At 45.6% G+C, this 71,809-nt stretch overlaps 1 protein-coding gene across 11 annotated transcripts; it reads left to right on the forward strand.

The window, feature by feature from the left end:
- Positions 1-13,506: 13,506 nt before the first annotated feature.
- XIRP1 (xin actin binding repeat containing 1) lies at positions 13,507-60,288 on the forward strand. Of its 11 annotated transcripts, XM_073334692.1 has the most exons (9): positions 13,717-13,806; positions 17,798-17,953; positions 19,952-20,006; positions 21,900-22,085; positions 24,082-24,163; positions 47,724-47,866; positions 49,629-49,682; positions 51,590-56,314; positions 56,799-56,891. In XM_073334692.1, exons 2-9 carry the CDS (start codon positions 17,829-17,831, stop codon positions 56,805-56,807), a joined length of 5,379 nt encoding a protein of 1,792 aa, XP_073190793.1. In that variant the 5' UTR covers positions 13,717-13,806; positions 17,798-17,828; the 3' UTR covers positions 56,808-56,891. The 11 variants fall into 11 exon arrangements, with proteins under 11 accessions (XP_073190784.1, XP_073190787.1, XP_073190789.1 ...); XM_073334684.2 differs by having other exon boundaries at positions 22,023-22,085; positions 51,590-60,287; XM_073334679.2 differs by having other exon boundaries at positions 51,590-60,286.
- Positions 60,289-71,809: the final 11,521 nt, after the last annotated feature.

Consider the following 71,809-nt stretch of genomic DNA (forward strand, 5'->3'; position numbering starts at 1 on the left):
GGAAAGGATACCTACACCTAACCAGATGCTAGATTGGTGCGGGTACCTCAACAGACAGGCAAACTGACCCTGCTGGGAGAGAACTCCTGACCCCTATGGGATTGTCACCATTTCTCTACATCTATCCCCACATCCGAAAACTGAAAGGATACCCAAAAAAACCCCATGTTAGTTCAGGTAGAAAAGACACATCAACCCTTCTTTTCCCCCAGATTTGCATCCTTCCTAAGCAGCTGGAAAGCACAAGACTGCGAAGTGACAATTCTACGACCTTTAAGATACACTTACCCGGTTCCGCACTGCGCCCTACCAAAGGGGATTCGTGGGCACTGAAACATAATACCTGGGCCCCGGTCCATTTACTTATATTCATGAAATGGCTCCAAGGTTTTTGCTGCCCTAGGCAAAGTGGAAAATATCTGCATTTCAGCCCACAGTCACTCTAGCATTTAGTCTAGAAGGTCAAGCCAGCCCTTTTCATAACCCTGGATGAAGAAACAGAATACCTATTTTATTATGCACTTAATTTCCATTATGCTCTGTATACACTCAGGGCCAGATCCTCAGCTGGTGTAAATTGGGGTAACTCCGCTGAAGTTAATGGAATGACAGAGATTTACACCAGCTGAGAGTCTGCTGCTCAGATTCCCCAGAGTCAGACCCAGGCTAAGCAAGTCTCTCAGTCGTCTTGCCTTATGCTTATTGATAGGGTATTACAGACAGTAATGCTGAGAGGTACGCTCCTTTGGCCTCATGCCCACTTCGCTGAGCACAAAGCACACAGCATCTCTCCCTCACATAGATTTGTACTTACTCTTACTCCCAAGAGGGATCTTAATAGATTTCCTATGAACCTGCTGCAGTGCACTTTATCTTTCTTGGCAGGCAAAAGTGCCTTCAGACTTGCTTCTCCTGAGCCATTGTTCAGCTATCCCTTTTGTCTTAGCAGTTTAAGGTGGAACGGTTTGCGATGCTGGCTAAGAAGAGAGGTTTCCTAATAGTGAAAAACAATAACTGGTGTGTATTCTGAAGGAGCCCAGGACACACTACAAATTCCGTGTGTGTGTGTGTACAGATACTGATTACAGAATATATGCATTATATTCATTCATTCAACATACTAATTTTAGACATGGTCAAAACCCACCAATTGTTTTCTGCAAGAAGATTTGAATGGTTTTTTTTCCCTAAATTTTTAGCAAACCACCTTGGTTTTTCAATGAAAAACTAAATCTGAAACATTTTTTGGTTTGGAGCTTTCCTGAAAAAACAGAAAATTTTAACCAAAATGTTTTGGTTGAAAAATCATTGCTTGTCAAAAAAACAGTTCAAGGTAAGAGGCAACCAGCTCTAATGAATGTATTAATTTGATAGCAGTTAGAGGGAAATACAGTCTCTGCCCCCAAGAATATATAGACTGAGAATACAAAAACAGATGAAGGGTGGGGAAGAGAGATACACAAGCAGGACAATCCGGGTAGTGATAGATGTAGCGCTTGTTAGTTACATGATTGTTCTTTTTTTAAAAAACACCCTACATTCATCTCCTTTCACACACCTTCCAACATTCAGCCCTCTTTCCATCTGCTAGTCCAATCCACAGCTTCAGTTCCAGAGTCCTTACTCCCTCCTGTAGAGGTGAGCAGTTCACTCTTATGATACATAAGTGAAATAGACAGGGAGGTGACTTCACTAGTTTCCTGTAAAGGTCATAGAAGAAGAGGGTCTTCTGGAGAACTTTAAATGAGGAGGGGGTAATTTGCCTTGGGGACCAGCTCAGAAAGGACTGGGACCACTTAACTGCAGCATTACTCTCCATTGAAATGTAGCCATCTCTCTGGGAACGAACAAAGTCGCCAAGCTTTACCTGTTTGTAAAAGCAGATATCATCAGGCTCAAGTGAGAGAACAGGGTACTTACATCAACGCCAGCCCCCGACACCTATAGAAAGGGCCAGGGGTTGAGCACGTTGTGGGTGGGTGCTCGCTCAGTTTGACAGGCCTGGAGGGGGCAAGACTGGATTTAAACCTTACAGGCCACTAGGCACAGCATCTTCAGCACACCGCCCCCCCCCCCCCCCGCCCCGGCCTACAGCTGACCTTTGTGTTTTCTGTAAAAAAAAAAAATGAAACAAAAAGAAATATAAACACAGCCTCCCCGGAAGGCACAATACCCTCCGCCATGCACGGCGCTCCCAGTCCGAGCTGGGGTGCAGCCCTCCCACCCAGGCAAGGCACCGTGGTGAGGGGACTGTACCTCTCCCCACAGTGAGCGGTCCCTAGGTGTCGTCTGTCCCTCCTGCAGCCCGATGCCGCAGCCATGCTCCGGTTCTGCTCGTGCAAGTGTATGGGGCACCGGCCACGCCTCTCCCTCTCCCTTCCTGGCACGGGGTGGAAGCAGCGGGGCGGCTGAGATTGGGAATGGGCTGGGACGCTCCAAGCACCTTCAGCAGCCGCCCCGCCTGGCCGTGGCTCACAGTGCCCCCCGGCTGGCTGACTGGGATGCTCACCCTGCTCCAGCCCCACACCCTGGGGGACCACCAAGCCGTGCCGGGAGCCCAGCCGCCCGCATGGGAGCTGTATGCATTAACTTTTTAACTTTTAGCCCACTTTTGACTTTTAGGTGCCCCTAGGCACTTGCCTACTGTGCTGAATTGGAAATCTGGCCCTCGGGGGAGGGGAGGGGGCGGTCTATTTAAAAAGCAGCAATTTTCTTCTGGTGATACTGACTTCCTCACTTTGGGTTGCAGCACTTTCTTGGTACTAAAGTAGAACATCAGAGTGAGCTGATAACAAATCCCCCCCACCCCAACATAAACCACTCTATCAGTGCTGGCAGCGCAGAGGTGAAGCATGTGAACCAGGTCCTGTGCATGTGTCAGGACATGAACTTGGGAGAAGGTGAGTGCCTGGCCCTGTTGATCCAGGTGCAGTACTTGGCTGGCGTGCAGAGAGCTGTGTGGAAATCTGCCTCTCCTCAGTGTAGGGAGATGTAATGGCATGTCCCTATAAGGCCCCTGTGTGGCTGTAAGCCAAGAACCCGCCCACTGCTGGTACGATCAGTCTGTTGCTGAGTCTAAAGCAGCCAGTGGGAGCTCTGCCAATGCAACACTGTTGAATGTGCTCCCGTGTGCGTGCCTGGATTCATTTCCCACTAGACAACCCGGACTGGATGGATAACAGTGAGCCTCTGCGGTCTGAACCAATTCCTGTAGATAGATGAGCAAGTGCAAAAACCTGTTGGCTTTTATTCGGCTAAACAGTGCAGAATGGCGGAGCGAGGGGGAATAACAGAGAATTTGTGGCAAGCCCCTCCGTTTCCCTCCCCCCAAAATTTGTGATTTGCAGTTATATCTGCCCCACAAAACTCTCTGTTGGGTCAAACTATTCACCCACACTGAACCATGGCCCAGATTTAGGTGCCCAACTCAAGAAAGCTTGTACCCGATCTTCACAGGTGCTTTCAATCCACAAATCCACTGCCTTCAACAGGAGATGCGAGTTCCAGGCGCAGCGCTGAAAATCGGAACCAAAAATGGAGGTGCCCCAAATTAATGACCCGTTCTGAACATGGTGGCCATCGTGCTTTGTGTTTTCAAAGCACAATCTGAAAATTAACAAATTCATCCTCACACCACCCCCTTGACGCAGGTAAGCCTGAGCCTCATTGTACTGATAGTTAAGCTGAGGTGTCCAGAGCCTAATCTAAAGCCCACTGAAGTTAATAGAAAGATCCCCATTGATCCCAGTCTGCTTTGGATCAGGCCTCTGAGATTAAGTAGTTTGCCCAAGGCTCAGCAAGAGCTGGATTGGAAACCAGGAGTTCTTGGCCTTAGTTTCCCATCCAGTGCCCTCTTCCATGCTGCCCCTCTTCAACCAAAACACCAACTGAACCTGAACGTATGGAGTTCAAAAAAGCTTGACTGACTTTTCTAACATGATAAATGACATGCTGTTTTACTTCCTGGCCCTGGCTAGCAAGGACCAAGGTTATTCTTACCAAGGTTATGGAAAGGCAGATCTCGTGCATGATCCCCAAAAGAGAGAAGTTTGGATCAAGAATCTAAAATATCCATTTTGGAACATTCAAACGCAATCTACAAACCCTGAGCCTCTTCCATCGCTTATCCTGGTGTCCTCCACATGCACCCAAACCTGAGGAACATGCACTTGAGGACCAGCACATTTGGAATGCAAGTGGAAACCTGGGCTTTCCAGGACAACCCACTGTTCAGATGAGCAGGGAGCTAGGGTGTGTGCCTGTGAATTTCCTCCATTGCAGATTTTGATGCTGTGGGCACCTAATTAAAATTGACTGCGTGTGATGCAACAACTGTAAACATAAAAATGGGCCTTTCCAAATAAGCCACATTTGTTCCACATGTGCATTTGAGAGATAATTTTTGTCACTTAACATGAAACCCACAATTAGGGAAATGACAGCTAGGGCCAGATTTTCTCCTCTTGAAAACAACACAGAGCTGAGAGAATGGAATTTGAGAGGCAATGCAAGGGATAGTTTTTTCTTTTCTTAAACAGAAATCACCAATAAACTGATAATGCAGAGCTTTATGTTCCAGACCAGAGGAAATAAAGACATCAATTCTGCTAGTATTTGCTCCTGAAGGTTGCACTGTAAGAACACCCCCACCCCCCCGGCCCCTTACATCCCTATACATGCTACCTGGGCCATGAGTCCAGCCAAGCATATATATGTATGGACACCACATACCGGATACTTTCTCCCAGCGCACATGTGTGAGGCGTGGGCAGGGAGTTTGGCTCCACTCTCCACAAAATGCCAGCCAATGCTGCTGAGTCAGCACAGAGGGAGTGTCATAATCTGCAGTGCTGGGACAGGCCGGCTGCAAACTACCACCATACTGGAGCAAGGGATAAGCAGGGAGGGAACTGTGCCTCAGAGCCAGAGGAGCATCTGTAAGGCACAGTTCCTCTCAGACCTGCTCCAGGAGCAGGACAGCTTATGCACCACTACTGTACTAAGGGCTGAAGGCACAGGGTTTGTTTGGGGTTTTGTCCTCCTGTGAAACAACTACGGATACTGTGTCTTGCTCCTATAGATACTGGTAGGGTGAAAAAAGCAGGAACAGTTCCGTTGGGTCATGTCCAGCTCTGCACGTGCATGGTCCAAGTTCACAGTGGCTGTAGCATCAAAGCTCTCAGTGGGGGTGCTACGGGCTATGGGCTCAGTTCTACTCACCCTTGCTCCTAGTGAGCAGTACCACTGAAATGAATGGGGTAGGTACTACTCAAGGTGTGTGAGGGTGGCAAAACGGGGCTGTGGGTAATTAATAATACCTGGTGCTTACATAGCACTTTTCCTACTTTACGGAGAAGGGGATTTGAGGCAAAAAGATGAAGGGAGGTGCCCAAAGCCACAGAGGAGTTGGTGTCAACAGTGGGATTAGCGCTACAGACTGCCACATATCCAGCTCTGTGCTTAAACCACTGGGCCACCCTTTTCTCTCTCAACCTTTCTAAAAACAAACGGGAAGTGGCCAACATAATGGCTAATCTCACTTTACTCATCTGCACAAAAAAGACAAGAGTGAGATTGTCTCTGGCAGAAGTCGACCTTACTACAGGCCTGGAGCATAGAGTATGGAGGAGGGGTGTGGAGAAGGAGACCTGCATACAGAGCCAGACTCAGCCCAATGCCACCTGCAGGACACAATCCAAGAAGAAAAGGCAATATGGTGGTTCAAGCATAGCACCTTTCCCCTTTGGAAGGACACTGGTTATAAATGAACAGGAAGTCCAAAAACATAAATTGGGTGGTTCTGAACTTGCCCCTACATCAGTTGTTGTGACCACATAGCAAATGCAGCCTGGAAGTCTTTGCTTTGAGGAGCAGAAGGAATAGCTTGGCTGATGGCTGCAGAGCAGCATGTGGGGATGCTTGTGTAACCCACAGGGTGAGTTATGGGGCTTCCTTTATGCTGATCCTCACACCATGTGTTATTACAGAACACACATGCACCTTCCTTTCCAGCTCTTTAGCTCAAGTAGGAGCTCATGCTTTTAGCACTGGAGGCCCAGTTCAGTCCCTGTTGTGTTGGCTAAGAGGGCAGCCTTCAAATTTGCAGTGTTGGCTGCCATCAGTAACTGAGATCAGTCACTTCCATCGACCTTAATATCATAGATTTACAGATTTTCAAAGCCAGAAGGAGGCATTAGGTCATCCCACGTGACTTCCTGTATAACCCAGGAAACAGAATTTCACCCACTATTCACCCACTCACCTGTATTGAACCCAATAACTTGTGTTTTGACGAAAGCATCTTCCAGAAAGTTATCCAATCTTGATTTCAAGGCATCGAAAGATGGAGAATCTACCACTCTACCCATATTCTCCTAGTAATTAACACCCAAAGCCCTCTCAGGACAGAATCCAGCTGAGCCTTGAGACAACAAACCTCTCAGCGTCAGATCAGACAGTCCTGGTTTCATGTGATGAGACGCTAGAACCTGGCTTGAAAATAGCACATGACTTTAGGCCTAATTTTCAAAAGAGACTAATGATTTTGGGGGCCTCAGTTTCTCAGGGCCCAGTCTAAGATGCCTTAAACTGGGCCTGATTTTCAGGGTGCCTAGCACTTTCTGAAAATCAGGCCCCATCACATTATCTTGAGGAACCCCCAATATGGAGGTACCGCAGATCACTGGCCACTTCTGAAAGTCTTGGCCTTAATTTCAAAACAGTAGTACAATGATTTGTTTGGTTTTTGATAATTAGTTTTAAAAAGTTCACTCCTGACCTGACGTAGCATGTGGCAACCTTCAGCAAGACTCAGAGACACTAACCCCCGATATAGATTGTTTATAAAGGATGCAGCGGCAGAGTATTAACCGTAGCAGAACTAGATGGAACTGTTGTGAGACAAGTCTTTGAGACCTGTTAGCAGGTTCCATTTTTTGGCTTTACTTTGTTTTCTGTAAAGTAGATGGAATTTTTTTAAAAAAATCTTTGGTGGAACTTAAACAAAACATTCTAAAGCAATTAGAGTTAGAGCAGATCAGACATTTTTCCAGCAAATCTTTTTGTTGTTGTTTTTGCTGAAAAATGCAATTCCTTAAATCCAAAAGTGTTCATGAAACAGGGTGGATTTTGAAGAATCTCCTGACTTGAAAATGTTTTGGCTAAAAAGGTTAAAAATCATCAAGTCCAGAAGGTGGCGCTCTCTACCATGTTCTGTCAAACAGTCTGGTGATGAGGCTTTTGTTACTAACCTGAAAAAAACCCAACCTGCCGGTGCTGATCTCAAAGCCCTGAATCAGCATTCAGTAACAGATTTAAAAATAGCCATCCTTCAACAAAAAAACTTCAAAAATAGACTTCAAAGAGAAACTGCAGAACTACAATTCCTTTGCAAATTTAACATCATTAATTTTGGCTTCAATAGGGACTGGGAGTGGCTGACTCACTACAAAAGCAATTTTTCCTCTATTGGTATTGACCACCTCATCAGTTACTGGGAGTGGACCACATCCACCCTGACTGAATTGGCCTTAACACTGGTTCTCCACTTGTAAGGTAACTCCCTTCTCTTCACTTGCCAGTATATTTATGCCTGTATCTGTAATTTTCACTCCATGTGTCGGAAGAGGTGGATTTTTACTCACAAAAGCTTATGCCCAAATAAATCTGTTAGTCTTTAAGGCATTACCAGACTCCTTGTTGTTTTTGTGGATACAGACTAACACAGCTACTCCTCTGATACTTGAATCAAGTCAGTCACTCCACACATGGGATGTTTGACAACCAAGCCAAGTGGTAAGGAACAAACAACCATTGAACAAACCAACACAAAGCAGTAAAAATTAAGCTGAGCACATGCAATATAAAAAAACACCACACACACACACAGAAACTCACCAGTTTTAATGGGAATACAAGTATCAAAACAACATTATATAACTGCAAAAACAGAGCTCCTCACATAAAATCCTGCCCCCCTGTAGCCTCAGGTCGATCCATCAGACATGCTGCTACAAAAATTATCTGTTGTCCTCTGATCACATCCAGTCCCTCTTCATATCCCCTCACTGGTTCCCTCAGCCAAGGCCCTGCTCAGTCTCATGCCAGGTCTCGGATACCAACCCTCATTCAAGATGGGCTATGTTACTATGACTGGGTATTACGGTACAACATACAGGCGCCAACTCCTACTAACAGGCAGTTCCTGCCCTGAGGAGCTTACACTCTAAGCAGATAAGACAGACAAATAGTGGCAGGGAAAAGAGAGGAGAAGCAACCCACCCAGCGTGAATCCAGCAGGCCAGTGGCAGAGCTAAGACCACAACCCAGCTCTCCTAACTCCCAGGCCACTGCCCTAGGCATTAGACCACATTGCCACTCAACTAAATAAACGCCCCCTTAATTTCTTCTTCCCAGCTCTGTCCATGCCTTTTTCCCATGCAGCTGTTTCCTTCCTACTCTCCTCCCCGGGCCCTGGATCTCTCTCCTACATTGGGCCCTCCATGCTTCTTCATGCTCGACGCAAGAAAATAAAGATTCCAGAGGAGCCTAGCAAGACAGGTGCTAACCCTTCTCTCTCAGTCACCAGCTTTTTGTTGCATACCCCTGTGCCTACCCCTGTCTGTGCCTTTTAAGAGCTGAGCGTCCCGGGCGGACAGAGTCTGGGTGGGTTGCTGTGAAGCTCTTGTAATGCACAACTAGTTGGGACGGGACACAGAATAAAGCAGGGCGCTGAGTGATCACTGAACACCACATGGTACCAGGAGTCAAAAGGAACCAGGAAATAGCCTGAGTGGAAGAACGGAGTAGTTAAAAGCCCCATCAGAGCTGAAACTCTCTGGAAATATGGAAAACATGTAAACAGTGTGATCACTGGTTTCAGAGTAACAGTCGTGTTAGTCTGTATTCGCAAAAAGAAAAGGAGTACTTGTGGCACCTTAGAGACTAACCAATTTATTTGAGCATAAGCTTTCGTGAGCTACAGCTCACTTCATCGGATGCATACTGTGGAAACTGCAGAAGACATTATATACACAGAGACCATGAAACAATACCTCCTCCCACCCCACTCTCCTGCTGGTAATAGCTTACCTAAAGTGATCACTCATTACCAGCAGGAGAGTGGGGTGGGAGGAGGTATTGTTTCATGGTCTCTGTGTATATAATGTCTTCTGCAGTTTCCACAGTATGCATCCGATGAAGTGAGCTGTAGCTCACGAAAGCTTATGCTCAAATAAATTGGTTAGTCTCTAAGGTGCCACAAGTACTCCTTTTCTTTTAGTGTGATCACTGAACACCACTATTCCCCCTCCCCCAACTTATATCTGATCTCAAAGCACATTACAAAGGAGGAGGTATCATTAACCCCATTTTACAGATGGGGAAACTGAGGCACAGAGGGATGATGTGACTTGCCCAAGGCCACCCAGCAGGCCAGTGGCAGAGACAGGGAGGGACTGCACCTCTGTTGAATCTGAGTCCAGTGAGCTATCCACAAGGCCATACTGGCCCTTCTCTCCATGTGAAGCTGATAGTGGTATTAGGGCCTAGCACTGTAAAATTTTCAGAAACAGAAAGTTGTCTTCAGACCACTTCTCCATCAAGTACCCACCTGACTTAGCGGAGCTATGTCAAATAATCTGTAAAATAGGACACATTATTTATATTACAATAGTGCCCGGAGGCCTGAGTCAGAGATTAAGGCCCCATTATGCTAGGCACTGTACATACATGTAATGACAAGACAGTCCCTGTCCAGAGTGTTTACAATCTAACTGTAAGACAAGAGACGATAGACAGATGGGGGAGTACAAGGTAACAGTGAGACAGTTATAAATAATGTAATAGGAACTAATGGGCTAGAAGCTAATGGGCTAGATCTAATAATAACATCTAGCTCTTATATAGTGCTTTTCATCCATATATTGCAAAGGACATCAGTATGATTATCTCATTTTACAGATGGGAAAACTGAGGCACAGAGTTATTAGGCTTCATTACCTATAATAGAGAAGTTAGATTAAAACATAGAATACTCTTGCTGGCAGGTTGAAATGTAACACTACTTATTTCTTAGAATTCAGAATGATAACCCATGTAAGAACTCAAAAAGAGAGAGAGAGACAAAGCAGGCTGCTCCCTAAAAACTGAGCAGCACAACTCATCCCAGCTTACTCTAGATTGGCTGTCTACTAACTGACCACTTTGAGGCCCAAGCAGGGGCTTGCTTTCCTAAAGAGCCCCCTAGCCTGAGAGCAGGACTAGGAACCCCCCTGAAATTTAAAATGACAACCTCCAATTTTAAAATAGGGAAGCAGATTTTACCCTGGACTTTCTCTGCCCTGTGCTGATTGACTGCTTATGCCAATCCTCGTCCAGAGTCTCTTCTCCTCAGCTTCACTCCGCACCTGCCCCCCTGACCCTTTGCTCCCCAGCCCTGTCCCCTCTACCTCTAAAATAACCCGACCAGAAATATATCTTTAAAGTCATGGCACAACACGCCATTTACTGCCACCACATTGATCACTTCTGCAGGTGTGTTCTACCCCTCTCTCTCCCGTGTGTATGGCTGGTCTATTTAGATTGTAAGCGCTTCAGGGCAAGGATTGTCTATTATTCTGTGTTTGCACAACAGGGCCTCATCCTTGGCTGGCCCTTAGGCATTACAGTAATAAACATGATTAGTAATAACAACATACAATGGGTCTCATTATATTTACCTACCTCATGGGAGCTGAGGAGCTAAGTTTATTAATGTTTATAAAGTGTTTTTTTAGATCCTTGGATAGAAGATACATAGGGATCATTTCTATTGACTTCAGTGGGCTTTGGATCAGGCTCTATAGAAATGTACAAAATGTTATTCTATAGAGTAATAACACACAGAGGAAAGAACTGCTCAGCCTCTCAGTTTGGGTCATCTGTCAGTTTATGTACCCAGTTCTCTGATTTGCACTCACTCACTGGCTCAAGCCTGGTGTCAAAGGTTTCTTTTTCAGCGTACACATTTCTGGGTAATGATTTTCCAGCTCAAAGAATCTTTTGATGATAAATGTGGCAATTCTTGGCCATTATAAACTGCCCTTTGCAAATTCAGTATTCACTGTCCTTATTTAAGCACTGACTTTGTTGTTTGTTGATCTCTCCAGACTGAGAAGAATAAACCCACAGAAAGAACTTCACAGAATGTCATTTATATTTTGGGACCAAGGCCCACAGTGTTCATGATCATATGAGATCCCATCTTGCTTCTTGGAAGAGCAGAGATATTACAATTTACAAATTCTGACTTCAGTTGTTATATTTTGTCTACAGTTCCCCATGTGAGAGCCAACTGGAGAGACCACTGCCCTTCCTAAAAGCCCTCACAATTAGTGGATCATTTCAATTAATTCTTTTTGGGCCCAGCCTACCCATAAGGCCTGGTCATCATTTTGTTTTAGACCTGCAAGAGCAATCTATTCACAAGAGTATTTTGCATCATCAAGAGTGGCTCTTCACTGCTGTGCAAAATCTTTCCAGAGAAGCAACAGACCTTGACGTCTGTTGGGACGACGTTGGGAAAACTGGCTGGTTTGGGGCAGGACCGTTCTTGTCGGGTCTTTACTCTTGCAGTACCACAGGGCAGCCGGAGCGGTGGCAGGCTTTGAAGGCCTTGCAAGACATGCCCACTTTTGAACTCCTGCTTGGCGCACTCTGCTCAAAACTGGGCACGGAACTAACCTGGTGTCTATTCCTGCGACATATAGCAATAAATCCAAGAGAGGGAGATTGCTCCTTTGGGCAGCTCAGCAAGCTAGCTATCAAAGAATCAAAGTGAATTTTAAATGCTGCTTGCTGCAATTTCTAGTTAGTTGCAATTCGGTGAGCTATTAAGAGTTACACAACCAGTGAACCCAGCAGATGGAACTCTGCCCTTGATAAGCTTGAGCAGCTCTGAACAGCCCATCTTCTCTGCTCTCACCCTGGCCTCCCACCCCGACCCTTCCATTTCTCACTCACCCAGCTTCTCTCCTCTAAGCTTCTCACCCTCAAATCTCAACTTCCCCCGACGCTTAGACTATAAGGCCAGAAGGGACCATCGTGATCATCTAGTCTGTCCTCCTGCACATTGCAGACCACAGACCTCACCCACCCACTCCTGCTACAGCCCCTAACCTCTGGCTGAGTTACCGGAGCCCTCAAATCCTGATTTAAAGACTTCAGGTAACAGAGAATCTGCCATTTACTCTGGTTCAAACCAGCAAGTGACCCGTGCCCCACGCTGCAGAGAAAAAACAACACTTGTGTTATTTCTGGAGGCTAGACAAAGAGCAGTTTTCCCAAGTGCCATAGCTTGTCCTTAGCAGATCACTCCCCGCACAAGTACACAGCCGGGCAAGTCTTGTACGCAGACCTGAGAAGAAGGATGGTCGTGTGTGTCATGTATTTCTGTACCACATAAGGACAGTCTACAGAGCTTGCGTACACACACATGATGTGTTCATCATAAGATCTTTTAATGCTCTGCTAGGTACGGCTGAGGTTCAGTTAAATAAGGTATTTTACACACAGTGCCAGTTAGTGGCTGAATGGTACAATACAGTTTAACACTCCCTTACAATGGGTTTAAGACACTAGACTGGGACTCAGGAGATGTGGGTTTAAGTCCTGAGTTAGCCACAAATTTCTTGTGCAGCCGTGGGCGGGTCACTCCATCTCTTTGTGCCTCATGTCCCAATCTGTAAAATGGAGATAATGATATTGATCGCCTTTGTAAAGGAGTTTGAGATATACTGATGAAAAGGGCTATATAAGAGCTGGGTATTATCTGTAAAATGGGGATAATATTTCTTCCTTTTCTCCCACAATCCATCTGTCTTGCCTAGACTGCAAGCTCTTCTGGGCAAGAACTATCTCGTAGAGGATGTGTACACTAGATACGCTACAGCAGTACGGCTACAGTGCGGCAGTTGGGCGCTGCTGTGGAGAGTGCGATTACTCCATGATGGAAGGAAGGGGTTCTTCCGTCACTGAAGTAAATCCACCTCTCTGAGGAATTCTTCCGTCAACCAAGCAGTGTCTATCCTGGGGCATAGGTCGGCTTAATTACATCGCACAGGGCGTGAACCCCAACTTTGTCCTCTATACCAGTCCTTACTATATCTATATATAACACAGAGCACTATAGAGGCTCTGATCCCGAGTGGATCCTTAAGTTGCTACTGTAAACAATGGCCAGCGGTTTATTCCCTCCTCATAATCTTTTTAAGACTCTTTCTTTGCTTTGTATGGCAGAGCAAACATCTGTCACCCTCTGGATCAGCCTGTTCTCGGTGCTCTTGTTCCTCCAATAGTAAGCCACCTCTCCTCCGTATGCAATTCGGTACATAACATGTACCCTAGCCACCAGCCTCTAGAGTGGCTGCGTGTATGACTCTGATGCTCAGACTGATACATGGCTGCAAAATGCTTTAACAAGACAGCACGTTTTGGTGAAAATGTTCCAACCAGCTCTGCTGAAATCTGGATTAGCCCCAGTGTTTTTCTAAGTAAAAGACTTTCTGAGGGGGAAACAGCCTCACAAGGACTGGTGGGAGCCATGCTCCTCTGCTCTTTGATGCCAGCTCTCTGAGTCGTGGTGACCCTGTTCTCACCACTTACTTTTAATATTTAATTGGAGTCCTGCTGGGGGACTTTGCCCACCTAAGTTCCTAGCACCAAAGCGAGTGGACAGGAATAAGGAATCAGCTGCATGGTAGCAAGGAACATCAAGGAACAAATTATATGGCAGAGTCATATCCCGGGCTCAGACCAGCATTCTAGCAAGTAAGTGACTTAATTCTGAATTCTCCCGAGAACTATTATTCTGTGCTGTGATGGACTGCAGAAAGCTGAATGCACTCAGCCTAGAAATTACTGTGTACTCTTGTCAGCTGGGGGGCTGCATTGCTCATATGGGAAATGTTTAGGGTGTTCTAGAAAGGTAAGTAATGGGTTGAAATTAAGAAAAGGGAAATATCAGCTGAATCTCAGGAAACCTTTCCCTAATGGTGGGATCCGGCTGTAGAACGATCTTCTAAAGGACCAGCACTGTGAGTCATTTAAAACTAGACATAATGCACTGCAACAGTATACAGTATGGCCTAACCCCAGACTGGCCCACAGCAGATGGGACTAATGATCTGTTAAGTCTTTTCCTTCTCTAACGGTCTATGATTTTCAATTGAAACATCCTTGCCGGTGAAACGGAAAATGTCGTGGCCAAAGGTTTCAAAAGTGACTAGTGCTTTGGGTGCCCCAGTCCTTGGGGACCCAGTTTGAGGGGCCTTGAAGGGGACAGATTTTCAGAAAGTGCTGCGCCACCAAAATCAGGTCCTTTAACGTGTCTTCAGTTGGGCACCCAAAATCACTAGTTTCTTTCGAAAATCTTGGCCAGGCTATTCTTTTGTAGAATGCAAATGGCTACTGAAATACATTTTGCAAACAAAGTGGGGAGTTTTAACGTGAAAATCTAATGTAGGAATGGTTTCAGTTTCTCCACAGTCTCGTATTGTGAATTTTCATTGTAAATAAATAACTTACACACAAACTGCAGCCAGTTATTGTTTCTGTGAGAGCAATGTCCAGAGGACCCATTCAAAAACCAGGGCCCAGTACATATTGAAATATCAGTTTAATGATCTATAGACCAGTGCCTGATACTTTTGCTATTCTTGGGGCTTGAATACAGCCATATCTAGTTAACAGACATTAAACTAGACAGACATATTTATGGCAGCAGAGGCATACAAATGCTAAATATCACCTCCTCCATTTACCACCTCAGTTAAGGAGAGGAAGTTGGAAGTTCACATAACACTGGGACTAAAGGATCCATTGGTACTAGACCAAATTGTGCCCTCTGATACAGACACAAAACTTCCATTAAAGTAGTTTATTTTTGTAATGATAAAGAACTCTCTGTCTTTGGTATGTCTTCATTAGGGGCTCTCTACCCTACTCTGGCAGAGGGATGGACATGAAGATCCAATAGGGTTCCAGTAGCAAGAGACTGAAATGACCTAGCTCCTGCATCAGACTTAAATTTGACGTAAAGAGCACCTTTGAGCTGGATTTTACTTTTTAAAAATTAATGTCGCAAAGAATGAAAAAAGCGAGCACTGTCCTAGTTTAATCAATGTTGCCTCTAACCCTTGCCGTGCCTAGCACACTAGTAGGTACCGTACAAATACTATATTTTTTATTAGTAGCATTTCCCAAAATTTGAAAAACCTTTCCCACATGGATTCAAGAGAGACAGACATAAAGGGGAAAATCCTGGCTCCACTGAAGTCAATGGAGTTTTGCCACCGACTTCAATCGGGCCAGGGCCAGAATTTCAACCCAAATGTCTCCTGGTGGAGAAAACTCCAAGGGTGAGTTATTTTTACTTTCTCCCTGTAATTTACTTTGTAATTTACAAGCAGGCAGCCTGGATAGAGTATGCACAATATCCCAGCCTTTGCCAGGTCTCTCCCTTCTCTGTCAATTCCCTCTTTCCCTGCTCCCTTTAATCTAATTTAAAGTGTAGCTGTTTCTAGTGTAGCTGTTTCTCTAAACACCAGGGGTTGGATGAGGATTCACACTTTGGGGTGCATAGCCAAGTTAGGCAAAGGAACTTTTGTATTTTCCTCCTCATTTCCATGCATCTATAGCCACCCTCAGGCTGTGCACTGAGGCCCCAGTTCAGAAAATCATCCTTCACCAAGGCAGAATTTAAGCAGGCGGAATTAACTTGAAGCACGTGCTTAAGTCATGCTGACCTGCTTTCCTGAATCAGAACTGTAAGCCTGTGATGGGGTGTACAAACCCCACTCTGGGGAACAGGAGGTTAAGGAGCAGATCTGGTCACAGGAAGCTCCACCCAGCCGCGCCTGGTGGGAATGCTCTCACTGGAGGTGTGTTTAAAAGGCGCAGCACACTCAGTCAGAGTGATCATGCAAGCAAGGAGCTCTGCACCACCCTCCACTCAAAGCCGCTAGCCACTGCAGAAGAGACAGTGGAGTAGCTGCTCGTGAGTGGGGAAGGGAATCTCTTAACCCTCTCCTGGGGGGATGCTGTAAGCCAGGCCTGCAGCAGGCCTCAGGAGAGGCCAAGAGATGGTAGTAGGCTGGGTGATACCTTAGCCCAGGTCACATACCTGAACTGCCTGCCCCCAGACCCTGGGTTGGAACCTGCAGGAGTGAGAGGGCCCAGGTTCCCCTACCATCAACTCCCTGGACTTGAACCACTGAGCACTACTGCCAACTATGGCTAGCCAGTGCTCTGACCACTAGCGGACTGGGTCTAACAAGATGGTCCCCATCACAAGCTGCACATACCGTGGTAGTATCAGAGAGCGCTTCATCTTTCCTATGATGTTTCTGCCCTGTGACTGGGGTCCCGGGGGGAGCCAGCTGAGGTCGCTCAATTAGGGTGAACTGCAAAGAATGGGGCAGACAATCCTCCAAAACTGGTGGATAGTCCAATACTTAGATTTACCAAGCCAGCATTAAACAGATTCTTTATTACCCCACTGGTTACTCAGAAGTTAACAACACAGTTCCTTTAAAGTAACTGAGCCTTATGCCTCCACCTAGTTACCCAAGTCAGATATGATGAGGATTAATGAAAATCTTATTCATCACAGAAAAATGTTCTACCAATCCCAAAGGATCGGACACATTAAACCAGATTAATGAATATTCCAGATCTTACCCAAATACACACTTACAGCCAATTCTTATTAACTAAACTAAAATTTATTAAAAAAGAAAAGAGAGAGAGCATGGTTAAAAGATCAATATACATACAGACATGAGTTCAGTTCTTGAGGTTCAGATTCATAGCAGAGATGGTCAGCTTTGTAGTTGCAAAGAGTTCTTTTAGAATTTAGTCCATAGGTTATAGTCCAATGTCCAATATCATATTAAGGGTGTTCGATCTTAAGACTGGGATCTCAATCCTTATAGTTTAGGCTTCCCCTGCATGAAACCTTAAGCAGATCTGAGATGACAGGATCAGGACCCAAGGATCTCTTTTACAGTTTTGCTTGACCACACAGTCCTAGCTAAACAACAGGCTTTTGATGTAATCTTCTGTTTTCTAAACCTCACCGGTAATTAACTACAAGGATTCACATAAGATAATTTATCCATTAAGCAGTCTATCACAAACTTCAAAGAGACATATAGACAATGACATTATTTCACCCAAGATTCATCTGAATGTTAATATTCCCTTTTGATCTCTGAATCAATAGCTATAGAGACAGACAGGAACTGTCGGTTTACATGGCTAACATTTAACAAGATTAATAAGTAAACACATAATTAGTATCACCTTTAATTTCTAACAATATAGGTTTGCATTTCAAGGTTCTAGCCTATCTAACATTGAATGGCCTAATTACCATTCACATACTTTCTAACATGTCTTTAAAGGTCGGCTTTGGGTTAGTTAGCCCGCAAGCTGTTTAATCCTTTCTGACCGTGTGTTATACTTTGTATACGTTGCAATTATATAACAGTGGTAGCAACAATGGTTTGCATAATTATATTTTAATTAGATAACATTACAGGCTCCATCAAATGCCAGAGTATCTATAGAGCCCCATGTTCGACCTTCCGCTGCCCCCATTCAATCCCTCTGATGTAAGGAGTTTGCAGAGGTGTCATGGAAGATAGAGCTTGGCCAACACAATATACACTGCTGCACGGTATAAATGGACTGGAGAGACTTTCAAAGGCTTTCCACAGACTCACAGTGCATTGATTTTGCTTCTTTTCTCTGCTGCCAGCAGATAGAGAGTTGGAGCAGGTACGGAGAGCATGGAAAGGGATGATAAGCCGAGGCAGCCTCAGTCCTTTCACGCTGCCTTTGGCTCTCCAGAGAGCAGGTCAGCTCACAGAGCAGTGGCTCTAAGAAGAAACTCTGTCTCAGCATTAGTGGCCAGGTGAGCAGCTGACTTCCAAATGCCACTAACCATTCTGTATTATTGATGTATTGAGATCCGGACTAACTGCGGCAAAAAACCTCCAGTCCACCCTCAGAGAGTTCTTGACAAACTCTTAAACACACAGTTCATATGCAGCAGACTCTAACCAACAGGGCCAGTTACAACCTATCAAGCCCTAACTGGACACGAGGGCCTCCTACCTCTCTCCCCTGTCATAGCTAAGGTCAGCGGGGCATGCGAGCTGGGTATCCCTCATGAGGCAGCAGCTAACAGGGCATGTTCTGTGAGGACTCTGGGATTCTGGAACTTGCTCCGCACCGTGATCTAAAATAGCCCAGTTTGGTGACCTTCCAGGCACACTGCAAAAGCCCCTTGGTGGAGAGGGTTTTTGGGGAGGGTTAACCATGCGCTTCCCACAAAGAGGAAGGGTTTCTAGGTGACTGGCGGGCCAAGGTCTGTTAAAGTGATCACCATGATGCTGCTGGGATTGTATTAACAATATGCCAGGCAGCTAGAGCCTTGGAGAGGCATCTGTTTATTATTTCAAAATAACACTTGCCCACTCGGAGCACAACCTCAGCAGCAACACTGCTCAGCAACACAACTCAGCTGTCTGGCCTCTGTTGTATATGAGGTTAGACTAGATGATCACAGTGGCTCCTCCTGCCTGTAAAACCTATGAAATCCCATTTCTCCGTACCTCAAATATCAAAATCTCCATGTCATCCCTGTGATGCTTCCCGGGGTACTCAGGGTAGTGAGGTACCTTGCTACCACCTGCCCTTAGCGTGAGGAAGCCTTGTCTGTGCCTGCCAGGGGTCAGCTCCCTGTCACCACCAGCCTAGAGGTAACACAAGCACTGCCTTCTGAGCCTAAGCAGGTTCCACTGTCCCTCTGCAGGTAAGGCAGACTCCAACCTCCAAGCCCTTCGAGCATCCCCCCCACACCCCTGAGTGTCCAGCCTCTGTTCCGCTGGGCACTCACAGAATTCACAGATCCGCTGTTCCCAAAGAAACAGTGTCTCCCAGCTTACCACGCCACCCAACTCACAGCACTTAGATTTGCTTACAGGGAAAACAAGTCAAAGTTTGTTTAACAAAGTCTAGAGATTCTAGAAGTAGCATGCAAAAGATTTGGAAACAGAGGCTTACATGTAAAGTAAAATTATACCCTGCTTTCTAGAGCCTAAACTTAAGACATCCTCCTGTCTCACAAAAGTTAGCTCACCCGAAGTTTCTCTCACGGGGTTAAACAGCCAGACCAGCTGTGATCATCCATTCATAAGATAAGCCAGCTGGCAGCTTGTCCCCTACCTGAAGAATACCTGGGTGTACCTCTGCACCCTCAGATATAGTTCCAGCAATCCACTGTGTTCACTTGTAAACAGGGTACCCCTTGCTGCTTGTTTTTACTGGAAAGACTCTTCCCTGGAGACTTCACAATCTCATGGTTAGCATCTGCTCAGCCTTTAAATAGGTGTTCCTTGTGAAGTATATAGTACTCAGTTTACATATAGCCAGGCAGGTATATAAGCATCTCCCAACTGAAAGAAACTGGTTTATCACCTTTTGGTACCCAGCCCCAACTTTGACCTTAAGAACATATAGATACATGACTCCTTACGAATTATCTGCACATACATTTCACAGCGATTGTGATGACCAGGGTGACAAGCTTTCAGTAGAGACTTTACATGATACCCTTTGAGGAATTATGATGTCAATACCAGACCCAGGGGATCCCTGTAACCCTATGCACCGCTCTGACTTTTGGCACCAGGAGGTCGCAATCCCAAATTCAGACCCATCCCTTTATCCAAAATTCATATCAAAGCCAGAATTAGTTTTTCATGAAACCTGAGTTTCAAAGGTTTCAGAGCCCCTCTGCCCCACCAAGCCCTTTGAAAAACAGGGAATTTCCTGTACAAGAAAAAAATGTATGTATTCAATGCAGTGTATAGAAAGGAAGTAATGTGCCACATTCTGTCTTGTGTAGGTATCAGAACATACTGGATTGTGAAAGTGCCTCGTCAAAGCAAGACAACTGCAAGGTGAGCTACAGGCAAACGGGTTAGTATATGAGGGATAGAAGAGAATACAGGCTGACACAGTGTATTGTCCTAATGAATGAAAATCAAGCAGTTCATAGGAGCTGGCTAGTGCCCTTCTCACGAGGGTTCAGTTCAGTCACATCCTTGGTATGCCCACAGAGAACCAGACACAGGAAAGGACACAGTCGGTACATCTACACCTGAAATGCTCCAGCGGCACAATGGCAACACTGTCGTGTTTCTAGTGTAGATGCTTCCTGCAGCGTCACTGTAGTAAATCCTGCTCTCCAAAAAGCAATAGGTAGGTCGATGGAAGAAGTCTTCTGTTGATCTGGTGGTGTCTACCCCCGGGCTTAGATTGGCTTAATTATATCACACCAGTAGTGAAATTTTTCAGTCTTAAGAGATATAGTTAAGTCAACCTAATTTTCTAGTGTAGACCAGCCCCTAGTATTCTCTATCTATAACATTTTTAAAGGTTCCTTTAATAAAATTCAGTTGATTTTTATTTAATATATAACAGGCTTTAGGACCTTGCTGAATCCTAAAACTATTAGCAGAATTTCCCACTGGCTAGACTGCTGCTTATCATGCTGTGATGAGTACGGTCTCATTGTTGACTTGTACTCCTCCATCTGCCTGTATCTACCTACTGTGTCTCATCTTATACTTAGATTGCAAGCTCCTTTGACCTGTGTTTGTACAGCACCTAGCACAGGGGGGCCCTGATCCATGACTGGGGCCTCTAGGAGCCAGGAATACAAATAATAAACCCACACCAGGGAAAACATTCAACTCCCATTGAAGAGAGAGATATTTAACTAACCTATTTTCACATGACTAAATTCAATGTCTGAAGAAGTTAGTTGCTGATCTTGCAAGCTGATCCATGCAGGAAGACCCCATTGAAATCTGTGGGGCTCTGTGCAGGTGCAATGGTTAGCCTACGCAGACCAGCTTGCAGAAATGGATGCCTAGCATCTTAACCCAATACACCAACTTGGCCTATACCTGTGTGTATCTTTATTTGTTTAGTAACATAAAAAGGAACAAGAACTAAGAGCTTCCCTTCCCTGCTCCCATCAGTCAGCACAATGCACTGGTATTTCTGCATTAGGACGCAAGCAAAGTGTATTTGAACTCAATATTAAACAAACATTTCTGAAATTAATTATACTAATTGTTATTATCAAGCATTTAAACAGTACTGTAGATATAGAGTCTGATTCTCTTCTCACATCAGCCTTATAGCTTTGTAATTTGATTGACTTCAGTGCGACATTCTTGATTGACACCAGTGGAAGAAGGAATAGAATGTGGTCCAAACACAGCACTTTACAGAACGCAGAATAAGACAGTCCTTCCCACAAAAAATTACATTCTAGCATAGACAAGACAAAGCATGGAACCACAGTTCAGGAAAGGGTGAGCCATGCGCAGATCAGTGTCGCTAGAGTTTATGGAAGGAGTGGTTTCTAGGGAGGAGTAGTCAGAAGGGCAGGAGGAGAATGATTGATGGAAGACTGTTCCAAGCCTAGTAACATGACAGAAGACATGAAGTTGAGAGTGGGTGATGGGGATCAGGACTGGGAGTAGAGTATTACAACCACAGTGCACTCCCTATGGAGAGAGCTATGTGGGAGGTAGAGTGAGTCTATTTTGATGCAATTTATAGATCATGGTGAGAAATGTTCTACAGCAGGCTTCGGGGGGGGGAAACTTGCCTCACCTCAAGGCCACGTCAATGATGGGTTGAGGAGCAAATCCATGGAGAACCTCACCTTCCATCAAACCAATAGCACGGCAATGAACTCCAGGAGACTTCAGACCAGCTTCAACACCGGTAAAGCTGCTCCCACTTCACAGCTTACGGCTTTCCCTTTTGCTACACAGCAGACAGCATCTTTCAGTGGCAGTTTTAGGGAGAGTGAAATGGAGTCCAGCATAGTGACAACCACCCAGCCTCTGACCCAGGGAGCTAAACCCTGGACTGAATTGTCCTTCTCGTCATCCCAGAGCAATAGCAGGAGGCAACAATGGAGTGCTGCAACCTCCACAGGGAAGGATTCAGCCAGAAAGGTTGGTGAACTTTCTTCTTCCAAACCTCCCAAGAAATGTATTTCCCTTTGGGATTCAGGACGGAACCCAGCTGCCTTTGAACTAGGTGATGAAATGCCAGTGGTTGTCAATGTGATAGGGAAGCACTACTGTAGAATGGTGAGCGGAACTGAGGAAAGGAGATCAGGTTTCAGGAGGGACAGATATTGGTGTGAGACTAGATGCTCAGAAAAATAGGTCTAGGGCTTGCTCCCGGGTGTGGCTAGGAGACAAAGAGCAGAGCCTAATGCGCGCAACACTGGCTTCTCCGCATGTTCACTTACACCATCTTTCTTATTACTCACAGTGCTTGCTGTGCGAAACAAGCACACTAGCAGCTTCCCAAGCACACACCATGTTTCCTGTGGACCAGTTTTTGCCACCTGTACTTATGTGCTCCATGAGCCGCCCCACTGGGTTCAATGGAACGACTTCTGGAGTAGGGTACTACTTCATGGGAGTAATAGTGGCAGAATCTGGCCCTTCATTAGTAATTGGTGGTGTGTGTAAAGGGAAATGTATTAGATTTTAGCACCAATTCATGTGACCAGTGAATAACACTGAGGAGAGCCAGGAAACAGCCACTGGTGAGAACAAACTCATTTCCACTTGTAGTTTAAACTAAATTTGAACCCTATTCTGCAGAGTGTACAAATTCACTGTGGGACAAAGTCCCCTCCTCCACAGCCTCCTAATCTAAACATGCATCCTTCTGACCCTGAAACACAGCTCAGCCTAGGCCATCCAGGCCTCAGTGATTTCAAACTGGCTGTTACCAGGAACAAGGGGCATGTGGCCCAACGTCTACTAAGTACACTGAAAATCCTTGGGCGATCCAGAAAACACAGTCACACAAACGCACTCAGAGTACCCCCACGACAGTCACAGAATTGAGGCCGTACTGGATCTCGTTGTGCATACTCTTTCTGAGACCAACCAACAAAGACAGGAGAGCTGCTTGCCCTGTTTTCTACAGCTCTTGGCAGCAGAGACAGTGACGGAATCAACTGTAAATCAAAAAGTCTTGGAAGAAGGGAGTTAATGCGCCTTGACACTTTGGAGGAGGGGGTGGAGATGAAGCACAAACCCGTAAGCCCGATGAAGGGAGTCAAACAAGATACTACTGCTAGTCATTAGCATCAAGGTAGATGACTTGCCATAGTACTGCTGGATGAGGCCCTTTTGAGACCCCATCTGGAACAGCATGTAGCACCGCTGTAGTGATCGCGATTCCACAGGGAGGAGAGGATTCAACATGAGGAGGCAACAAAGGACAACAAAGATAATTCCAGGCATGAGAAATCTACATGCTGTAGGGACAGGTTAAAGAAAGGGATGGGCTTACCTCGGTCAGAAAGATAAGACAATGAGGTGATCTTCAAAAAGCTGGCAAAACATTGCCCAGGACTTCGGGTTGATAGGCAAAGAAACCTTTCTGGAAATGGCTAAAAAATAAGGGATATAATTGCCAAGGGCCAGATTTTGATCTCTTTACTTGCATGGAGTAGTACCTTACTCACTATATATGCTATTGAAACCAGTGGGACTACTCCTGGAGTGATTTATTACTTCATGTGAATACGGGGGGCATAACTGAGGCCAAAATTAAGAATAAACCGGGGATTTATTTGGTGACCTGAGTTACCCTGGGGGTTAAGTGGCTCTGGCACATACCTAGATGAAGCTATAACAGTGGAGTGGAATCCTTAGTGCTGGTTAGAAGTGCCTGGAATCAAGACACTGTCAGCTCTCTGGGGCTGGTGCACTCTCCTAATTATAAAACAATTTGGGCTTGACGATGGCACGCCAAAGTGTAATATGCAGTGGGTCTATCAGAACCACAATGGGACAATATACCCTATGGTCTAATGGTCTGATTGCCTTCCATACATGCCAGTGCCTAGCAAGGTTCTTAAAATCTGTTTATGGACGTGTAACTGTTCAGCTAGCACCTCAGACTGTTCTCATTCTCGTACAGGAAGTGAAGCTCTCCGGGAAAAGTAAGACGCCCATCTCTAAAGTGCCAGATACAGCCTATGACTCAGCTGTGGGCAAGCACTGTGAGTCTCTGATTTATTTTGGTTCCTGGGTGATCTCAGCTGTTCTGCTGCCATGTCTCTGATTGCGCCGATCACAAAAGAGGGGTCATCCCCAGCTCTTGTGCAAACCCACTGATATAAGTTAAATCAACCCAGTTTGACCAAGGTCATTCTTGCCAGCATCAGTGGCAGCTTGGATGGCAAGGAGAGGTAGCTTGAGGGTCTGTCTTCCCTAGAGAGATATGAACCCAGTAAAGAGTCACTCTCCAGGAGCCAAAAGAAGAGGGCAAATTATCTAGCAAGTAAGACATACTGCAAGTGACTCAAAGCAAATCAAATGTAAATCTATCATTTCATTGACAGTGAAGTTTTTTTAGCCTGAAAGTGTTAGACATTATTATAGTCCGAGTTTAGAAACTGGGAAACTGAGGCACATTACTGTTAAGTGATTTGCTCATGACCGCACTGAGTCCATGAGAGCAGGGGTTGGAATGCAGGCCAGTGCTCAGTCCACTGGATCATGTTGACTCTCTCTATGCTGGTTAGTCTCGAGGCTAATGGTTAAAAATAGGTGATATCAAATGAGTCCATGTTTAGCCTGGCTGGGTTTGCACTGCATTCAAGATGAAATAATTTTTCCATGCTACTCAGTGAGCTATGCGGTTTATTTTGTACATACCTTATGATTGAACTACAGCACTCTTGGCTTGATTCCATTTCAGACATTGCATAGGTAATTAATCAGACCCAGTCATCATTGGCTTAAGATAGTATATAGAAAGTGATTCCAGTGCTGTGATCTCATTAGAGCCTAGCCATTGCTTTTGTACCATCTTTAGGAATGTACTCAATAGTACAGTTATTTGGGGAAAAAAGCAGCTCAGGAGAACATGGAGGTATCTGGTTCCCACCAGCTTTTTAAACAGAAAGGTGATGGGAATCGTCACCGGACCTTGCTAAATAGGTATTGAGATCTTTGGGATACCATTAAAGTTAGCTACATCATTCATTTTACAATGCCAAGTATAGGAACAAAGCTCATCATCTGGCTGATGAATGATGATACACTATCTATCTTAGGCCCAGTCCAATACTTCTCCTATCAGGAAGCAAATAATGAGTCCTACTTTTGCTCGGTTGATGGTGGGGTAGGACCAGGGGCAGAGCAGAACCAGCAGATGGTATTGGTTAATAAACCCTTGAATTTTTGGCAGTCCCTATTAAAATGTTCTGGGAGGGGTCTGGGTACACAGCTGCAGTGCGTGCCCAGAGAGCAGCATTCTCGTTCTGCAGCCAGGCCACCGCTCTCATAGTATCTGGTTATCTGCAGCGTGCTCCACCAGTGGGGCCTGCAGTGCCATGTTTTCATCATGGAACTGGATGGATTGCCTGCACAGAGCTTGGTTCTCCATTGGGAGCTGTGACACTTGGTCTTGCAGCATGAGGAGCTCCTCCTGGGGGTGGCCAACCATTGAGGCATCTCCAGTATCTTCTGGGGCATGCTGGGCAGGGAACGGCCAGCTGCCTCCATGCTCTCCCAGGGCAGGCCTTAATCACGGGTTAGGGTGGTATGGGCAAACTGTTAAGAACCTGACAAGGGCAGTCAGGACCAAGAGTTAGAGTAGGGCCAAATCTGAGGCTGAGAGTAGCAGAGAAGTTTGTAGTCAAGTTCCAGGCTGTGGTAGATATCAAGAATCAGAGTCCGAGTCAGGTTTCAGGTCCAATTCAAGCCAGGAGTTCAAGAGCAGAGTGCAGGAATGGTCATGGCAGCTGCAGGAGATCCACACAGTTGCCTGGACGCTTCCTGGAATGCCCCTTAGATTTATATAGGATGGGGATCCAATCAGGAGCCATGAGGCTGCTCTCTGTCAGACCCCTTGAGGCGGGACTTCCCATGCTCTGTGTCTATTGTAGGTCATGGGTAGTGGAGCACAAGCTGGTTACTGCTGGGCATTCCACTCGGTGACTGAACAATCCATGTCTGCCTTCTATACCTCAGCTGGGGGTGTTTTCAACATTACCAGTAGGTTGTAATGTGGGCCTCATGCCAAGACTAAGGAGCAGACACATTGGTGAAATACAGCAGTCTAGCTAGGGGAAGACAAAGTCTATTGGATAGTTTGGAGCTGCATGGAGTTAAATTAGCCACTGAATCTGGTACATAATCATCTGGGAGATTTAAATGTTCATGGCATTGTTTGAGATGTTTCCGCTGATCAGCATTTCACTGTCAAATAGATTCACACCCATGCAAACAAACACATACCAAAGGCGAAAAAGGCATCATGCAGGGGGCGGGGGGGGGGGGGATAGGATCAGGGGCAGAGCAGATTACAAAGCAAATGCACCAGTTGTTGCATTACTCTGCAGCCCATCTCTTAGTTTTGTCCTAGACCCCAGCAGCGCATTTAGCCCTTGGCGAGATCGTGTAGTAAACCTCAGCATCATGAGATGACCCTGCCATCACTAGCCAGAAACCAGGCGCTCCAAGGGCTGTTGTGAATGCTCTAGGAGCATGAGTATAGCGAAAGGAGTAAGTGCCAAGGAGGAAGAATGATTCAAAAGGGCATAATTAGGAGTAATGGGATTAAACAGAGCAATGGAAAATTTAGACTTACTGTAAAGAAATATTTCCTAACAGTGAAGTCTGCGGGATCATGGAATAGCCTCCTAAAGGAAATGATGGAAAGCCAGTTGCTTGTGTCATTTAAAATTAAAGTGGGCTACGCCCTGGAGACTACGCTGCAGCTGTGGAGATGGAACAATCTAGGTTAAAGAAGGTTTAAGAATTCAGATCTTCTCCCGGTGGAACCTTGACCACTGGAAAGAAGAGACAGAGCAGTCAGCAGAGGCACACGATACATTGGCTTTTGCGTGTCTGTGCGTTTCACTCCTCTAAAGGACAGAATACACGTATATGTATTTTTTACATTATTCAGGTATTTTTTGGGGGGTGGGAGTTAAATGAAAGGCAAAGTAGGATGTGACATCAGTTCAGTGGAACAAAGCTTAAATTGGTGTCTGATGTGACTACAAATTACAGCATGTTCAGAGCAACTGCGATATAGATATAGATATATAATTTCTTCTCTTTTCCACTCCATTTTGTATTCATTTAAGAATGTATCTACAGGGACTTTTCAAAACGCAAAGTGGGGAAAGAGAGAGAGAAAGTGAGAGAGTGTATAGCTAGATTATATATTTCTTTCCCTGGCGTAAGGTTCACACATCCTCAGTATAGTAGGAACGGACCATAAAATATCCAACAATCACTTTATTTTTATATTTGTTAGCTTATGAAAGCATTTCTGTTAAGGTACCTGTCCTTCTGATCAAGTATCAGGGGACAGCCGTGTTAGTCTGTATCCACAGAAACATCTGGTGGCACCTTAAAGACTAACAGATTTATTTGGGCATAAGCTTTCGTGGGTAAAAAACCCACTTCTTCAGATGCATGGAGTGAAAATTACAGATGCAGGCATTATTATACTGACACATGGCCTTCTGATAGTCTCTCTGATGTGAGTGCTTACACTGCCATCTAGTGGTAGTGTGGTTTCTTCCCTGTACTCCAAATCCTTGGACTGGACCTTCACAATTGCACAAATCACCTGGCAGAGATTTCTGTTGTTCAGTAGTGGAGTGCGGGGGGCGGGGGGAGCTGAGGGAAGTAGTTGCTGTTTAGGAGGGAATATCTCATCTCTTACTCCCTTGGCTGTCTGGCAGAACAGAGGAAACTGTTCTCCAACTTGAGGGAGGTGAGCACCGTGTCACTCTGCAGCAAATTAAGGAGCAATATTGCTGCGCTCTGAAGATGTTGCCAAGTCGTCTTTAGCAAGGAGGATAGTGACTGTGATATGAGGCACTGAAGTGTGGGGAGTGAAAAGGAGAGAAAAATAAGAGATTTCTCTGGGCTGTAACAGGTCAGCACCTAGCACATTGGGGTCCTGGTCTAGACTAGGACTCCTAGACTCCAAGGTGGTGTGCCTCAGCAGCACTCCACTGAAATCAGTTGAGCTACATTAATTTACACCTGCTGAGGATAAAAGCAAAGAATCCTTACTTGTATTACAAATGTCTCTTTAAATGTAATACACTTCTGGTACTTGTAATAGCACAGGTTATTAAAATAGAAATCATTTTGAAAAACTCATGTCCCTTTCACCATTTTTCCTGTGTTTTCCCTGTGCACATCTCTTTCCTTGGAGAATGATAAACTGGTTGGTTTTACAAAGGTAGCTGGTCTGTTTCTAGTCAATTTCACACTCTGATTCTCATGCAGGATGCTTCAATGTTAGGATGGCAAACTCTGCTCTTTTGTTTAAACAAAAGCTGTTTTCTTATGCAGTTGAAACAAAAGGCAATCATGAAAACATTTCTATTGCATTTCTGTTTCGGTTTATAAACCTGTTTTTTTGCACAAATGCTGACCTGTATGAGTCTTTTTCAGTCTGAATATTAGCTTTGTGGATGGATAGATTGAAGATTGGCACCATTTCTGTTAAGGAAACTGTTGCATCATTTCTATTGCTTGAAGAAAATATGTATTTTTAAAAGCCATTTCATATACATATAAAGTTGCCTGATCTGATGATCCATTGTGCAAAAATGTCAGAGGTTTTTGTCGATTGAGTCTTATTGGTCTCTTCCCAGTGAAAGTAAATATATGCGCTGAATGTTGCTGTACATGGACTGGGACACTGTACTTAGTAAAGGCCAGATTGTGATACCTTAACTCACTTACTCTACGAATACAACGGGACTACTAATGCTGTGAGGTACTATTTAGTCATGAGTAAGGGTATCAAACTCTGGCCCTAATTTAGCAGGACAGAAACCTTGGCCAGAGCTTTGGAATGCAGGCAGCTAATCAAATGAGAAGTGCAAGCATTTGTGACTCTCCTTTATACAAGTAGGGCTGTGCATGTGTCCCAGCAAACACAATTACTTTCCTAACATGACAACAGACAACTGAATGCAAAGTCTATTGTAACTAGCCAATAGAGCTGGCTTTCAGTGGTTTGTCTCTCTCACTGTGTCCCAGTTAGCCAGGAACCTAGGTGTTTTAAAATAGGGGATCCAGCTACCTAGCTAAGATATAATGCTGTCTTGTGGCAAAGAAGCGAGGGAGAGTGTAACAGGGTCTTCCCTAAACCCAGCAGACCCTGCCTCTTCTTCAGTTTCCCAACTCTCATCTGAGCTGGCAGGAGGCCAACTCCCCAGCCATTTTGTTAATGAAGCTCCCATCACTGCCAGTATTTCATTCTGTTTTCCCAATGATTCCCTCATTGTTCAAACACAAGCATGGATCAGTAGGAGTCAAGGCAGGTAAACCAGGCCCTGCCCCCTGGTTCGCCTGAGGTTTTGGCCACTGCCTACACAGCTGGTATCCCAGTCAGATTTTTTACCTAGCGTTCCCTGACCAGGATCTCCTGTAGGAACCTCCCTACTTCCTGCAGCTCTCCGCTTAAGTGAGCTGCCTGTTGGCTTTGTATCTCACCAGCTGGGAGGCAGCTAACGAGTGACAGGTAAGGGCTATGCCCAACCCCCTGACTCACCAACTCTTATGGCAGCTACTTTGATTTAGACGTCTCTTCAAAGATGAGCAGTTTCAGAACCATTCTGTTAAACTGCCTTGTTTGTTTTGAATTAATGACTTTTTGTTACTGTGTTTGTGTCTATATAAATAACACATGAATTTCAGGTTCTGATTTGCCAACTGAGGATACACACTTTTTTTTTTTTTTTTTAGCAATTTTGTAAGTTGTGTGTTGTTTAAAGTGCTATTGTGACTTTTCGTTTTAAAATTGATGGTGGTATATTATAGTCACCTAGTGATTGTGGTCTATTATTTGAATGCATGAAAATACTCTAAGCAGAGCCGTATGAAGTTAGCTGAAAAACATCAATTTACATTCGACTTTAACTTAAGCTGATCCAGTATTTAAATCCATGTGAAAATCTCTGGATTTTTAAACTGTTTTTATATTACTTGGAATTCTTCTTCTTTCTCAGGGAACAGATGAATATTAGATTCTTTTCCGTGTATTTAAAACTAATTGTATAATAATAGCTCTTAAATTATGCATTGGGCAGGGACTGAATTAACGATTTGGTGATTTGTGCCCCACCTGTCAAAAAAGTCACAAGCTGCCACTGGTAGACACTCTTACGATGGGATCTCAGCCAAGCTGCTACCAGCTGCTGTCTTCTCCGGCAATGTGGTGCTGCCCCACCCACACCCTGTTGTGCTCTGTCCTTGACCTGGTGCCTTTTCAATGCTCACTGCCTTTTCCTCTTCCCCATCCCTACGAAATGAATAGGCTGCAGCTCCGCCGTGTGTCCTCGGCGTTCCCAAGCTAGCCTGTCACTCCGTTTGCTGACTCTTGCTTGTGATAGAGCTTATGAATAATCTAGTTAGCTGAGCTGGTAAACATATGACAGCCCCTGCCATTCCCATTCCTGAGTCAGAACCTGGCTGGTAATCAATGAAAGGTATATTGCATGCTTACTCAGAGCCCTGGCCTTTCCCCTCTCAGTGTTTGAGAGACCCCGTGTGGGGATATTTTATATGAGACTCTACTACTGCGTAACAGTGCCTTACTCAGAGACCACCCCATGCACGGAGTGCAATGTCTTGTTGACATGGGAGATTAATGACTGTGGTCTCTGCACAATAGTTTCTTCAGGGCTTTTTTTTTTTTTTTTTTTTCCCCTTCAGGTAGTTGGATTTCAATCAGTTCTGAGCGATCTCAACTTTCTTCCCTGATTCTAGTCTATCGAGGGAAACCAAAGAGCAGTTCCTGGAGGGGGCTGTTCTTGTGAGACACAGATCTGAACCCAAACCCCTAGATCTCAGCAAGCAGCTAGTAGGTTGTGGCCTAATTGTGTATTTAAGGCGCTGGGGGTGTTGAGGATTTGAGCCACTCCAGGAACCACAATGGGAAAGGAGAAATATACAGTATTGTAGAGCAGAGATACCCAATGATTGTAAAAAGGGATTGAGCAACATGCACTGAAATAGTAGCATTCTCAAGCTATTTGGCCATTGCCACAAGGAAAATAGGGTGCCCACTAGGGACCAAAATCTGCCCTCGCTACAATTCCCACTGAATTCTTATCCTTATTTATGTTATGCTAGTGCCTGCAGGCCCCTACTGATAGCAGGGCCCCACTGTGCAAGGTGCTGTACAAACACAGTCATGGCCGCAAAGACTTTACCATCTAAATAGTGAAGGAAGACTAAAGAAGTCTGGGGAACTGAGGCCCATAGGATTGAAGTGGCTTCCCCAGTGCCACACAGGAAATCTGTGACAGAGCTGGGAATGGCAGCCATCTTGTTTTCCAATCTGCTGTCTTAAGTGCAAGACCTTCGTAGCCTCTATCTCATCCAAACTTGTCCTTCATCTCTAGCTGGTGGTGGCCTTTCTACTTACGTTTCTAGTGGCCACATTATACGAACAGTCTCCTCTAGAGCAAGCCTACACCTTCTTACAATTCCTCAGCGGATAAATTAGACCAACTTAGACGCCTCTAAGAGATCAGCAGAATGGGTGAAACTAGATCAAAAAGGAATCTGAATGTAAAGGGACTAAACTAGTGCAAGATCTAACTTATACATCACCTCTGAAGCTGGCTGACAGGCATAATCTGAAGGTGGACTGAGACTTGAAGGCACTCAGACCTGCACAGGATTAGCTCCTGTATTTTTCACTCAGGCCAACAGTTCAAAAGAAAGCATGAAACCCACACAGAACACCTAGGTGCAATTTTCTAAGGGGGGAAAATTCCCTAGTAATCAGTTGTGCTCTGAGGTATGAAGTCCGTCCACTCTTGTTGTCTAGGCTAATGATAGGTGCTATTGTTGTTTATGTGTAGCACCCTTCTCCACAGTCTAAGAAGAAGAAAGGAAAAACAAAAGGCAAAAAATATAAACTAAATAAAAAGTAATGCTTTTTAATCAGTGGAACTCATTGTCACATGATATTATGTAATGTAGTGGCCTTATATTATGTTCCTCTGCCATATCTCCTCTTGCTGTTCTCTTTTCTAAACTAAAGAGTTCTAGAAAAAATACACATCCATTTAAAAGCTAATTAGGAATCAGCTTGGGTTAATTAATACTTGTTGCCATTACCAGCTTTTAACATAGTAAAAATCTTGTGACAGTCACAAGGTGCCAATGCCGTGGCCCAAGGACCCTTGAAAATGACTCAGGAAAGTGCCTCTTCTCCAATGCACAATATTTGGAAGCTTACACATCCCTTCACTGAATTACAGTGGGGCACTGCTGAATGAATAAGTCTATCGGCATTGCAAGCTGTTAGTGCCAGCGACAACTCAAGACTCCCCCCCGCCATAGCTGCAGGAACTCTTGATTGACTCAGCCTGATGGAACAGCAACTTCCGTATTCCCTAAAAATAAACCATTTGGCTCATCCTCTCAACTTAGCCCAGCACACTGTGATAAAATCAGCTGTCAGAGACCCATCAGAGGCAGAGAACAGGATCAAGGGACACAGATTGACGCAGGGCTTCTCCATAGGATACACTAAGGGCTGCTTTGTTGTGAATTTCAAAAGCAACCAACTTCTACTGGGATTTTCTACCGAAAAGACACGACTGGCTGGAACTCTCTGTAAGTAATCTTTTGCTTGGTGAGATTCTAGTGAAGATTTGCATGTGTTATGTGAACAATGTACCATTGCAAAAGGCCCAGTCCTGAAGTTCAGTGGGTGCTGAGGGCACTCAGCCCCTCACAGTATGAAGCTCCAAGTGAGTTTGCTGCCATTGGAAAGCAATGAATTTTGTCAGCCTGGAATCTAGTAAATCCAGATCTCTGTGGTCTCTTTTCCTAGGAAGGTTATTGTGTCTGTACCATGGGTTCTATTTTCTGTCTAGTGCAGCAAAATGTTGACTTGAGCATTATGGGATGCTTGAAATGGAGAGAGGGCTTTTAACATGGTGACAAAACCATTCCTCCCTTCCCCCATAACGAAGCAGTCAAGGTTGTCACTATTTCTAGCTTCAGTGCAGCCATTTTAAATTCACTGGGCAAGTTTCTCAACTTCAGTTACTTTAATAGAGCTACATCAATTTATACTAAGGGGCTGTCCCATTGTGGCAGTCAGATCAGGTGTACAATCTGTGCAAGGTCTGTGCATTCTGTACATCAGCTAGCCAGATGGCGGTGGTGATAGATAGATTAGATAGATGATGATATTCTAAGAGGTAACACCGCATGTGACTTGCTAATTTGCATCTATGTGGCATTTGAAGACTGTTCAGGATGAAACAGGTCCCACTTCAATTTACGCCCTTCAGGAGCAAGTGGCAGCATAGATTTGGCTAAGGATAGAATCTGATTCCCCCCTCTATGCTCCCACACATCAAACAATGAAGAAAGCATTTGTGTGTCCCTATCCAGGGATCATTCGAGGGGCCCGCTCTTGAGAGGTGCACAGCTCCTGTCTGAAGTCAATGGGAGCAGCGGTTGCTCAGTACCTCTCAGGATCAGGCTTATAGGTTATAACTTTTGGAAATCCTTTTGTCACTTCTATTCACTTGTCCAGCCCAGTAAGCGCCTTTGGACAAGCCCATAGATCTGTCAGATTCTTTGTACCTTCAGTCTCTCTCCTGCACTGCTGCTTCTCTTTGCTTATTTGTTTAATGGGCACCAGAGTTGCAGCTTTAAGGTGCAGGTGTTGTCTAATGGGTGGAGCAGGACCCTGAGAGTCAGGAATCCTAGGGGTTATTCTTGATTCTGCCACTGATTAACTGCATGACCTTGGACAAGTCCCTTAACCTCTTTGCTCCAGACCCTCAGTTGGTGTAAAATGGCATAGCTCCGCAAACGTCAGTGGATTTACATCAGCCAAAGACCTGGCCCTGTGTCTCTCTAAAAGAGGTATACTACCTTTTATCCTGTGGTCAAGCAGGTTTAAATTGTCAGGTGCTACTGACATGCAAAATATGCTCTTCATTTGTTTATTCTCTTATTTCTTTCTGGGATTTACCCACTGGCATTCTGCCAACTCCTGCAAGGACAAAAGGGCTGATCTTTCCCCTCCCAGTCATTGGCTAAAAACAGCTTCAACAGCTTCTTTTTTAGTAGAAAAATGAGAGAGCGCGAGAGAGAGATATTCCATCTGCTATAACAGCTACTTAAAGAGGGGAACAAAATGAGAAGAAGCTCCCCTGGGCCGACACCAGGTGGTAGATGGTTCGCTAGTCTAAGTAAGAGTAAAGAGAACCTTCGGCTGTGGGTGGGAAATGTTATGATGCACATTCAGGCCCATAAGTGCCTTGAACTATTAGTTATTTCTAAGGAAAGGAAACAGACGAAGCTCAAGATGATTCCCTGAGCACATTCCTGAAAAGCTGCGGGCTCATCTACTCACAGAAGTTGTACCCTGTAACTATCCCGGGATAGCTAAAGCAGTAAAACTGCCCCGAGTGCGGGCATAGGCACATCAGTCTAAAGGTGTTTTATATTGGTACAGCTTACTTTCTACGTGGGACTGGGAATAACCTCTACCAGTATTAGGCACCTTTATACCAGTATAACATGTCCACTCGAGGGGTTGTAATGGTATAAATGTAATCAGTAACACATCAACCGCTAACGGACATAGCTATACCAGTACTAAACCTGCGTGCAGACCACATCTGAGAGACACAGAGATGTCTGGAAAGTAACAAAATAGGATTATAATTAAGCACCCAACAATACCCATACGAAATGGGCTAATGTTGATTTCATTCTGCTGATTTTGTCCTTTAGCTCATCCTCTCAAAGATGTCATAGATGAAATCCCCACAGAGAATTCCATAGTGTCAGCTACTAACCACTAACTCATTCAGTGGTGACTCAAGGTTACTAAGTACCACCCCAACACACACTTACTTCCTGGTCTCTCGAGAGCTCATTGCCTGGCACAGCTCAGATCCTCTTTATTCCGTCCCTACCACAAGGAATGGATTTCCCAGAGGAATTTTTCTCTTTTCCAGGCAGGAGCTCTCAAAACTGCACTGAGAGCAGCTGGCTTTTGAGAAAGGAGATACATTCTGGAAGCTATACATTTGTATAGGGAGCAATAGATCTGTGTGTATGCACCTTCAGATCTCTATGCTTGAGCCCTTTGCAACAACTGCTGTGAGGAATTGGCCAGTTCATGATGCCTCGGTTAAAGGGCAGAATTCCCTTCACATCATGTTTAATTGTAAGCTCTGTAGGGCAGGGGCCATGTCTTTGTATAGCGCCTAGCACAATGATGCCCGAAAATGAGTGGTCCTGTGGTGCTACTGTAATATAAATAAATAACAAATAATAACAATCAGATTTTGTCTGTGGACTTGAAATGGTGCCACAAACTTAACGCTGTTATCAGAGCTGGATGCAAACACATCCCCTGAACTGGGGAGAAGTTTGGGCCTGGATCAAAAAATGTGGAGCTATTCTAGAACACCAACATGAAAATAGTAGGATTTCACTCTTCTGCTCTTTTATAGGCAGTCCTCTTCCCCCCTTCTCCATTCACCCTCCTCCCGCCCCCAAATCCTAGCTAACAGTTTGCCTCTCTTGGGAAGAGTGGGAAATGCTAGTGGAATACAAGGGCTATGCTTGCTTGGTTTTTACAGATATTGTTGGGATTTTTTGAAATAGGGTTAGTTTCTTCAGAGCAGACGCAAGTGCTGGATCTAGGGGTGCTGCCACACCCCCTGGCTTGAAGTGGATCCCATTATATACAGGGTTTACAATTTGATTCAATGGCTCTCAGCACCCCCACTATAAAAATTGTTCCGACACCCCTGAGAGCAGAAGATAGATCTTTTGCCCATTACTGACTAAGAACAGTCTATAGTTTCATGGGTGCATATGATAATTTACCACCGCTAAATTAATAGAAAATATGGGAAAGCTTTGAAGCAATTACTTATGACTTAATTGGTGACAGGCATGCAATAGCAGAGCATAAATCTCCACTCAGCTAACCTGTAAGGTCAACAGCATTGCAAACACTGTTTCAAGGCATACAGTCAGACCCCTTTCTATGGGGCACAGATATTTACTTGTCTTTATGTACTGGGATTCCTTCTGCATCCCAGAAACATACAGTACATGCAGCAAAAGGAGACACATACAGTGCTCAGACCTGTCCTGACATTCTCAGGATGTCACTTCATGGTAATTAGAACAGAGCTGCCTTAAAAGGCATGGCATTCCTAGCACTAAAGCGAGCCTTCTCCGCATTAAAATCTGAAACCAATGGCCAACTCCGTACTACTGTTCCGAGTGCTGTTGTCAGAAGCAAAGATACTGCTACGAGCCTGTCAGCTGTAGTTTGGCCACACACAGGGTGGAAGAACCTTTAGGAATCAACTCTTTGCTCAGCTTCAGGTCACACCAATGAGTCAAAAAGCACCATAGAAGGAGACTATAGGGCTTGTCTACACTTACTGGGGGATCGACGCAAGGCAGTAGATGCATCAGCGGTTGATTTAGCAGGTCTAGTGAAGACCCACTAAATCGCTCCCCCATCGACTCCTGTACTCCACCTGAAGGAGGAGTGCAAGGGGAGTTGATGGGAAAGCATCTCCCATCAACATCGCATTATGTGGACCCCATGGTAAGTAGATCTAAGTACATCAACTTCAGCTAAGTTATTCACGTAGCTGAAGTTGTGTAACTTAGATCGATCTCCCTCCGTAGTATAGACAAGGCCTAAGAGAATAAGTTATCAAAAAAGTCACATCTAAATAAAGATCAGTTTTCCATTGGAAGAATGATCCTGTGTCTGTAGCACTGGATTGGGGCTCAGGAGAGTGAAATTCAGTTCCTAACTCTGTCACAGACTTTCTGCGTGACCTTGGGAACGTCACTTAACCTCTTTTATAACCTGGAGATAATATTCCTTTGTCCGTCTTACTGTTGAGATTGTGAGCTCTTTGGGATGGGAACGGACTCTCCCTGTAGGTAAATACAGCACCTACCACAATGAGGCACTGATCTTGGTTGCAGGGTTTCAGAGCTAAAAACAACAACGATAATAGTTAATAATTGGTAGTTAGATATTAAAGAGATGTGTATGGTAGAAAAGTAGAACAAAAGAGGCAATTTAAATAATAGTCAGAGGATCCATTTGTGATCACATTTTAGACTAAAATTCATAAAGGGTTAAGAGATTATTAATATACGTTACAAGAGTGCTACAGACAAGAGTAGCTCTTGTGGTAGGCTACTAAGCGCATCAGAAGTGTTATAGATGGTTATAAGGCATGGTTATGAGCAACCTATTGACCTGACGGAATCGATAATAATTTATTAAACATTGAATAAAACATCTGCTAATCATTTATTTCAACCCTTTACAAATGGAAGCTGACTACAAAGCGTGACCCCACTGGTAAAACAATTGTGAATCTGCAGCCATAGTTTCATCCATCTAGTCAATTAAATTCAGAATGCCTGGAAGGCTTGCCTGGGCGTGGCTTAAAGCCCTCTCTAAGCATGGATCTTTCTTACCAGTTGCCCCCTTGCCAGCACCCCCCGCCCTTCTCCAGTCAGCAATACCACGAGCAGCTGTTACTTGGGGAAGCGTCTTTGCATTTTTTGCACCCCAGGAATAGTGTCTCTGCATTCCATCGAGCCTGAATTTTTTACAAAGACCAAAAATAACAGCCCAGTGCTTCAAAGTGTCAGTCCAGGGCTGCGTTTTACTGAGTCACCTCGGGACCTCTTTAAATGGCATGAGAGTATTAAATTGTGAGATGCCACCTGCAAAGAACTGTCAGATTCAAGTTATATGGCCAGGATTTTTCAGGAGTGACTAATGACTTGGTTGCCTCAGTTCAAAGGTACCCAACTTGAGACACCTTAAAAGGGACGAGGAGTCCGGTGGCACCTTAAAGACTAACAGATTTATTTGATGTTTTTTATTCACAAAAGCTTATGCCCAGATAAATCTGTTCATCTTTAAGGTGCCACCGGATTCCTCATTGCTTTTGTGACTACAGACTAACACGGCTACCCCTCTGATACCTTAAAAGCGGGCCTGCACGGACAGCACAGGAACTACGGGCTGGGGAGGCTAGCTCCCAGCCCCACCCCTTCTACGCCCCTGGAACCCAGAGCCCCCCCACCATGGCCACCAGCCCCCCCAGCCTGGGAGCACCGGGAGGGAGAGCGTGCAGCGTGGCACCAGCCCCTGGAGCCCAGTGGCAACACAAAGGGGAGCCCAGGGGACGGAGTGTGGGCAGAGCCAAGCCTGGCTGGTTGGGAAGGCACAGCCTCCCCCAGCCTGGCCTCCGCTACCTGCCGCCCAAGGGGCCTGATTTTCAATGGTTGGGGCCTTTCTGAAAGGCAGGCCCATTTAAGGTGCCTCAAACTGAGCACCCAAATTAGTCACTTTTGAAAATCTTGGCCATTTAGAATATATTTAAATCCTAACTTGTTTTGCTCATAACACCTTAGATTATTAAAGCTGAAAGAATTTCCTTTCCACCAGAGCTGCTCTGTATTTACTTGTTTTGCATTTCACTCTGCTCTTTTGTTTATAGTTAGTTTCACTTTCCAGCTGACATGTATTTAGCACAATGTTGCAACAGGATTCTAAGGCACTAATACAAGGTTACTATGCAACAGGTGGGTTGAAACCTCTGCAAGAGGATGTTTAAATCCAAGCTTTTTTTAAAAAAAAGCTGATTTATATTTTATTTTTGGTAAAGATTTGTATTATGATCATTTATTTGCATCTATGACATAAGAACGGCCATACTGGGTCAGACCAAAGGTCCATCAAGCCCAGTATCCTGTCCTCTGACAGTGGCCAATGGCAGGTGCCCCAAAGGGAATGAACAGACAGGTTATCATCAAGTGATCCATGCCCTGTCACCCAATCCCAGCTTCTGGCAAACAGAGGCTAGGGACACCATTCCTGCCCATCCTGGCAAATAGGCATTGATGGACCTATCTTCCATGAATCTATCTAGCTACCTTTTGAACCCTGTTATAATCTTGGCCTTCACAACACCCTCTGGCAAGGAGTTCCAGAGGTTGACAGTGCGTTGCGTGAAAAAATACTTTCTTGTGTTTGTTTTAAACCTGCTACCTATTAATTTCATTTGATGGCCCCTTGTTCTTGTATTATGAGAAGGAGTAAATAACCCTTCCTTATTTACTTTCTCTATAGCACTCATGATTTTATAGACCTCTATCATAGCCCTCCTTAGTCGCCTCTTTTCCAAGCTTTTCCAACCATGACAGAGCTTAGAGACCCAAAAATGGATATCAGAGCCCCATTCTGCTAGTTGCTGTGCACACTCATTATAAAATACAGTCCCTACCCCAAAGAGTTTGCAATCTGAAAACAGCGTTACTAGCTCACTTACTTAGTGTTTTCCTTAAAGCCCCAGTTGCTGGAGTCATGTGAATACATGAGCATCTCAGCTTTCTTTTTTGTTTAAAGGGACATTTCTAGCCCTCATAGCTGTGGAGAAAAGGCTGGAAATGTGACTCAGGTGCACCTGAAGGGTCAAAAACCAGAAAGGAAAAAAAACCCCAAGATATATTTTTTAAAAAAACCACCTCGTGATTTTTAGGCCAATGTCATGATTTTTTGGGAACAGACTCATCATTTTTGACTATTTGTGGTTGGCAATAATGAACTATCCCATGCTTGCCCATCCCTAGAAAGAGCCCAGTTTGAATTTCAGATTCCAACTGTACTTTGCAAAACTGGCAGTTAGAGGGAAACAGGCAGTTTGCAAACCAGCAAAAACCTGATCCAGAAGGCATGGAGCAAGAGAGAATAAATAGGAAGCCTCTGGACATCAGTGTTCCCGATTCTTTCCTGCCAGCAGCCTCACTTTAAGCAGCTGTTTCCTGCCCTCCCCAAATGCTGCCCTTTCTTCTCACATTGGCAAAATCAGCACATGGCCTTTGAATGATTTTTCTCATGTGTCTCCCAAATGCTCAACAGCAAGTTGGAGTTGGGCAGACAAGTCAGAAATAGCTGAAAGGCACTTTTATCCACTGCTGAGCTGCCTGAAGAAAACCTGCCGGTGCCCCCACCTTCACGCCAATAGAAGGTCTATAGCATGTTCCACTTGTTCCAGGGGCGTATCCCCAGGATCACTTCCCCTTCCAGCCCAGCTGTGGAAACTCCTGGTCCTCAGAAAGGGAGAGTGATTTAGTCTGCCTGGTCAGTCCTCTGAGCTTCCCCTGCCCTCCCCCATCTGCTTCCCACATAGTTAGTATTCACCGCATGGATCATTCCATGAGGAATGTGGACCCAGCGCGGGGCTGAACAAGGCCCATCGGCCTTTGCTCAAAGTGATGGGATCAAGGAACTGACAGCAGCACAATGGGCTGTCACAGCACAGAATGGAGGAAGAGATTTGAACTTGTTCCCATTGATTTAACAGGGCCAATGAGCGCCTAGTCTCCCAGATTAAGCTGCCACACTGGCTTCTTCTCCAGCTATTATTAGTGCTTACCCAGCTATGAGGATTCCACAAGACCAGCCACATGAGTGGCGCTCGCATTGAGCGGGCCTTTTGTCAGGGGACTGATTATCTCCCCGTGAAGCAGGGGGAAGGGTGTGATTCAGCACAACTGACTTTCAATGCTAGCGACAGGTACATGATCCATTAAAACTGGGGTGAAGGCAAATTGTGATTCTGATGCACAAACACTGAGGGCTGGGGTCACTGATCGGCGCTGGCTCCATCTCATGGAGGCTGATGGTGAGTTTCCCAGGTTTCACTAACGCACAGGGTGGGTGACCTGGTGAGGTTCGTGGAGATGGAGGTGGGGGCAGTGGCAAAGAACGCTGCAGAACACCCCTCCAGCCGGCCACACAAACACACTGCGGAGGAGTCTGAAGCAGCTCCTTAGTTGGGTGCTCCCCACAGAGGACCTAGCAACTGGGTATCTCCGAGCCCTTCCCATGCAGCAAAGAATAGCTGGGATTCTAGAGATTCTATGCAACAAAACCAGCCAGCTTGGAATAATGCAAAGACCATACAGCCACGTGGGTTACGCTCATTCACTAAACTGCTTAATCCACGGAGTTACCCCACCGCTCGAGGTATTGACAAACAGAGCGGGCAAATGGTAGAAAACATACCATGGAGAACAATCCTGCGTTGGCAGGTAGAGGAAAGAGAGCTCTTTGCCAGCTCTGACTTCCACAGACCTGTGAAAGGGCAGGCTGCTCGTCATAACCACTTCACATTCAGTTTAGTGAGGCACAGTGCATGTCTGCTAGTGACTCATGGTACACTAGTGACTGGCACAAACAGGGCTCCAAAAAGCCCACTGGAAAGAGTAGCCACCTATTTCCCCATGGCTGGGGAAACACCATGCAAGGCGAGGTCTCCAGTGGCTATAATCAGCCACACTTTCAGAGCAAGAAGAGGAAGCTATTTTGCCTGGCATTGCTGGCTTGCGTAGATGTGAGTTTACTGAGCTGAGAGCTCAGTTTCACACTTCACATCACTGGATTTGTAAAAACAAATTGCAAACACATTAGCCCACACGGCAGAGCTCAGATCCCATTACGCCATCCCACTGTACAGTAGCAGGCAGGGAAATACCTGAATCACCACTACTGGGATGGTCAAGGTGGGGTTCAGATGGTGGGACTAAGGGAGTTTGCTTAGCAGCTGTGTTTGTTCAGTGCAGATGATTTCAGGAGCAAAGCTGATGACATGCTGTTAGCCGACCATCTCAGCTAGACTGGGTGCTGAGCTTGCAGCTTCTGGTTTTCACTAGGTGATTCAGTCATTCAGTAATTCACTGGGGACGGTGGTGCTAGCCGGTCTACGAAAAGTCCTACCAAGAAAGATGATGGACACTAACAGGTGGGTGGCATTGTTTCCCTACAGCACATAATGGTTTAATGGCAGGAGAAGCCAATCAGGGTTGCTAGCTTATTTAAAAATAGGTTTTTTTCTCAGTGGCAAAAGAATTTTGTTTTCCTTTACTGGGATTCTGGCTGTTGGAGCTAACATAGTTAAGAAAAAGAAAAAAGAAAAGAGAGAATTTTGAATTGAGTTTTGCATCATCATTACCTTCTTCCTATGTAGCTCTGACGCTTTCTTCATCTTGTAGTGTTACCTTCAATAGAAGGCAGTGTGCTCTGGTGGTTTTAGCTACAGTGTCAAGTGGTTAAATGCCTGTTTGTGTTTACGATTTAGGGCTTATCACTATACCCCCCCCATGAAGTCTAATAACTGATCAATTAATATGAATGAATATGATGCATAATTTCCCAAGCAGGGAAAAGTGTAGGTTTCTCAGGTTCTGTGTTATGCAGCTTTCCAAAATCCTTGTAACATTGGGAGACTCTGAGTCTAGCTTTAGAGACTGAGCACCAGGCTAAAACGTGCTTTAAACACAGGCTTGACAACAGAAATATACAACGCGTCAAACTCTACCCCGGGTGTCATTTAACTGATTTCAGTGGAGTCACACCAGGGATGAATTTGGTCCTCTCTTCTGTACTTTGCGGGGCAGAGTCTCAGCAGCTGTAAATCAGGATCGCTCTGTTAACTTGAATGTGTCTACACTAATTTACACAGCTGAGATTCTGGCCGTAGGCGTGTGTTTTAAGGTAAAGATGAATTAAATAATTGGAAAAGTGACAGACTAATGGCCGCTAGCTGGCGCTGGGCGTAGCTCAGACAGGCACTGTGCAAGCTAACCACTGATACACTTCGCTGATACTCAGCAGGCCTGCAGCACCTCCTGCTATTCCACTGCTGGGCCACTGCAGACTTCTACCCGCTGCATCTCAGCTCATGCCTGCAGCTTTCCTGGGCCTCGATCACTGCTCCAGGCCTCTGTTGAGCTGAGCCCGCCAGCTGGCCCAAGCTGAAGGTTACGGCTAACAGAACTAGATGACTACCCAGAGGTGTTTGCCGGGGTACCGAAACCGTTGCCGCTTCCCAGATTCAATTTTTAAATACTCCACGACATTCCAGCTCCATTGGAGCCAATGGGCATTTTGATGTCATCTACAATGGGAACCAAATCAGAGCTAGATCCTACAATCTTTACTCAGGCAAAATTCCCAGTGAAATCATCAACGGCAGGTTTTCCTAATCAGGACTGACTGCAGGGTGCAGCGGTCACGGAAGCACATTTTAATCAGCCGGCCAGTGAGGGTGGTTGTCGTGATCAGAGTATCAGCTTTTAAATCCCTAGACTCCCTGGGGCCACAGCAGGGTCTGTTTTATTTATGTCAGCATCTGCCCAGTGCTACTGGGATGGCTGTAATAAATAAAACAAACTCTAGAGGTGTCAGCCTGGCCCTTCATCGAGGGAAGGTAGAAAATTGAGTCCCGTACAGTTTACTAGAGCTTTCAGATGAGATGTTGCGATCCAGGGTCTCAAACATTTTAACCAGACCCAAGAGATTCCATGGCAGTTTTTGTGATCAGTAAGGGTTTGCCCCAGAGGTGGCCACGTTGCACTAGGACGATATGTTTATAGTTTGTGAAGCGCTTTGGGATTCCAGTTGCTGTCTGAATGTCAAATAATTAGACCCCGTATAAAATGCTGTTTAATAATTGCAGACAGTTTATAGCCTGGCTTTCTGGTTACCAGGATGAATTGTTGTTCCTCAGCTGTGGGGGCCATTATCTATAATTAGCAATTTAGTGAGTGGCTGCTGTGCCCGAGCTGTCCTGCAAAGCTGTGGGTCATTGCATACTTTCCATGCTTTCAGAGCACACAGCTCATGCTGCTGTTTTTAACTCCCTATATCTAAGGCATGTGATTTTCGGGACGGTGATAAGCAAAGAGCAGGTTTGCAAATCCCAAGCACCGTAGAAGAAAAAGAAAGAAAATGACAGGAAGAGACTTGACTGAAAGTCTTATATCTAACTGTGTCCATCATCCAAAGAGCAGCCCTTTGGTCTTTCATTCAGTGGATCCAAATGCTTGCGGCACTCAGAAAAAGAATTTTGCCACATGCTAGCAATGGAGTCATTCATTTCTGCTAGGCATATGATTTAATCTACTATAAATCTCAGTTAGGTGCTTAAAAAAAAGTTATATCCATAAATTCTCTGGGACAAGGACTATCACTTTGTTCCGTGTTTACACAGCACCTAGCACAATGCTGTCTTGGTCCATTTCTGTGGCTCATAGGCACTCTGGGAATACACATAACAAACAGTACTCTGCAGTACCACCAAAATACAAACCTAGGAGCAGGTCTGCTGAAACAATTTGTGTACTGGGGATACTGAAAGCCATTGAACCAAACTGTAAACGCTGCGTATGATGGAGACCACTTCAAGCCAGGGAATGTAGCTGCACCCCCAGAACCCTTAGTTCCAGCACCTATGTCTAGGGTAACTAATGCAGACAGCACATCCCTGGATGGCTTCAGTATATAGAATATTTATGCAGCTCCATAATATTAATTTCTAAAGTGCCTGGACCCACTAGCTATAGGCCGTATATCTGAATTTCAGGCGGCATTATCAATCCCGCTATTTTTATCTTTTTATCAGTCTGTTTGAATTTATCATTTTCAACTCAGAGATTTCATACATATGTAACTCACTCACCTCCTGGGTGTGGTGTTCTGTTCCATCTAGTGGCACCAAGAACACTTAGAGAGAGATTAATGAGTCTGCTCTACAGCCTGAGCTAAGGGCCACGTGGCTTTACGCTCATGCAGTAGAGGCTCATGCACTAAGCTTCAGAGGTCCCAGGTTCAATCCCACCCACCGACAAACAGTATGTTGGTGTTACACATACATAGACTGTGTTTCTTTGCAAGGGGAGGGGCTGGAGGGAGTGATGAAAATTAAGCTCCACCCCCAGTCCTAAACCCTGCTTGCATACCTAGGTCAGGTCTACATTCCAGAGTTAGGTCAATGCAAGGCAGCTTACATCGACTTAACTCTGTAAGCGTCCACACTACAGCATTGCTCCTGCCTACGTAAGTCCCCCACTACACCAACCTAATAACTCCACCTCCACAAGAGGTGTAGTGCGTAGGTCAATGTAATTAGGATGATGCAGTGTCTATGCAGACACTGCATTGCCTGTGAGCCCCGCTGCCAGGCTGTGGGCTCCTCTGTGGTGCCTTCCCTTTGTTGCGCTAAATGGAGATTGAGCTCCTTGAGTCTATCACTGTAAGACACGTTTTCTAATCCTTTAAGTATTCTTCTGGATCTTCTCTGAACCCTCTCCAATTTGTTGATCCTCCCCTTCCCATTCTCAAATACGGATGTGGTATTGCATAGAAAAGCAATAATTAGATAGATCCCCGTATTTGGAATGTTCTGCTGGTGGTATCTATTTCCTCTCCTCCTCTTATGCGCCAGTGACCCCAGCAGATCCAACTAGGCTCATTCCTCATTGTTTCCAGCTGCTTCCCAGGTACCCAACCTCCTTTCTGCATTGAAAGGCCTGGGCATTTGTAGAAGCAACTGGAAGCAAGGAGGAACACCCGGCACCATGTGACCTACCACCTTCCAATGGACTGCCAAGAAAGGTCACCAATAATCGCAGGGTGAGACACACCATTCGTGTGTGTGTGTATCATTGTCACCAGGTCTCACGATTTTATTGTTAGTCTCATGCTACTTGATGTATTACCTAAAGCCCAATCCCTTGGGGTCATATTATTGTGTGAGATTCTCAGCGTTCCATTGGTTTTGAAAAGTGCATTTTTCGCACTGATGTGAGCAGAGAAAAGCTTGACAATGTGAAATCTGAGGATCAAAATCAAGAAGGCAAAAAAAAAATGACCCTCCAATTTATTATTTTCAATGTGTCGTTATTTTAAGCCAATTGTGTGGTTCTTGGGGACCTGACTCAATGCGTGGGGCTGGCAATGCTGCATAATGAACCAAAAGGATTATTATTATTACTTATTCAGCACCGTCAATATGCATACAGTGGTCATCCTGTAAAAACCAAAGCAACCTTTACTGCACTGCAGAAGTTGGATTTATTGTGGTGTTTCCTATACAGTAGTTCAAGTAGAAAACACTGTAAATACTGCAGTAAATTCCAGTGCCACAAACACTGGGTTTTTTTTCCAGAGGCATGCAGCATCCAGCAAGGTGCTATGGTCCTCTCTTGTACTGAGAGGGGAAATAAAATCTTGACTAGCAAGGAGAGAAAACACATATATCCATATGCATTCATATGTGGACATAGCTGTACATATACAAGTGATGGGCTGTGGCATTTGTGATATTTTGGCGCGCATTTGGGATATCTGCCTTCCTTACTCATGACAAAGCAAAATAGAAATACATTGGCTGGACTAGGGAGTGCTGGATCTCTTTTGGCATGGTCCAATCGGCCACAATAGGTGTATTCATTTCAATATCCATCTGTCTATTAGGGTCTCACCCTGATCTCATCTCAGTCAGTGGCAAAGCTCTCAATGACTTCAGGATCAGGCCCTTAGCTACAAACGCATGCACTGGTTGGGTAACAGTGAGCAGGGGAGAACTAGCTGGAAAAGGAAAGTGGACAAGCGGGCAAGCAACAGACTGTGGCCTTCTCCATAAGGCAATGTTGGAATTATGTTAGCAAATGCTTGGGATGGGTCCGGGCAGCTCAAGGAGAAGAGCAGATATATATCATAAGGGAGGAAGGATGGTCTTGTGGTTAGGGCATTAGGCCACGATCCAAATTCAATTCCCAGCTGTGCCACTGACTTCCCACATGACCTTGGGAAAATCAATTAACCACTCTGTGCCTCAATTCCCCATCTGTAAAATGGGGATTATAATATTTCCCTACCTCACAGGGGAGTTGTGAAGCTAACTACTTGTGAGGGGCACAGGTAGCATAGTGATGGGGCCATAAGAAGGGGGTGTTGATTAAAGTTTCAAGTAAATAAGAGTTTCATTTCCCCTCACCCTCTCATTTCTGGCAGTTGCATTCCAACATCAAGGTGGCATTGCCTTAGCTCTATGAGGTCTGAGGCCGAGCCTTACAGAAATGCAGCTTTGCTGATAAGACAACAGAATGAGGAGACTGTTTGAAAATATGTCTTTTGCTGCTCACAGGTGGCAGCCAGGATGTGGTCTTTTCTTCCAGCACATGGTATGGAACAGGCAGGACCTGGGACTAGATGGCCCAATGCTCCAGTCCAGTATGGCGGTTCCAGCGTCCCCTAGTTTCCGTCTGATCTCTTAGTTCTCCCCAACCCACATCTCAAGTTAATTTTCGTCCCCTTGAGAGTTTGGAAAGTTTCAATGTCTCTTTCATAACCCAGAGGAATCACAGTTAAGAAGGAACCTTGTGATCAGCAGGGCTCCCCATCTGCCACACATTTCACCCTGGGCTGCTTCCCTATCCAGTCCCAGAACATGCAAACAGATCAACGACTTGTCCTTGGAGCAGGGTCCCCTTGCCTCAGTGACTGACCACCCAGTTCCCCCCGCCACTCGAGACCTGAGCAATTGGGACAGGAGTTGCTGAAGCTCCTGTCAGGACCCCATGCAGTCACTTGTCTCACTTGTGCATAAGGCCAGCCCTCTTTGCTGCCTCGGCACTCTGGCGTATATCTAACATACACCTTTGTCCCTGTTTCAGTTGAGAGGACACAGTCAGTTTTAGACAACACTAGACGCATACTGCACCAAGGACACGGGAAACCATCCTCTCCCTCCGTGAAGGAGCGGTCAGCTCTCTATCTGTCTGAGACAGCTGCTCACGCAGTCAGCCTCCCAAAGTCTGTAAGTATCTCATGCTTTTCATTCCTGGCCCTCGTATGAGTCACCAAAAGCATCTCAGCAATGTCTGTTCCCAGCAACTGGCCATAACGAGGGGAAAGAATATGTTTGTTTTATATAGATTTGGAAGAATATGGAATTAATCCTCCAAAAATCGCCATCTTTCTCTTGCCAAGGAGCTGTAAAACATATTAATTTACCATAGATATATATATACATAAGCCCCTGGTAGAAGGGGTGTGTGTTATATTATACATGCATGTACACACACATATATTGTATATACATTATATACACGCAGACACTCATGTGTGTGTGTATACACACACACAATTCTATATCCTGTATATTTAATAACCATCTTCAAGTACAGTGCCTATGTTAAGCATCTACAGTATTCTTGCAGCTTCAGCGGCCTGTGATTTTGTTCACTCCCATCCCTACATTCTTGAGCAGTGTTGCTGCGTGCTGTTAAATTGCTCCTGTATTACACCCCAGAGGTGACTACATTTCAGCAACAAATAAAGTCATCCTCAGCCTTGCTGGTCCGATCCCACTTGCACTGCAGTAAATAGCAAAAGTCCAATAGACTTCAAAAGGGCAGGATCAGGCCCTGTAGGAAACACATAGTAATTTGTAATATGCATTGGGGCTTTCAAAAGGTGCCAGACCCTAGGGTCTGATCCTAACTGAGGCTGAGCACCCGCAGTTCCCGTTGACCTCAAGGGATGTTGTGGATGCTCGGCACCTTTCAGGATCAGGCCCTAGCTAAATCCTAATGGATAAATCAATTTCAGACTGGAAGGGAAAGATTTTCTATGACATTTACTTGGATCTTCTTTCCATGAAGCACCTATATAAAACCACGTCAAGTCATCCTGTGCCGGCAGGGCAGCAGCACGCACAAAGTTGGTGCACTCTAACCCAGTGCGAGGGGAAGTTATCCAGTCAGGCTTCGTCTACATCCGAGCTGGGAGGTGACACGCCTGGCTCATGCAGCTAATCCTCTGCTGGCTCTGCTCAAGCTAGCACCTAAAGTAGCAATGTAGCTGGGATGGCACGGGCAGCTTCTCGAACTCGCCACCTGAATCCAAACCCACCCAGGCCCCCTGGAACCTCAGGGGCGGCTAGCCCAAGCTGCTGTCTCTGCTACCACAGCTCTGCTACGACGGTACATCTACCAAAGCTGGGAATCCCAGCTCCCAGCTCAGATGGGGATGTATCCACAGCCGCGTTAAGCCCTAGGGCAATCGTCCGTACCAAGCGGCATGAAGTCTGAAGCTCTATTCACGTCCAGTTCCCTTATTCACAAATGGGCGGGGTACCAAAAAGGGGCAGGTAAAGAATGGATACAGCTGAGAACAATGGTTTAAATATGAGCTCTCTCAAGTAGCTTAGCTATCTGGTCCACGCTTAGGGCTCACTCCTGCTCCTAAATCAGAGGACAGTATCATTGTAGCCCCACCACAATGCTCTCATCCATGCAGGTTCCAATTCCCATATGCTCCCCGTCCTTTGTACTTATGTATGTAACACTCCATGCCTCTCCTGTGAATCAACCTGTCCACAATGCACTTACCGGTCCACTAGGGCATTCTTGGTTTTCAATTATAACGCCTTCTTCTGGGTTTTGTGTTGGAAAACATAATTCTGAAATAATAAAAAGGTCTAATGTAAGAACTAGTAAGTTACACAGACACACACGCACACAGAGCACATGTGAATGTGTGCAGTTCTATATAATTATGTTTTATTTCTCTTTCAGAATACCACAAAGGAGAGCACTGCTCATCGTCTTGACAGCCAGAAAGCAAGCAAGGTAGGAAATGCTAAGAATACGTGTGGTTGTCTAACCAAGTCTTTGTGGACTGGTGTCTAGTGTGATTTAACTAGCTGTGCTTGACAATGAGGAGCGCTCTCATGCAGAATATGGAGGTCTGACATCTCAACTACCCAGCCGTATTTAGAGCTTGTTTATGGGGTTCAAAAACACCTTACATAAAAAAGGTCCAGGAATTTAGAAATATATCAGCTCATATGAAGTTGCAGTGTTTTGCAACTTGCCATGAAATATACTCATTTTGGTATTTTGTTACTAAGGTTCAATGCATTTTTTTAAAATGGAAGTATTTGTGTGCTTAACCAAGTGACATAACATTGCACATATCCGATCTTGAGTGAAAAAATACACAAAGTTTAATGGCATGCAAAGGTTTCTGCTTGTGTTGAAAGATGGACTGCTAGAATTAGGGTCTCTCCTAGGTAATGATTATTAGCATCAGCTACCTCCCATTGGTAAAATCTCCTATAGATTATAGTAGATATAGTAAATCTCCTATAGAATAGATGCTGTGCATTCAACATAGCATTATGCCATACCACAATCAAACTTCACAAGCTAAAATACTAGGGAGCAAAGTCAGTGTATAAGCAGACAAAATTCTAATGTCACAGAGATGCAACTCCCATTCACTTCAATATCAATGTTTCCATGTAACCAAGAGCAGAATTTGGCCCAATAGGTCTGGAGGGAATCTAGTGGTGTAACTTACACCTTCTCCTGGCCCCTCAAAGTGTGTATGTTACACCTGCTTAGATTTCCTTTCCCCTCCTTATGTATCACCTCTGAATTTGGCCCACCAAGTCTAATTGCATCTTAACTGGTTTAATTCTCATGCTGAGGAGCCAGAAGAGAGGTGAGGACTCATAAGGAAATGCAACGAGGAGAAGGGTTTAAGGCAGTGGAAGTTAAAGGGGACCACACACTACTTTATTGTACACCTTTGTACATTTTCTTCTGGCTCCATGCTGTGTAAGTTACTCTCCCTTACCGATCACAAGTGGGCATGAGGGGCTCTCACTTACACCAACTCTCATCTTGGCCCAATACCTATGTCATTCCAAGTTAAACGTCACTCATCTTAGGTCTCTGATCTGCATTATGTTTTCCAAGCATATTAACTATCGTTGTTTCACCTGGAGCTATGGGACACCTGGTAGAGCCACAACAGAGGAAATCATTAATGCAGTGAAGTTTTTCTTCGTTCTGGAGCTGTAGGTTTGCACAGGTTGTAAGAAAAGGCTTTGGCATAGATAGAGAAAGGCTAGCTCTGATTAAGACGCATCATTCTGACTACTTCATGCAGCGTTCCAGCCACCCAAATATATAGATGGTCTTCACTCATCATCCTAGCCACTGAGTTCTGCCTCCTCACTGGGTCTTCTCCCATCTGATTACCAGGAGGCGGTAGGTCCACCGGCTTCCTTCTGAATCCCTAACTGGGTCTTCATTCCCCAGACCCACTGCAGTACCGTACACCTGGGAGAGATCTAAGCAGGGCATTAGCTCCCTGCTATTCAGACGTGCCCCCGTTAATATTATTCTGATGCTCATCCTCTCTTGCTAACACTATCCAGATCAGGTCTCTTTGTTGCTCTCTAGCTGACTTTAGACGTGGAGATTCCAGACTATAACTGCTAGAAATGTGTGAATTAGAGACCTTGATTTAAACTGCCTGGCTGTGGACACAGATTTAACACCCTAACCCCAAGCCTGGAGAGAGTTTGCTGTGGCGTGATGCTTTTGGGTGCTGTGTGCCGCTGAATCCAAGGTATGGAATTCATATTTGCTAGGTGCATGGGTTTTCCTCACTTGTTTGCTGTACTCACTACTAACCGGGCTAGTGGGGAAAGATAATGCTGATGTTTAAAACTGTTTCCCCAAAGATGGCAGAGCTTCAGAACCAGACGTCATCTAAAGTGAATGGCAAGAAAATGGAAGAGGACTTACCTCCACCTCCCCCTCCCCTGCAAGACTCCTTCCAGGCCTCTACTTCCCTGGTTGGGAGCCAGGATTCAAACCCACGGCCGCCCCCAAAGGGATCCTTCTCAAAGTTCTACCAGCAGCGCCAGGTGAATGAGCTGAAGAGGCTCTATAGGCACATGCACCCTGAGCTGAGGAAGAACCTGGAGGAAGCTGTGACCGAGGACCTGGCGGAAATGCTCAGCACGGAAGATCCCAGTGCCCAGGCCTCAGTGAATCTGGATGCCGTGCTCCCGGGGGAGGTTCAGTCCATGCGCTGGATCTTTGAAAACTGGACGCTAGACTCTATTGGGGAGCATCAACCGACCAAGACGTTGGCGGAGGAGGAACCCATCCCAAGCGGGGATGTGAAAAGCACCTCCCGGAGGTTTGAAAGCCAGTCGTTAAACGGAGACAGGCTGTCTGCGTTGACCAAAGTGCCCACGACAGTCCACACCAAAGGGGACGTGCATACAGCCCGGTGGCTATTCGAAACCCAGCCGCTGGACTCATTAAACAAAATGTACTCAGATGAAACAGACGTGCAGGAGGCAGTTCTCAAGGAGCCTGTTCAAAAAGGGGACGTGAAAGGTGCCAAGCAACTCTTTGAAACCTACTCCCTGGAAGCGCTGGGCCACTACAGCTCAGTGGAGGAGCAAAGTATCCTGCAGCTCAAATCAGAAATCCAGGAGCTAAAGGGCAATGTCAAGAAAACCATCAAGCTGTTCCAGACAGAGCCACTCTGTGCCATCAGAGACAAAACTGGCAACATCCACGAGATCAAATCCGTCTGCAGAGAAGAAATACAGAGCAATGCGGTCAGGACCGCTCGCTGGTTGTTTGAGACTCAGCCACTGGATACCATCAACAAGGACACGTCCAAAGTGAAAATTATCCGGGGGATTTCATTAGAAGAGGCAGGAAGGGGGAATGTCAGTGGAGCAAGATGGATGTTTGAAACTCAGCCACTTGATGTGATCAAAGAATTGACAGTGGAAGAAAAGGATTTCAGGGCTTCCATGGATTTCGTTGATGGGGCAGATGTCAGTAAGCAGCGTCTACTTTTTGAGACCCAACCTCTTGACTCTCTGAAAGGAGAAGTCTCAGACAGCAGCCCAGCCAAGGAAGAAGTCATCGGCGGTGACGTGAAATCTACACTCTGGCTGTTTGAAACCCAACCAATGGAAACCCTAAAAGATAATTTTGAAGTGGGTCATTTAAAGAGAGTGGGGATTTTGGAAGAGGAGAGGGGGGATGTGAAACAAAGAAAGCACGTCTTTGAGACCTGTCCCCTCAGCAGCATCTCAAAGGCATCCTCTGAAGACCCCCTCTCAGCCTCTAATGTACAAGAGGTGATGAAGGGGGATGTTAAATCTTTCAAAAACCTCTTTGAGACTCTCCCATTAGACAGCATTAAGCAGTCTGATGCTGAGCCCATCACCAAACAAGAAGAGGAGATACCAGCTGGGAACGTCAAAGCCAACCAGGTCCTGTTTGAGACAATACCTTTGTATGCCATCAAAGACAGCTTCGGAAACTTCCACAAGGTCACCTCTGTAAGCAGAGAGCAGGTCATGAGCGGCGATGTCAAGAACTACAAATGGATGTTTGAAACCAAACCTTTGGACCAGTTTGATGACAGCACCAAGAAGGTGGATATAATCAGAGGGATCACAAAGCAGGAAGTGATAGCTGGTGATGTCAGAACAGCAAAATGGCTCTTTGAAACCCAGCCCATTGATGTCATCCATCACCAAGCCAACCAAGGAGAAGAGCACTCCTCGGTGAAGAGAGAGGTTACCCAGCAGGGTGATGTGAAGACCTGCAGGTGGCTGTTTGAGACACAGCCAATTGACACCCTGTATGAGAAGGTGGAGAAAAAGCAGGAAGGGGAAAGTTCTGTACCACAGGCTGATGTTAAGTCGTACACATGGATGTTTGAGACCCAGCCCCTGGACTCCCTGAAAGGCCAGGAGGAGCAGTTTTTGCAGGTTGGCAAAGCATACTGCCAAGATGACTTACAAGGAGTCAACGTCAAAACTGTCAGACATCTGTTTGAGACTGAACCACTGGTTACCAATGCCTCCAGCGAGACTGACTCAAAGAAAATGGTCAGGTACTCCAGCCACGTGGAAATACAGTCCGGTGAAGTGTCTCGGGTGAAGGAGTTCTTTGAAACCAAACCCTTGGATGTACTGGGTAAATTGGCTGCAGCCACAAAAGAGAATGGTGTCCCTGCAGATGGGAACATTGAAGCTGGATCAGTGCACAAGTTCACCTGGCTCTTTGAGAACTTCCCCATGGATACTTTAAAGAACAACACTGAGGGCATACAAGAAATCCCCCCAGAGAAGGATATCGAGGGGGGGGACATCGGAGGCAAGAGGTTCATTTTTGAGACCTACTCCCTAGACCAGATTCATGACAAGGTGGATGAGACGGAGATCAAGAGGATCCAGGAGGAGACAATGAGCAAAGCCAGCATCAAGTCCTGCACCATGCTCTTTGAGAGCCAGCCCCTATATGCCATCCAGGACAAGGAGGGGGAATACCATGAGGTCACCTCACTGAAGAAGGAAGAAATAATGAAAGGTGACTTGAAAGGTGCCCGGTGGCTCTTCGAAACCAAACCTCTGGATCAGATCAAGAAGGAGGAGGAGGTGTTCGTGATCAGGGCTGTCACCCAAGAGGACATCAAGAAAGGGGATATCCAGTCTGCCCGATGGAGGTTTGAGACGGAGCCTCTCGATTCCTTCTCTGGGGGGAAGAGGTGTGTGGCCAGGACAGTGGATGATGTACAGAAAGGGGATGTCCAGACCAACAAGCAGCTTTTCGAGTCTCAGCCGGTGAGCCAGAAGAAATACGTGAGGATGGTCAGCGTCAGCGATGTCCAGCAGGGCAATGTGAGGACGTCCACCTGGCTTTTTGAGAACCAGCCCATCGATTCCCTGAAGGGAGAGTCTGAAGCGAGCTCCAGCATGACCACTGTGCAGAGAGAAGACAGCCAGAAAGGGGATGTGAAGCGCTGCACATGGCTGTTTGAAACTCAGCCCATGGATAGTCTCAAAGACCCCAAGGGGTCTGCCAGCACCAATGCCCCGGAGGTGGTCCCTCATGCTGATGTGAAGAGCACAACATGGCTGTTTGAAACCACCCCTCTGGATAAACTCAGCTCTTCTAAACACAGAACCGAAACTGAGGTGAAAGAGAGGACAGTGAGGGAGACTTTGGAAGGCCTCTGCGCCTGCCAGGCCATCCAGCATGACGGGATCCTCATAGAAGCCAATGACGTAGGGAGCGTGAGGATGGTGAAGTACCAGTTCAGCAGGCAAACTACTCCAGAGATCCAAAAGGAAGAGATTGTGGGAGGCAATTTGCAAAGGATCATGCTGCAACTACTGCACAGGACCAATGTGGAGGCCCAGGGGATGCTGGTGGAGGAGGACGAGGAGGGCAAGATCAAAGTCAGCCCACTGCAGCTACTGGACCCAAGCGAAGCCGATAAAAGCAAAGAGGAGTTGAGGGATGACGTTGCTAAGGCTCTCCAAAGTCTCCTTAGCCAAGATGCCTCCATCAAAAAGGGAATGGTCATGCAAGAGACAGAGGTGGGGTCGGTGAAGATGACTATCTACTCCCTCCTGCACCACTCCATCCAGCAGGAAGTTGTCAAGGGAGATGTGAAGTCAACCATAGGGAACCTGCTGGCTTCCTCGCAAGAGCAGAGGATGATGGCAACCATCAGACGGGAGGACAACGAGAAGGGGAATGTCCAGCTGTACACCAGCTGCATCGAGAAGGGAGACCTGGACTACCTAAAGAACCTTCAGCGGGAGTCTGAGATAGAGTCCCTCATCTCCTCTCAAGCAGACCAGGAGCCAGCAGAATTCATCCAGCAGGATGTGCAAGGGGCTAATATGCATGCCTTGCAACAGGAAGAGCCAGCAGATAAAGTGACTGAAGATGTGGGGCAAGGGGGCATTAAGGGGACTAAGAGAGTGCTCATGTGTGAAGGTGTAAGCAAAGAGAACATGTTAGAAAGAAAGGCAGTGCATGCAGGTGACACAGACTCCACTGTGCAGTGTCTTGGGCAAAACCTGAGCCGGCCCACAGGGGTGGGAAAGGAAGATATTGTGTGTGGGGATATTCAGGCAACCACACAATCACTGAAAAAGGCTAAGAATGTCAACAAGAAGGCAGAGAGAGAGGAGAGAGTCTCTAGAGATGTGAAGGAAGTGAAGATTGCACCACAGGGAGCAGCCTCCACTAAAGTGGTGGCTCAGAAAGATGACATGGCCAGAAGCCAGCGTTCAGTGGCAGGGGAAACCAGCCAGATGACAAAAAACATGGAGGAGGCGGCCCTTGGAAGTGATCTTCAAGCCGCAATGCAGAGTCTAAGGCTGGCCACAGCTGAGGCAAAAAGCATTCAGCACCAAGTCCAGAGCAAGCTCCACAAGAGCACGGAGCAAATCCATCTCGCCTCTAAGCAGCAGGCACCCAGCATTTCGGGGACAATGACCATGCAATCAACTGTTTGCCAACAGGAATGTGCACCCCCCAAGCAGCATCAAGCCAGCGCCACCATCAGAGACCAGGAGTCATCCAAGTCCCACGCAAGTGCGTCTCAGAAGAGCATGACGTCACACAAAAAGGTCAGTACTTCCGAGGAAGTACAGGGAGGACAGCATTTGTGCCAGGAAAGCCAAGGTGTGCCTAGTGCAGATGTTAGCGTTAAGGATGGTCTGTTTACTGCCAAGCCAGTGAAACCCTATGTAAGCCCTTTTATTGAGTCTGATTACAAAGAGCAATCAGTGCAAGAAGAAAGAGAGCAAGATGTTATGCTCAGAGGGGATGTAAAGACAGCTATCAGAGCACTGCAAAGTGCTGCAACAGAACAGAGACAAGTAGAGAAGGAGGATGTTGTTCGAGGTAACTTAAAGGCCACTCTTCAGTCGCTGGAGAAGTCTAATGTTAATGTCTCCAAAGGGGATTTTAAAGCCGCTATGATATACAGAAATGCAGGGCAGTCATATTCCATATGTAAAAAGGAAAACGATACTCAATCAATTAGTAACCAGACAGCTGTAGTGACTTCAGGGTCCCAGTCTGATAATGACTTTCCTCCTCCTCCCCCAGTTGCTGTGATGAAAACTAAGTGTTGTCCACCCATGACACAAGCAAGAGAATCTGCCCCTTCCCAACCAAGCAAAAAAGATGAAGCCCTGGGATGTTCTGCACCGATGCACAACGCTATCCCTAAGACCCTCACTCTCGCCTCCACCAAAGCCAATGATCAGAGGCCTTCAGAGAAACCAGCGATTCTCCCCAAACCAGAAATTACTGCCCCACCAAGGAGGAAACCCATTCCACCTCCAAAACCTGAGCGCTTCCTGCAGGAGAAACCTTCACGCCCTGCTAGCAACAGTAAAGGGAGGTTGACAAAGCTAGTCCCACCCCCACTGCCTCCTAAACCTTCAGGCCTGAGCGAGCTAAGCAGAGCAAAAACCCCACCCATGAATCAGGCAAAGGACTCGTGTTGCTCTGATGCCTTAGCACAAATGGGATGTGGGGACTGTCAGTCAAAGTGTTGTACCCCTCAATCACCAGTGGCCAATGCTGTTACTGTAAAGAACCAGAACTCTGAGAAGAAAGCACCAAAAGACATCATCAAAACACCTCTTCAGATAGCAGAGGAAAGGTACAAGGCAACCAAGGAAGAACAGGGCAAGCAAGAGTCAGTAGACTCTAAGACGTCAAAGCCACTTAAAAATCGAGTGGCTGTCTCTGAAACAGAACAGGTGATGACCAAAGAGAAGGCAACAGCTCCAAGGAACTGCTGTCCAGCTGAGGAAATTCCGGGACACAGACTTTCATCTGGCCAAGAGAACAGCTGCACATTAACATCAAAACAAGAATGGCTGGATGGGTATCTGATAGGTCTTACTAACCCCGAGAGTGAGAATAAGCCAAGTACCTCTCCTAAGAATCAAGCTACCCTTCTGAGAAAAGGATCTGATACAGCACTAAATGCCTCACCTAAGACAGAAAGTGCAAGCATGTCTAGTACCGATGGGTCATGGGATAATCAGAGCACCACCCAGAAAACAAATCAGAGAAGACAAGAAGAGCCTTCAGCATCTTCCCATCAGCTTTCCAGGGACCTCTTTAAGGAGCAGCAGCAGGTGAACAGTAGACAAGGGGGCAGTCTTGAAGCGAAGAGGGAGCAGTTTGCTCAGAAGCCAGTGGTGGTCATGCGAGAAAAGCCCTGCAGAGAAACGGAGGATGAACGTCTCAAGAGGCTGTCTTTCCACAAGGAGGAGATCATGAAGGGCAGCGTCAAGGAGGCTATGGAGATCTTTGAGAATCTGCGAAGGCAGGAGGAGCTGCAAGAGATCCTGACCCGAGTGAAGGAGTTTGAGGAGGAGACATTTAAGGTGGATGTGAAAGCCCTGAAGAGCTTCTTTGAGAATGTCCCAGAATGGGTGGTGCATCAGAAGGCTCACCAAGTGACGCAGCAGCACAAGGCTGAGAAGGCCGAGCAAACGACGAAGGAAGACTCTGACAGCGTCTCCTCTGTGGAGCTGGCTTTTGAAGACCTGGAGAGGGCAAGTGCTGAGATCATCCACCTGAAGGAGCAGACGTTAGCTAGGTTGCTGGACATTGAGGAGGCCATTAGGAAAGCTCTCTATTCTGTTTCTAATCTAAAGTCAGAATCAGACATAGCTGGGCTCTCTGGGCTCTTCAAGGAGTCTCTGGGGAACGCCCAGAGCCCTACAACCAGCAACAATATCCGTAAGATCAGCATAGTCTCCAGCAAAGCCAAGCAAGAGAAAGCAGCACAAGGGATGCAGAACGCAGCATCTGTGGAAAGTGCAAATGGGTCCGAAAAGACGGAGATGCTCAAAGGAGAGTTAGAGGTCCCCTGCATCATTGAGCAGCGAGTAAATTCTCCATCGTCTCCTTCTTATATCTCCATTGAGTCTGCAGCCAGAAAGCCTGCTGAATCACCCAAGATGGCATATTCCCCCTGGGATGCCCCCTTACAAGATTATCCCGACATGCCAGGAAAAAGGGACACATTCACTCAGAACATCTTTAACTCATTAACTCGCAAATCAGTGGGGTCCGGTGAATGCAATCCAGCTCCCTTGCAGATTGAACAGGAGCCCATCCAGATGAAGATAGGATCAAACTCAATTAGGCAACACTATGTCAGCAACCCCGAGTGTCCGCTTAGTGGCAACAGTGGCAAAGAGGGCTGCGCACTGAACTCATCCAAAGGCAGCTGCCATGGTGCAATCAAAGGAGGCTTTTCTGACTACAAAGCTCCCCTGAACATTTCTAGCCCACAGAATCCAAGGAGGCAGAAAAGCATATTAGAACTGCAGACAGGTCCGGATGGATCCAAGCTTTACGGAGCCACCAGAACTGTGACCGAGCAGTACGAGGAGGTGGATGAGTTCGGAAACAAGATCATCACTTCATCCACCACCGTCACCAAACAATCAGAGACCCAAACCTCCTCCACGTGCAATGTGGTCTCTCCTCCCCGGTATGAGATAACCGCCTCGCCCCTCCTTCGGAGGTACCTAAACAGTCCTGGTGAAGACTTCCACTCCAACGGCAGCTTCCAGGAAACAGGGGTGGTCTTTGTCACTTTTGGCAACTCCAAGCCAAAGAAATAGAAGGCTTTGAATAGTGGGGGATGCTAACCAGGTAAAGAAGAAACAATGAATTCATCGATTTAGCCATGTGACATACAGGAACTCCGCCAAGCCTTGTGATGCTTTTAGAATGTTCTCCTAGAGTTTGGTATACAAATACAATTCAGGGCCAGCACTTGTGGTAAACAACATCCTTCACCTCACTAACCCAACAGACTTGGAGTTACCCCACATCCGAAGATCTGAGTCTTGGATAGCAGCATAAGCAAGAAAATAAACAAATGGGTGTTTTAGATGGTTTCTTCACCTCTGAATAGTGCTTGTGGGTGTGTCCAGGACATCTCTGAACACAGGCAGGAAAAAAGGACAACTAGAGCCAGCCAAAAGAACTAGCCTGTCTGGGTATTTTGGAAACAGACTCATTTATCCTACCTTGTCCATCTCTTTCTGATATCAGCGCAGACCTCATCTCTCTCTCTCTCTCACTCTCACACACACACACACACACACACTCATGGGTGTGTTGAGTAGTTTTCACTTAGCTATTAAAAGAAAGAACATCTTCAAATTGGGGCGGGGGAGAAGGGGGGAGGAGAGATACTTAGCAGAAACCAGTACATAGCAAGTATTCGGTACTACCTAAAATGGTATAAATCAGGATTTCCAGAATATTTGTCAGTGTCATTCTCCCTAAGGTGGACATGAAGAAAGATGCTCTAGTTAAGATTGTATCAAGTTCAACTAAAGAAATAGATGGCTATTGCTTTCCTTTCTTTCTTTGACCTGTAATTTATTATTCATTATATACAAAATATTTTATTTTACTGTCCATGTATTCTTATGTTTAATGTTTAAATCCACTTTGAAACTTTGTAAAGAAATTCTTTTTATTATGAACTTGTTTTGTACATTCTCAATTCAAGATATTAGATATTTTGTGCCCCCTCCCCCTTTTTTTTAATTTTTATTGCTGCATTTTGAAGGTAAACATTACCTCTGAAAATAGACTGGTCTGGTTCTTTTGTTTTGCCACGTGTTTGATTGAGTTCAAAGTATTTAGAATGCCTCTGCTGATGAAGTAGTTGAGTCTTTCAGTGTCACCACCAAGCTTTATCAATGGAAGCTAAAAAGAAAACAGAGCTAGAACTGGTAGAAAAAAACCTGAATTTTCCAACACAAATGTATTTCCAACCAAAAAAAATCCACTCCACATTTTCGCTCTTTTACGGCCATATTTTTTTGAAAATTCAGAATTAAAAGAAAAATTCTATGTATTTTGACCAGCTATAAAAACATGAGCAAAGAATGTGTCTAACGTTTGATTAGTTGATTGGAGTTACTTAGGGCTACCTTGTGATTTGGTCATACAAGAGAACAAGAACACCTCTTGGCTGTCGAGTTCATTTGGGTGATATGCATCCGGTTCTGAGCCAAGCCTGGCAGGAGCAGTCACACTACAAAGCCACATCCCCATCGGTGTGTCCTTACTGATGCTGCGCTCACTCACATGCCTCACTAGGACTTCTGGGGGCATAGCCCGTGGCTTTCAGAGCTACAGTGAATTGAGCTGCTCTGTGATTCTTTTCCAGCGACTTATGGGTGAACTTGTCTGTTTTTCTGGGCACAATTGTGGGAAGGCGTTGGAGGACTATCAGCACTGGAGTGGTTTAGCCTGTGTCCTCACTGCAAAATATGTGGGTTATCTGCCTGAGTGTAAGCAGCATTTGGGTTTTACCCTCTATCCCAGATGAGCCAGCTAGCCCAAGTGTAAAGCACCACCAAACTCAGGCCAGAGGGGTTTGCGTGTGGATTGCAGCTGGATTAGGCACAACACCTATGTAAGAACCTTCTGTTCAGGCTGGTCAAACCTTGAGTTAACAGGCCTTCTCTGGAGTGGCAGGCTCCAGCCCCATTACTCGTTGGCCAACACCAAGGTGTAGCAGTTCACTGCTAGTACAGGCCAGGAGCAAATTACTCCCTCTCCGCCAGAGCATGGAGGAAGCAAAGCTGTTGTGACTCAGCAGGGTGTCTGTGCCCCTCAGGGCTACATATGGGGCAGTGCAGCTGATGACCTCTGCTCGGGCTCTGCCTAAAGTCACAATCTAGCCCTTCCTCTGGAAAGGAGAAGAGTTAGTGGGGATTTTTCTCAAGCTGTGTGAGATCATGGAGGATCTATTAAAAAAAACTAACCCAGCAGTGCGGCGTAGTGGTTAGGGCCCTCTGGATTCTTTTCCCAGCAATGTGAGTGGGCATGTTGGGTGACCTTGGGCAAGTCACTTTGCTGCTCAGTGCCTCTGTTTCCCCTTCTGTAAAATGGAGCTAATGACACTGATTTATTTTGCAAAGCACTTTGAGATCTACTCATGAAAAGCACAGTATAACAGCTGGGAATTATTAATTATTATTGTTATTATTCTTTCTACCAATTCCCCTTTGAGATAGAAGGGGTTCTGACACTTACACTGATGATTAACAAGAAGAAAAAAAAATGAAAGAAAATATCTATTCCTGCCACTTGTAGTTAATATATGGAACCTGCTGCCTCAAGATACCCAAGGGAGTTAAAGTGGCTAGATTCAAAGGGCAGGGTTATTCTATACTTGCCTAGCACTAGGTGAACTCAGATAAGGAGAAAGGTAATCAGACTTCATACTTCAGGACATAAGCTGATCAACTGTGGGGAAGCCAGGAAGAAATCTTGTCTCCCATATACGGTTTTGCATGCATTGGTCAGCTATGTTATGGCTGGTTTATTCCTTCCTTTGAAACATATGGCATTGGTCCCTGCAGAAGGTAGGATGTCACATTGGGTGGACCAAACGATCAGATGCAGAATGGAAACTCGTGGAAGATACATTAAGAAGGAACACAGGAGCTCATCCAGTGAGCTGATATGGTCATGTGGTGGGGATCTGAGTTCACTCCTCACAGAGCAGGGTCTGAGATGGCAAAGCTCTGGAAGGAAGGAGCACCTCACATATAACTCTAGGATGACTCTTCCAGATGACATATGTAGTAGCCCTGATAGGCTCCAGCCAGAGCCCTGATGAGCCTTTCTTGGAGCATAAGAGGACCCTTTGAAATGGAAAAACAAGTATAAGCCAAGAAGAAACAGCTCGACCCCTTAGAAAGAACACACACACACCCAAGAGTGATTTTTAACTGAATGCATCCAATGAACTGAGCTGTAGCTCACGAAAGCTTATGCTCAAATAAATTTGTTAGTCTCTAAGGTGCCACAAGTACTCCTTTTCTTTTTAACAGTGGGAAGATAAGGGATTTGGCTTTGGGCCATGTTAAATTGAAGTTGATGGTGAAACATCCAGGAGGCAAAGTCAGAAAGACAAGAGGCAATAGGGAAGTTTCAATTCTGGCCAGAACCCAGAAGAACAGAGATGCACAAAACAATAAAGAAATGGGCAAAAGCACCTAGGGTCCAGGCAAGACACCATCCATTGAGTGTACTTGATCTTGGGGGATAAAAAGATATCCAAGCATTTTAGCTCCTCCAGCATTGTTTTGTTCAGGATCAATTCTGTAAACAGGACTAAGGGGGTTTATTTTGATTTTTTGGAGTTGCTGTAGAAAATGTTTCCACACTGCTTTACTTATTCCTCCTTGACACCAATATTAATTTGTTTCAAGTTCCCTATGCATCTGCTTTATTTAATTTTAAAGACAGCTGCAAAGCTGCTTTAGCAAACTGCATATTGCTTGCATGGGCTGTGTATTCTGGTTCCACAGGAACTCAGATAAACCCAAATATCTTGCCTGCCAGCACTTAATAAATAATAATCTTATTGTTTGTGTTGCTGTTTTTTATGGGCTTTTCCAGTGCCTCAGTGAGCCATTTATGGCTGAAGTAATTTGAGAGGTCTTCCTTTCACGCTATTTCCATCACCCAGGAAAGGAAATATCATGATAAGATAGATGTTGCATTATTTCAGCTCTGTATGTGGCCTCTTGAAGTGTGAAAAGAGCCAAAGTAAAACAAATGCAAACACCTGCAACACAAATACAAGTTGAAAAATCAACACATTCTCACTGCCTCACCACCATTTGAGACCCTACAACAAACCAGTAGAGGGTTTTTCCTCTCAAATTCCAAGCAAGTTTGTATACTGCTTTCGGGGGGTCTTTGGAGACAATACATTGTATTGTTCAGAACATAGGCACCGACTTCTGCAGGTGCCGGTGGGTGATCGACCTGCCTCTGCCCCCAGCCCCGCCCTGACTCCACTCCTGCCCTGCCCCTCCTGTCCCTGCCCCGCTCCCATTCCAACCCCTTCCCCAAAGTCCCCACCCCAACTCCGCCCCCTCCCTGCCCCATTAGACTCCTTCCCCAAATCCCCACCCCTACCTCCTCCCATGAGTGTGCCGCGTTCCCACTCCTCCCCCCTCCCTCCCGGAGCTTGTTATACCACAAAACAGCTGTTTTGTGGCGGCAAGCACTGGGAGGTATGCGGAGGAGCGGGGACACGGCACACTCAGGGGAGGAGGCAGAGGTGAGATGAGGTGGGGCAGGGAGAGGAGCTTGGCTGCCAGTGGGTGCAGAGCACCTACTAATTTTTCCCCTGTGGGTGCTCCAGCCCCGGAGCACCCAAGGAGTCGGTGCCTATGGTTCAGAATATTTGCCCTGCTGTGTGTCTCTGCAGAGAACGGGGATCATTGTAAACGCATACTTGCAAGAGGAAATTTGAAAAAGACAAGTGCAAATTACTACACTTAGAAAAGAAAAATAAAATGCACAAATACAAAACCATCTTGGCAGTAGTACTGTGAAAAAGGTGTGGGGGTTATAGTGGATCACAAATTGAATATGAGCCAACAATGTGATACAATTACAAAAAAGACTAACAACACTCTGAGGTATATTAACAGGAGTGTCATATGTAAGACACGGGAGGTAATTGTCCCACTCTCCACAGGCAAGGAGGCCTCAGCTGGAGAATTGTATCCAGTTTTGGGCATCACACATTTAAGAAAGATGTGATCAGATAGGAGACAGTCCAGAAGATAGCAACAAAAACGATGAAAGGTTTAGAAAACCTGACCTATAAGGAAAGGTTAAAGAAAACTGGACATGTTTAGTACTGAGAAAGAAGACTGAGAGGGGAATCTGATCACAGTCTTCAGGTATGTTAAGGGGTGTTATAAAGAGGATGGTGATCAGTTGTGCTCCACTGAAAGTAGGGCAAGAAGTAATCAGCTTAATCTGCTGCAAGAGAGATTTAGGTTGGCTATTATGGGGAAAATGTTCTAACTATAAGTGTAGTTAAGCTCTGGAATAAGTTTCCGAAAGGAGGGTGTGGAACCCCCATCATTGGAGGTTTTTAAGAATAGGTTGGACAAACACCTGTCACATATCGACTAGGTTTATTAGGTCCTGCCTCAGCACAGGGGACTGGACTAGAGGACCTCCCAAGGTTCCAGCCCTCCATTTCTATGATTCTATGAAAGCAGATGGGTGGATTGACTGGGGCAGAGGAGGGTATGTATCACACTTATTATGCAGACCCAAAATTTCCAATCATGGCTCTGTCCCTTTAAATAATATCACAGCAATGAAACAACAAAAGGAGAGAGGAATGGACTGAAGTGTCACCCTTTACTCAGCTAGTTAGGCCTACAATGTCTGTAGCAACATGTAGAGTGCATGTCCCATCAACCATTGTTAGGATACTCCTGTCACATTAGGAAACAATAATGTATAGCAGAGGTGGAGCCTTTGCCTGAAATTTGAACCTCCCAATGGTTACCAAGTTGCATCACCACCTCAACTTGAGTTGGCTGGAGTTTGTCATCAGTGAAATAGGCTTGGGGAAAGGAAGGGGGCTTTGAATCAGGCTCTGGCCCCCAAACTCAGGTCTTTCTACTTTGCTCTTCATTACTCAGCCCTTAAGGAAGCCAGGCAGCTTTCACATGTCACTAAGAATGGACATGGCCCCAATCAGAAGCCTCTAGACAAGCTCAATTAAAGAAACATTCTGCATACCTCCCAAATTATTAAAATTACTTCCCAACTCCATTATCCCACCCCCAGACCTTCACCTCTAGCCCAACTAAATATATTTGCTTCAGCCCAAGGGAAAGAGTTGAACATGAGGAGCCTTTCACACTGCAATCAAGTCCATGGGCATTCAGGATTGGGAGGTTCTAAGCGATGGTTCTGTTTCTCACATTCATACCCAGGGGCATTTGTGATTAACTGGGGAGGCCAGTAACTAGTAGAAATACTGGATGGATAATCACAGAATCATAGTAGCTGGAGATGGAAACAACTTACTACTCATTGACTCTGTGCCCTACAAAGAATGGATCTAATCCCCCAATAAAGGAGGTATCAAATAGTAAAGTTATACCACGCTTGAGCTTAGCCAAAAGGCCAAGGCACCTGCAGTGCCGAAGACCATAAAAGCTTTGGGCAATTGCTTTCCTGCTCAGAGCACCTGGTGACAACAAATACTAACGGCAGACTGTAGACTTGAACTAACTGCCCAAACACTTTGATAGCGCAGAATAAAGTTTGCCCAGGACTGCCTTGTGCCCTTTCAGAATGTGGAAAGTGGCTCAACTTAAACCTCTGAAAACCAGGAAATACAAAGTTATGATACATGCCAGCCTCTGACATTTCCTTCAGACCCCTTTTTCCACAAAGACACAGCACTTTGAGGAGTGACATTGATAGGTGAGATCCCTTGGCTCATGTAGATTGGATGAATTATTGTCGAAAGTTGACATTTGTTTTCTGTGTTCATTTTTCAGGATAAACGTAAGTTACTGTGTTGACTGAGGACAATATCCTGGTATCCTGTTAGTCAATGTTGACCATAGGCCAGTTCTAAGGCCATGTCTATGCTACAGACACAACAGCCTAGCGATAGCACTGTAGCTATACCGCTGTAACCCCGTAGTGTAGGCTCAAACTATACCAACAGCAAGGGCTTTTCCATCACTGTAGGAACTCCACCTTGCCGAGCAATGGTAGCTAGGTTGACAGAAGCATTCTTCCATTGACCTATCTGTGTCTACACTGGGGGTTAGGTCAACATAGCTAAAGTGCTCAAGGGTCTACATTTTTCACATCCATGAGCATCTCAGCTATATCAACCTAAATTTTAAGAGTAGACCAAGCCTTAGAAGGCTGTCAGGGTTCCTTCCCCACTCTGAACTCTAGGGTACAGATGTGGGGACCCGCATGAAAGACTCCCTAAGCTTATTCTTACCAGCTTAGGTTAAAAACTTCCCCAAGGTACAAACTTTGCCTTGTCCTTGAACTGTATGCTGCCACCACCAAACGTTTTAAACAAAGAACAGGAAAAGAGACCACTTGGAGACATCTTCCCGCAAAATACCCTCCCAAGCCCTACACACCCCCTTTCCTGGGGAGGCTTGAGAATAATATCCTAACCAATTGGTTACAAAATCATCAAAGACCTAAACCCCTGGATCTTGGTACAATGGAAAAATCAGTCAGGTTCTTAAAAGAAGGATTTTATTAACAAAAAAGAAAAGGTAAAAATCATCTCTGTAAAATCAGGATGGAAAATACTTTACAGGGTATTCAGATTCAAAACACAGAGGATCCCCCTCTGGGCAAAACCTTAAAGTTACAGAAAACAGGAATAAACCTCCCTCTTAAAGGGAAAATTCACATAAAACAAAAGATAAACTAATCCACCTTGCCTGGCTTACCTATGCTGGTTGCAATATTGGAGACTTGGATTAGGATAGGTTGGAGAATATGGATCTCTGTTTGGCCTCTCAGTGCTAAGAGAGAACCACCACATAAACAAAGAGCACAAACAAAAGCCTTCCTCTCCCCCACCAAGATTTGAAAGTACCTTGTCTCCTTATTGCTCCTTTGGGTCAGGTCTCAGCCAGGTTAGCTGAGCTTAAAAGCCCTTTACAGGTAACAGGATGATGCCTCTGGCCCGGAGGGATTTTATAGCACTGTATACAGAAAGGTGATTATCCTTCCCTTTGTATTTATGACAAGGGCTCTCTAGTATGGGCACCTTTCCTAATGTCCAGCAATCCCTTTGATTATACAGCCATGGACAGTCTCTGCTACTTGCTTTTCTTTGATGACACTCAGTCCCATTGTTCAAGAAATGGGTCAGGAGCATGAGTCGTGATTACATTACCCTTACCACATTACCCTTATCACATAGTGTCTTTCATCTTCCCTCTATTTAATTAATGCTATTTTCCTTGACAATTCTTCTAAAGTAAAACTGGAGTCTGTGTGGATTTTAGAGCACTTTGAAATATCAGCTCTTAGGCCAGAAGCAAAGTCTCAGGGCACCTCTACATTTAAAACGCTGCATCAGCACAGCTGCACCATGCAGCTGCGCCACTGTAGCACTTTAATGAAGACACTATGCCGACAGAGAGAGCACTCCCATTGGTGTAGTTAATCCACTACCCAAGATGTGGTAGCTATGTCAACGGGAGAAGCTCTCCTGCTGACATAGTGCTGTCTACATTGGGAGCTAGGTCGGTATAACTGTGTTGTTTGGGGTGTGGATTTTTCACATCCCTGAGCAATGTAGTTATACCAACATAGGTCTGTAGTTTAGACCAGACTTTAGGGAAAAGGCTGCCAGAGAACCCTTGGAACAATTGCTCTCCAGGGCGTGAGAGGACTTCCCTGCCTCCAGTAGCCTTTGATTAAAATTATTCACCCCTTTACCTCCAAACTCTAGGGATGACTTAGCCCTTATGCTCATGAAAATACTTCTGATGAACAATTGTTTGTCCTTTGAAATGCACCAGGTGGCAGGCCCTTAAATTAAGTCCCCTGGGGAAAGATATCCCTGCCCCCCCCAAAACATTCACCCCACTTTATACACATACGATGTGCCCCACTATCCATGTCATTCTGCAGAATTATGTACATACATTTCCAGCAAAAGTCAGATCAAATGTAAGTTTGCTCGCTAAGTGGCATTGCCTCCTTCCTAAGTCATAATTAAGAGAAAGCATTTTGGTTTATATGGGAAAACAAATTAATAGATACCCCTCTTCTCTGCAAGAACGCACACACCCTTCTGATATATGAGGGTTCAGCACCTTTGCGGGAGCACCTTTGCGGGTGTCTAGATGTCACTGTGTTCAGTGTAGAAAAAATAGATCTGTAGCTTAAAAGTACATCTAAGAACATAAGAATGGCCATACTGTGTCAGACCAATGGTCCATCATCCAACAGTGGCCAATACCAGATACTTGAGAGAATGAATAGAATAGACCAACCAGGAATTTGAGAGCTTAAGAAAAAATTAACATCATTTGTAATATGATGAGAAAGTTCAACAAGAGAAGCCAAATCAGCAAAATGATGTTGCATGTTTAATTGCAGGAGTTGGGGTCACAGAGCTATTTAACTTTGGGTTTGTCATTTCAGTCGATGATGAAGGAGGTATGTTCCTCATGCCTCCAGCCTGTCTCTTCTATGGAGTGTGTGGCAGCCAACAAGGTCCTTCTACACCACTCATGCTTCTGCTGCACGCTCTGCAAGAGGAAGCTAAGGTAAGTAGTGGGAGTAGGTGCCATTTACTCCTGAGGGATCTCAAAGTGGTTTACAAAGCATGGGCCCAGCAGTCCCTTTCAGTAACTCTGGTAGGGAAAAGTTCTGCAGTGGTCACAGAAAGGGGAGCAGTGTTTCTGTGATATAATCTCTCTCCCCTTCCCTGGAGCTTGAAGACTGCCCTTCTCAAACCCATGGTGCTAGGGTTCTGTGGATCAGGAATCCTGCTGAAGGCAGTTGGGGCTACAAGCAGAAAGCAGCTGCAACCCCCAGGCATGCTCCCCGCAGACATCTCTGTAAGAATTAATGACATTTCAAGCAGCACGGACTCATACCGGGTCTCCTGAGTACAGCACAGCCATGTGGCGAGGCAATCAGTGATAGTGAGCACTCCCTGCAGCTGCCCTGGGGCGAGGCAGCCAGTGACAGCGTGACTCCCACAGCCGCCATGGGGCGAGGCAGCCAGTGACAGCGTGACTCCCACAGCTGCCATGGGGCGAGGCGGGCAATGATAGCGCGGCCCCCCCAGCAGTCATGCTACCAGGGAGAAGAGACATGCCAACAGGTCAGCACAGAGAGGCACCTATTCCCTGCTGAGGCTGTGGGAACTATGGGGCTTGAAGCAGCGTTCCCAGTGGATCCTAGGCCCTGCAAACATTCCCCCTGCCTTCTTTAAGGCTCCCCAAACTCCTCATCCCTGATGGGAGTATTAGGAGGAAACTGAAGGGCGAACCATGGCATTTCCTGGGCCCTCGCACTCCTGCAGCTGGCTTTATCACAGGAGGACCCTCTGCACTGTTATAATAATACTCAGAATAAAGGAATTATTTTACTTTTGACATGCAGCCACCTCTGGAGTGGAGACTGGCAACCAACCAGCACACAGTGTATTGCACAACAATGGCAAAAAGGGGAAAGGACAACAAGGTGAAACCTTGCAAAAATGTCCTGAGATCTTTAAGAGGTGACAGAGCATCAGCTTTCAATATCTTTCACACACAGTACATTGCTTGTGGCACCTTAGATGCCTGTGGCATCATCAGATGAAGTGAGCTGTAGCTCACAAAAGCTTATGCTCAAATAAATTTGTTAGTCTCTAAGGTGCCACAAGTCCTCCTTTTCTTTTTGCAGATACAGACTAACACGGCTACTACTCTGAAAACAGTACATTGCTTGCCACTCAGTTTATTGACCTAGATTCGTAGATATTAATGCCAGCAGGGGCCATTCTGATAATCTAGTCTGACCTCCTCCACAGGCCACTGAATTTCACCCAGTGATTCCTGCATCAAACCCATATCCTGTGGTTGAGCTAGAACACGTATTTTAGAAAGACACCCGATCTTAATTTAAAGATTTCAAATGAGGGAGAATGCACCACATCCCTCGGTAAACTCCATCCAGCTTACTGTGTGCAAGAGGCCTTCAAAATGGACACCCTCATCAGAAGGGTGAAGGACTTAGCTAAACCAATTGGGATTTGAACCAGTGTTGTCAGGGTGCCATGATATTTCGAAGGCCACTATTTTAGTCCCTCCATCTGGACTTGTTTTCAAGGAACCTGAAGAGCCACTGTGGAGTTAGCTCTGAGATTCCCCAGCCTTAACTCCCATAATAAAAAGTTGCGATAGGAAGAATGAACACTTGGTAGGCGGTATCCTCTCCCAGGCACGTTTTGAAATGACACCTGCTATTTGATGCAACAGGGTCATTCCAAAGGTAAATATACACACATCACTCTTGATGTGTATCGTTAAGCTCTCGGGGCAAGTGTCAATCACAGGTTAGGGTTACCAACTTTCTAATTTCTGAAAACCGGACGCTACAGCAGGAGAGTAGGACCCTCCCACCGCCCATACTCTGCCTCATCATCTGTGGTCCTGCCCCCTGCCCCGTCTCTTCCCCAGGCCCTGCCCCCCTGCTCATTCTTCTCCCCCCCGCCATCACTAGCTGCTCTCCCCCCTCCTCATTCCTTGTTGCTCAATCCTCTACACCTGCTCCCTGCCACCGCAAGCTGACTCCCTCTGCTCCAGAGCTGGGACAGGAACTGCAGCCCCTGGTGCGGAGCCTGCCTGCCCATGAGAGGCACCCCTGGCTGAGCAGGGGCTGGCATGAGTTGATGACCCAGCGCCTCCCTCCCCCCTCTCCCATGGTGACTGGACACTGCACAGGTCCCTTTCGAAAATCAGATACCTGGCAACCCTAGCCACAGTAGGATTGATCTAGCAGTATACAGAGGGGAGGGAGATCACAAACCAGTTTGAACCTCAAGATGGGGATCTGTGGGCCACCTGGGAAATCTCACAGCCATCCAAGAGAGCTGGAGACACCAGTTTGAGAACCTTGTTGACATGGTTAGTGTTTAACACATACACAGTGACAATAGATTCATAGGTTTCAGAGTAGCAGCCGTGTTAGTCTGTATTCGCAAAAAGAAAAGGTGTACTTGTGGCACCTTAGAGACTAACCAATTTATTTGAGCATAAGCTTTCGTGAGCTACAGCTCACTTCATCGGATGCATCCGATGAAGTGAGCCATAGCTCACGAAAGCTTATGCTCAAATAAATTGGTTAGTCTCTAAGGTGCCACAAGTATTCCTTTTCTTTTTGCGAATAGATTCATAGATATTAAGAATCAGAGTTAGTTGGAAAATGGGCTTTTTTCTGTGGAAAATTCGACAAGAATAAAAATCATGTGTTTTCCTCAGAATTTTCCATAGAAAAATTTGGCTTTCTGGTGAAAAATTGAAAAGAGAAATATTTCAATTTGAAAATGCTGCTGTGGCATCTCATGGGAGTTGTTGTTTGGATGCCTCTTGCTCCCATTCTCCTTTGTAGCTGGGCTTCCTGGTCAGACTACAATCTCTCATGATACACCGTGGTCTCCCCTCATGGAGAGGTGAGACATTTGTGTCATGGGAGTCCCCTCTCATGGTGCATCAAGGGAGATTAAG

The sequence above is a fragment of the Lepidochelys kempii genome, chromosome 2 (assembly GCF_965140285.1).
Source record: "Lepidochelys kempii isolate rLepKem1 chromosome 2, rLepKem1.hap1, whole genome shotgun sequence".
NCBI classification, from domain to species: domain Eukaryota; kingdom Metazoa; phylum Chordata; order Testudines; family Cheloniidae; genus Lepidochelys; species Lepidochelys kempii.

What these genes read in the sequence shown, in the direction of transcription:
- XIRP1 (XM_073334679.2), top strand. Translation starts at nt 17,829, where the DNA reads ATGGAAAGGGATGATAAGCCGAGGCAGCCTCAGTCCTTTCACGCTGCC. An exon ending in GTCTCAGCATTAGTGGCCAG is followed by an intron (nt 17,954 to 19,951) that starts GTGAGCAGCTGA and finishes TGTCTTGTGTAG; the next exon opens with GTATCAGAACATACTGGATT. An exon ending in CTCAGCTGTGGGCAAGCACT is followed by an intron (nt 24,164 to 47,723) that starts GTGAGTCTCTGA and finishes TCCCTGTTTCAG; the next exon opens with TTGAGAGGACACAGTCAGTT.